General features: G+C 43.3%; 1 protein-coding gene across 1 annotated transcript; it reads left to right on the top strand.

Annotated features, from left to right (window-relative positions):
- The first annotated feature begins 25699 nt into the window (after positions 1-25699).
- FEM1C (fem-1 homolog C) lies at positions 25700-50670 on the top strand. Its single transcript, XM_028092634.2, has 3 exons — positions 25700-26002; positions 26848-27581; positions 45997-50670. The coding sequence occupies exons 2-3, from the start codon at positions 27038-27040 to the stop codon at positions 47304-47306; spliced, it is 1854 nt and encodes a 617-aa protein (XP_027948435.1). The 5' UTR covers positions 25700-26002; positions 26848-27037; the 3' UTR covers positions 47307-50670.
- Positions 50671-68195: the final 17525 nt, after the last annotated feature.

Raw genomic sequence — 68195 nt, 5'->3', positions numbered from 1 at the left:
TTCTTCGCCAATGCACTGGCTTTCACAACTGTTTACTCCAATATCCATACTCAGTTCACACCTCCCTCCCTTTCTGGCATGAGCAAGAATTGTTGGGGGGCTGCTGGGGGTGGTGGATAACGCCTTCATTTGGAATCACACTCCTCTCCTTGTCTTCAAATAGAGTTAGCTCTGAGTCACTTTACTCGAGGTGAATAAATAGGAATGCTTTTTTTAGCAAATAACAGGAACCTGCATTTAAAGACTTATTTTTCTTCTTCTTCTTCATAATCTAGTTAGGAATGTCCCTGCCAGTTACCTCCTCAAAGAACAGGTTTAAAGCAAGGAAATCTTGACAGACTAGCTCCTCCCAGGGGATTTTTGTGGCCACGTTGGCCAGGATGCATAACGAGCTTTACAGATTTCTTAACTCCATTTATAAATAAAAACATGAATCTGAAATTATACTGTGGTGATGGTTGCACAATTGTGCAAATATACCAAGTCTGCTGAGCTGTACACTTTGCATGTGTAGATTTTATGGTGTCTAAGGTACAGCTCAATAAAGAACGAAAAGCAAACAACACCGCCCCCGCCCGCCCCTCCCTGCCCCCCCCCCCCCCCCCCCCGCAAGCCGCAACAATAAAATGCTATAACCATTTGGAACACAGTTTGGCAGTAGCGAGTGATGTTGAAAATGGGGCTGTCTTGTGAATCTAGTGATTTTTTCCCCTGGAGCTGTAGAGTTGTACCCTAGAGAAAGCCTCCCACGGGTATTGAAAGAAGGAGGTATAAGGAGGATGTCTGTTGCAATATTCTTTGTACTAGTGAAAGACTGGAAGCAATCTAAATCTCCAACAGTGGGAGAATTCGGAAACCCATTATGGTAGGTACCTACAATTGACTACTTTAGAGCATTTAAAATAACTTAACAAAGCTTAAAAAAATATCAACCTGTTAAGTCCCAAAAACAGTGCTGGGGAGGGTGCAGCAAGCTATAAAATAATTTGGACCACCTGATAACCGTTTATATAAAGTTTTAAAACACACAGATGGCACTCCTTCTTAACGGATACACATATAGGTGACAGTATGTTATTTTCCATGTTTTTCTGTATGTTCGAAATAGCTAATAATCTTTTTTTTTTTTTCAGTTAGCACACACTTGCAGAGTCGTAAGGACTCTGTAGGAATTTCCTTACACAATGATTTGAGGAATGAAAAAAAAAAGAGAAAGACTCGACAGATAATTTAGAAAAATATCTGCTGGTAATAATAGGTTTCATTTTTTATCACCTACAGAGTCAGGCACTGAACTTAGATTATGTGCAATATTCCTTAGTTTCTAGATGTTCAGTCTGATCATGTGCAACGTGAGTCCCAGGAAACTGAAGCTGGAGACACGAGTCCTAATACCCCAGGATCATAGGCTGGAAGACGATGGAGTCGTTAGAATGTCCCACAGTCTGGCTCCAAAGCCTGGTGGTGGCTGTTAGGCTCCATGATGCTGTTTCTCAGTGGATCTGCCTGCTTTCTCACGGTGGAGAATCTTAGGAGAGGTCCGTGGTGCAAAGAGAAAAAAAAAAAAAACCCAAAACATCGCAATTTCTAAATTAAACCCCAGTGTCTGTGTGTGGTGAGGTTGCCCTATTTTTAGTCTTTGCCTACTGTGAGTAACTCATGATCGGGAGTCAGGAGATACGTGTCCTGATTCCACGGAGCTGTCTTTCCTAACGTTTTCAGTCTTCTGTCTTCATCAGGCTGAAATTTTGTCCTCAGTTTTGCTTAGGACCCCTGCTTCGTTTTGCTTTGTCTTACAGGCTAGAGATTGCCGATGGTAAATGAAACACTGATTTAGAGGGAGGAAGAAGGATGAGAACAGGATAAGGGGACGTTGCGTTTATTTCAGGAAAATCAGTGTTGCAAGCGCTCCCGGATACGTGTAACTGTGGGTTGTTGCTATGTCCCTTAGGAAGACAAGGTGGTTTCGCGGAGTCACAAAACACGGACTAAGGGAACAAATGCAGACATTCACATACACTTATGATCTGTGAGTTTCAAGAGGGGCTAGTTGTAACACAAATTATTTTCCATGAGTAGATGATGCTATAGATAAAATTCCTTTGACCTAGAATGCCGTATGTTTTGATGACAGGACAGCCCGTGAGGCCACGTTATCTAAGTTCACGTCTTAGAGCTGCTGTGAAAAGGAAATGAGTCAACCCAGGTAAAGCGCTGAAGACAGGGTGGGTGAGGCTTTCCAGGAAGTCCCTGTCGTCCCGAGCCGGCCCATGACTTCTGGCCGACTGCTAAGTGATTAGCTAAGCAGTTAGATCCAGATCTTGGTTGTTGCCCTATTTTTTTTTTTTCCCTTCCAGACCATATGGGTTCACTTTTCTCTGAAAAGTTTGCCAAAAGCCAAGGAACAATCCATCTGCCACTTAAACAAGAACAGATTTATTGCTTTCAACTTAAAAAAAATGTCAAGATGAGCTCCCCCTCATTGTGCGCCTCATCCCCCCTCATTGTGGGCCTCATCCATGCCGCGTGTCTGGTGGCTGGTGCAGTCCCGACATCCATTCACTGGAGCAGAGCCAAGGGAGAGAACTTAGGGGCCAGGCTCTAAAGCAGGAGGTGACAGAAGGATCAGTAGTCGCTGACCCCCGGGGACTCTAATACTTTCTTTGTTTCACTGGATTTTATACTTGCTAAAGGCCTGGAAGGCTCCCAGCCGTTCATCCATGGGTCAAGCTAAGTGTGTTTTCTTTCCCTAGGGTTTTTTGTTTTGTTTTTCATTCTTAGGAAGAACTTCCCCATGTGAAGATTATTAAAATTATCCTCCTTGGGCGCCTGGCTGGCTCAGACGGAAGAGCATGTGACTCTTGAACTCGGGGTTTGTAAGTTCGAGCCCCACATTGGGTGTAGAAATGACTTAAAAATAAAATCTTTAAAAAATAAATAAAATGACATTATCATCTGGTTTCTTCTTGTCCCTCAATGGGTTTGTCATCCACATTGAAGTCTTTGACCCTTGTGGAATTTATTTTGGTGTAAGGTATGCAATGTTGGTGTAATAACTTTTATTCCAGTTGCTTAACATCCTTTTGTGATCATCTGTCTCTCCCTAAAACTCTATATAGTTTTATTTATTTGGATTTTTTTTTTAAGACTTTATTTTTAACTGATCTCTACACCCAACGTGGGGCTTGAACCTACAACCCTGAGGTCAAGAGTTGCAAAGGCGCCTGGGTGGCTCAGTTGGTTAAGCGACTGCCTTTGGCTCAGGTCATGATCCTGGAGTCCCAGGATCGAGTCCCACATTGGGCTCCCTGCTCAGCAGGGAGTCTGCTTCTCCCTCTGACCCTCTTCCCTATCATGCTCTCTATCTCTCATTCTCTCTCTCTCAAATAAATAAATAAAATCTTTAAAAAAAAAAAAAAGAGTTGCATGCTCCACCAACTGAGCCAGCCAGGTGCCCCACTCTCTCCAATAGTTTTAAATGCCATCACTTCACCTCTTAAGTGTTCATGGATGTATTCTGGGCCTATTCTTAGGCTCCATAGTGTTTGCTGTTAACCTGTCAATTTATTCACGCATACTCATCACACCATTTTCATTATCATCACTTTATAATACGCTGTAACATCTGAGAAAGCTAATCCACCCTCACTGCTCTTCATTTTCAGAATTTTCTTCTCCTCTGCTTGCGTGTTTACTCTTTCCTAGGAGTGTGAAACATTAATTTTGATATATTAATGTTAAAATATGCTTATAATCCTGCAAAAGTCCTTTTGTTATTCTTATTAGGACCACATTACATTCATGGCTTAGTTTAAGGAGATTTGGTATCCTGAAGATGGGTGTCTTCCCCTTGAAGAACGTCTTACGCCAAAGAGCAACATGGTTGTACCATCCTGGGAGCTTTTAACGAAAATGCCAACCAAGGTTTTGTGTAGGTACCCTGTGTATGTCAGAGTTTAAAGCAGGGGAGGATGCCAGTAGGGCTGCCTGACTTTCACTACCTCTGAAATACCTATTACATGCAGAGCAGTAGCTGCTTCCCCTAGTGCGTCTCCATGCTCTCGGAGTGTGTATAAACTGTCTGCTACTCATCCTGTGCTGAGGAATTATGCTTACTATCCTCAGATACAGGGAAACATGAGAACTGGAAGGCAACTTTCAGAAATGAACATTTCTCTTAAGTTTGGTTTTATTTGAAATTGTTCTAGAATGCATTTTCCTCTTAGTTCCAAAGTATTTTATTGCTGAGTTTTTAGATGTTTCTCCTAATTTTTCTAAGAATTTCAAATTTATAATACACGTGTTTTTTTCTGGATGCTTGAATGACTTCTTTGAGCTGAAATTTTGTTGACGCACCACTATACTTTTTAATCAATGAATGTACATCAAGGTTTAAAATGAAAGAAGAAGATTCATTTTTTTTAAGATTTTATTTATTTATTCATGAGAGACAGAGAGAGAGAGGCAGAGGGAGAAGCAGGCTCCCAAGGAACAGGGAGCCCGATGTGGGACCCGATCCCAGGACTCTGGGATCGTGACCGGAGCTGAAGGCAGACGCTCAACCGTCTGAGCCACCCAGGCGCCCGAAAGAAGATTTATATAATAGTAGCCTTTGCGTTTGTGGATTTGGGAGGATAAAAATTTTCTCTGAACAAAAAAGGGGCACCTGGGTGGCTCAGTCGGTTAAGCGTCTGCCTTCGGCTCAGGTCATGATCTCAGGATGCTGGGATCGAGCCCCGCGTCGGGCTCCCTGCTCACAGGGAGTCTGCTTCTCCCTCTCCTCCGCCCCCCATGCTCCCTCTCGCTCTCTCTCTCTCTCTCAAATAATAAAATCTTCAAGAAGAATTTTTCTCTGAACATATGAAGTTCCATTCAGTGCTGAGCCTGTCATTTAGACATCCCTGTATAAGATACTTGTTTTTGTTTGTTTGTTTGTTTGTTTGTTTTTTAAGATTTTGTTTATTTGACCGAGAGAGACACAGCGAGAGAGGGAACACAAGCAGGGGGCGTGGGAGAGGGAGAAGCAGGCTTCCGTGGAGCAGGGAACCCGATGCGGGGCTCGATCCCAGGACCCTGGGATCATGACCTGAGCCGAAGGCAGACGCCTAATGACTGAACCACCCAGGTGCCCCCCTGTATAAGATACTTGTAATCGCACATTTTTCTGGGAAGTGAAGATTTTTCTAAGGTTGAGAAATAGGATTCCTAGTTCCCAAGTGTTGTAATAGAGAGCTATTCCTACCCTCACCACCATTCAAAATCTCTTACTGAGCACATACCACATGCCAAACATGCCAAACATTGTACAAGAGGAACACTTGTACACTTCGCAAGGAGTTTTCATATGAGTGAAAGACACAAGCCAAGGAGAAGTATATGGCCACAGCAACAGAGTAAATGCCTCGTACAGGTACTGTGGAAGACAGAAGAGGAGCTCTTGGACTTTGAACAACCACCTAGAAATTCCACCCAGTGGGGGGCATCCTTGGTACCCTTCGGTAATAATGCTGCTGACTGATGACAAAGACAGTGATGACAGGACCAGGCACTGGGCTCAGCACTTGTACGTTACCGGCTCACTATTCACCAGAGCCCACGAGGGGGTTAGGACAATTATCGTAGTACAAAGTCACCAACAAAAAAACGCAAAGTTGAGCCACAAACCTGGGTCCGTCTGACATGGCATCTGGGGCTTTGGAATGCTGCAGAGCTAGATTCGAATTCTAGCAATGCACGTTCTTCCCCGGGTCACTGTGGGTCAATTACCTCACCTCTTTTAGCTTGAACTTAACGCCTTTGTAAAATGGAGATAATTATAACACCTGTGAACAATGCTGCCCCTTCCTACCTGATAGGTACTTCCTCTCCCTCCCTTGCTGATGGAGCCCACCTCTGATTACTGAAGCTGAAAACTCTAGATATTCATGTTCTCAGTTGCCACTTTGCGACTAGGGTCTGGACACATGACCCAATCCTGAGCAATGCGACTCAGTGGGAGGAACAGCTCTTCTCTAATACAAATTAAAGCTAGGGGGGCCCCTGGGTGGCTCAGTCGTTCAGGCGTCTGACTTTTGATTTTGGCCCCGGTCATGATCTCAGGGTGGTGGGATCCATGTTGGGCATGGAGCCGACTTAGGATTCTCTCTCTCCCTCTCCTCCTGCCCCTCCCCTTTCATTTTATGTGGTGTGCAGCCCAGTAACACTCTAGCCAGCTTGCGGTCAAAAAGAGGGATGCCACTGACACACTGAGGAAAACTTCAGAAAAGACAGAAAGCAAAGCCGTCCTTGTTGACATCCTTGTGCCAGTAACATCCTGGAGCTCTCTGGGCACTGTGAGTAATACATTTTCTACATTTTTTAAACCACTTTTACTTGGGCAATCTGTTACTCATAGATACAGCGTATTTATTGAGTTTTAGATGAGCTAAATTGTATGAAGCACTTAGTATAATATTTGCATGTAGTAAGTGCTCAGTAATAGAGGCCATTATAATCTTTTTGGTCAAAGTTAGCATGATTTCTATTTTGTAGCATTTGATCATTAGTATAATATGGAGTTTTCTTTCATTTTTATTTTTTTTAAGGTTTTATTTATTTATTTGACAGAGAGAGAGAGCACAAGCAGGGGGAGCAGCCGGCAGAAGGAGAAACATGTTCCCCACTGAGCAAGGAGCCCGATGGAGGGGCTAGATCCCAGGACCCTGAGATCATGACCTGAGCCAAAGGCAGACGCTTAACCGACTGAGCCACCCAGGCGCCCCTCTTTGTTCTTTTTTAATAACTAAATTGACCAGATCTAAGCATGTATGTCATATATAAAGCAAATAGTCAATGCCATCTGACTTCTTAAGGGATTCAACAGTGCAGAGTAACAACTAGGTGAATTATCACAGCGTATCAAACTATCAGATGAGTCACTGCATCAATCACTATTTGCTTTCCAGACTCCTTCTATGAATGGCATTAAAGGATCATGGGCTTCCTGACTGACCATCAGGAATGCACCTGCAGCTCTACTCTCTGCCCTGTTAGGATGTAGCGAGAGGTCAGCAGTCTGCAGCTCAGAAGAGGGCTCTCCCCTGAGTTCCATCTTGCTGGCACCCCCATCTCAGACTTCTAGCCCCCAGAACTGTAAGGAATACATTTCCATTGTTTATGAGGGAAACAAATGCGCCTGTAGTTAGACAGGTTGGATTTATTGCCTGCTGCAGAGATGGAGAACATACCTCTTTGGGAATCATGGAGTGTTTCATTCAGTAAAAGCCTATTCGAAAGAACCTGTTAGGGGCATCTGGGTGGCCCAGTCGGTGAAGTGTCGGCCTTCGGCTCAGGTCATGATCCCGGGGTCCTGGGACGGAGTCCCGCATTGGGCTCCCTGCTCCATAGAGCCTGCTTCTCCCTCTGTGGCTCCCCACCCCACATCCCCACTCCCTGCCCACTGCTCGTGCTCTCTCTCGCTGGCTCTCTCTCTCTCAAATAAATAAAAATCTTAAAAAAAAAAAAAAGGAGAGAAAAGAGTCTGTTACAGGATTGGGATTTTGGGTGGGTAATTTGCAGGGGGTGGGGAATCTAAAAAAAGGCGAGGCTTTGTTCTAGGTCAGATGCTGTAAGAAAGGCGGGCCAATTCTGTAATTGGGAATCAATAAATCTTATCTCGAGAGAGGGGAGGTTAAAACAAGGATAAAGTTGCACTTGGCTAATAAGTAGCAGTCAGTTCAGCTTAGCCAAGTGAGATGTTCGGTATTTTCTAGGTGACACACTGACTTTATTGTTGTCTCTGCTTAGGCAAAATTATGGAGGGGCCTTATTTTGTTTCCACTGTATCATGATCTTAGAGTGACATTGGCTGAGAGGGCTGTTGGGTGAGATGGTTGATGTCTCATAGGGGAGTAGCCCGGCCTCACTGTGAGTGTAAGGCAAGCTTCTGGATGTCAGGGGCTGTCTTTTCTGTGTTCTTTCTCAGTGCCAGGTGCAACAATAGAAGACACACGCATGCCCTTCTCTGTGTAATGATGTGTTTTGAAATTCAGAATGAAAAGCAGTAAAGTGAGGGTGCTTTCATATAAAGGGAGCCAAATGCCGTGGTTTCTCTTAATGGTTCATGTTGGGGAAATTCTAGAATTCTCTTTCGCTGGTTTAAGGAGGTTAGGTTGGGAATACCCCACCAAGAGCAGGAAAATCTTTCCTCAGAAGGGTATAGACTGGCCATATCCTTCATCCTGGTACCAAAGATAAAAAAGGAATTCTTACTACGTGTGCTATTCATCCACACTGAGTTTTTGGCAGTCAAATCTCATTTGTCATGCCTGGTTAAAAAAAAAAAAAATCCAGTGTTACCTTTTGGAAAATCCTTTGATTGTCATTAGTTTCTCTTTGTGTTTATTCTCGTATATATATTTAACAAGAGATGACAAAAGACCATGGTACTAACTTGTTAATTAATGTACAGGGAATGGTATTGTCAGTCGCAGATGAGCTTTAGTCGGTGTGAGTTCAGTTCTCAGTTCTAGAAATATTTTATTTTATTTTTAAAAGATTTTATTTGACAGAGAGAGAGTGAGAGAGCCCAAGCAGCGGGAGCAACAGAGGGAGAGGGAGAAGCGGGGTTTCTGCTAAGCAAGGAGCCCAGTGCAGGACTTGATCCCAGGACCCTGGGATCATGATCTGAGCTGAAGGCAGACACTTAACTGACTGAGCCACCCAGGCACCCAGTTCTAGAAATATTTTAGAGCCACATGTCTACTTGCTAATGAATAGTAAACCATGAAGACATAGGAGTCATAATTACAAGTAAAGCTGCAATTCGATTCTGGATTGCAAGTTGGGAAATACATCACGTAGGAACTATTCAAGGAGACCCTCAATAAAAGCATTTTAGTAAATGTCACTTCTGAAAAAAACATTTTTTTAAGATAGTACTTGGATAATAAAAGGAATAGATGATTGCTGAGTAGATGTGTGCAAAATAGGCACAACACTGTCGTTCACATGCATAACAGCACTACTCGTATGTGTGATTTTAACTAAGGCAGGATTTTATTTCTTATTTCATTTTCATTGCAAAAACCATTTTCTTCATTCAGAGAAACTAAACAGCCGTACCATAATATCTTTTTGTTTTTCACTTGAGAGATCTCAAGGGTGAGGATTACCTTCGAGCTTTCGCATTTCTTTGCTTTTTTGTTTTGTGCCTGGCCATAGCCAGTTGCTACTTGTTCATTTTTCCCCCTTTCTCTTCTGGATCATATTCCGTGTAGACTTGTTCCTGCAGTAATCATTTATAATCCCCTATAAACCTGTCTTCAATTAATATGCATGCATTCAGCTCAACAACAGTCTGCTTCAGGATATGCTCAAGATGAAAAGCAAAATGAATAGCATTTGACTGCTGCCTTCCCCTTCCATGTGTCCCGACAGAAAGGCTTTAGTGAGAAAACAGAGGTAGCGAGGTAATGGCTTGGCTCTGCGCACCTCAAGTTGCTTGTCAGTGGAAAGTAAGGGTGAAGGCACCAATGTATGGTTCTCAAACTTTATTGCGCACCAGAATGCCCCAGTGGGTGCTTTAAAATGCCAGTTGCTGAGCCCTACACTTGAGTTTCTGATTCCTTAGGTTGCAGGTAGCCCTGGAGAATGTACATTTCCAGCAAGTTCCCAGGGAGTGCTGAGACTTCTGATCCAGGGACCACACTTTAAAAACCTTCACTCGCGGGCGCCTGGGTGGCTCAGTCATTAAGCGTCTGCCTTCGGCTCAGGTCATGATCCCAGGGTCCTGGAATCGAGTCCCACGTCGGGCTCCCCGCTCAGCGGGAAGCCTGCTTCTCCCTCTCCCACGCTCCCTGCTTGTGTTCCCTCTCTCGCTGTCTCTCTCTCTGTTAAAAAATAAATTAAAAAAAAAAATCTTAAAAAAAAAAAAACCTTCACTCGCTTGGTAAATATCTATCTCTTGAAACCCCCACCTCTCTGGGCTGTATCTTCTTCCTTTCAGGTCTAACCTTTCACCATGATGAGATCACTTCAGGCTGTGACTCAGTGTGAGGTCTCCTCCTGTGGCTAGTCCCCCGGGTCAGCTTCAGTCTTCCTAGGCTGCTTCCTGACGGGTTTTGTAGGCTCTTTGCTCATGTCCCTGAGCCTCTGTTTCCCTAATATCTTACCCAGGGCTCTGGATCCTTGAAACATCTCTTGGCCTTACCTCCAGCCTGCCTCCCGCACCCACATGACTTGAGGTGCCTGCCACCCTCTCTTTTGTTGGCATCAACCACTGGTGGCCCGCCATATTCTGCAGTCACTCAAGTCCTTCAGGAAACTTCTCACCTACCGAATGCTGACTTTGTTCAGTTCCACTGCTGGGATTATGATAACCCCTGGGGGATTTCAGGTACATGGAATTGTGTGATTTGATTGAGTTTGGAAGCAGGGATATGTGATTATTAGCTGTTGAGTCATCATAACTTCAGGACAATGAGCAATGGATGATTTGAGTAATAACTGACTTGAGTTCTGCAAAGGCAAACTTAGATTGAGCAGAGTCAAGGCATATTTAAGAATTGTGTTAGTTTTGGGGCGCCTGGGTGGCTCAGTCAGTTAAGCGTCTGCCTTTGGCTCAGGTCATGATCCCAGGGTCCTGGGATTGCGCCCTGAGTTGGGCTCCCTGCTCAGTGGGGAGCCTGCTTCTCCCCCTCCCCCTGCCCCTTCCGCACTGCTCATTTTTTCTCTCTCTCTCTCTCAAATAAATAAAATCTTAAAAAAAAAGAATTGTGTTAGTTTTCTCTTGCTGCATAATAAATTGCCACAATGAATGTCATAAGGAAACACCCACTTGTCAGCTCCCAGTTCTGCGTGTCCCTGATCCAGAGAGGAGAGCAGGGTCCCCTGCTCAGAGCTGCAGAGGGCTGAACTCAAGAGTATCAGCTGGGTGCAGGCTCCCTCCCCTGGAGGAAGAATCTGCTTCCAAGCTCATTCAGGGTGTTGGCAGAAGTCAGTTCCCTTTGACTCTAGGACTGAGGTCCTCATTTTCTTGCTAGCAGCCGGGTGCAACTATCCACTCCCAGAGACCACTGGCCTTCCCTTTCGTAGGCAGTCTGGAAACACGGAAGCAACAGAAGCTGTCGAGGCCAGGGAGGCTCTCCCTTGAGTCACATGCTCTCTTGCTTTGACTCTGATTTCAAATTGCTCTGATTTCCACCAGCCAGAGGAAACTCTGCTCGGAAAGGGCTCGTGTAATGAGATGAAGCCTTGCTGCATAATCTCCCAGTGGATATTTAATGTCCCGTAATCATGGGAGCAACATCTCGTCGCACTAACACGTCTCACAAAGGTGAGATTTGTGCAAGGTTGAGGGACACTGGCCGGGGGGTAGGGAGGATTCTGACTACTTCAGTCCACCCTCCGACCCCCAATCATTCACGTCTGTCCCAACGTGCAAAATACACACACCTCCTCCAAAGGTTTCTGGGGGTTTTCTAGTCCTTTATAGCGTCAGTTCAGAGTCCCAAATCTCCTCCAAAAGTGGTCAGCTCAGAAGTCCAAAATATTCATCATCTGAATCAGATGCTGATCAACCTCCTGGATACAATGAGTTCTGAGCATAATTCCTTTGTATTTGTGGATCTGTGAAATTAAAGAGACAAGTTATCTACCTCCACATGCCCCGGGGGCGGCTCGGGCAGGAAATGACTGTTATGGGCATTTCTGTTCAACAAGGGGGTAAATGAAGGCACATAAGAACCATCAGTCTAAAGCAGTTTTTTTAAAAGATTTTTTATTTATTTGAGAGAGAGAAAGAGAATGAGCAGGGGGAGGGGCAGAGGGAAGGGGAGAAGCAGACTGAGATCAGGACCTGAGCCGAAGGCAGACCCTTAACTGACTGAGCCAACCGGGCACCCCAGCCTAAGGCAGTTTTTACATCCAACTGGGCCAACTTCATTGGGTTTCAGGGGTTGGAAGTAATCTTCCCTGACTCTGTGTTTCACTCTCCAGGCTCTTGGTTTTTCCCTCAAGACTCTTGGTCCTGCCCTCGGGGTGAGGGTCATTGGGGGTCATTCCTAGAATGCTGCCTCCCATAGCAGTGGTAGGATTTTTTGTGTAGCCCACATTTCAGGTATCTTGAGGAATTTATGGCAGATACATAGGAACACATGATATATTGATAAGCATACTACAACCCAAATGTTTATAAAGCTAATAAAATGGTACCCCAGTTTTGTTTTGTTTTTTTAAAGATTTTATTTATTTATTTGACAGAGACACAGCGAGAGAGCGAACACAAGCAGGGGGAGTGGGAGAGGGAGAAGCAGGCCTCCCACCGAGCAGGGAGCCCGATGCGGGGCTCGATCCCAGGACCCTGGGGATCATGACCTGAGCCAAAGGCAGACACTCAACGACTGAGCCACCCAGGCGCCCCTGGTACCCCAGTTTTTAAGCACAGGGATGTTAACCACCACATGTCAGGTTATGAGTCATTCCCCCCAGCAGTGAGCTCATACTCATAAGACCATGACTTCTTGAAGTAAGGAGCATCCACCGGGAATGGTCATCTGATAGATGATTATCTCAAGAAGGAAACATGAGGAAATCAAAGAACTGAAAAAAAAGTTTACAATCAATACTTTAAACAAAGGCCTCTCATATTTCCTTAAGCCAGGGCTTCTCTAGAATAGTCAAATCTCATCAGTAAGAAAAAGCCAACTGAATCTCATTTGCATTTGGGTAGTTAACTTCTTAATATAAAATAACAAATCACCAACACCTATTTTCGGCACAGCGCCTAGCACATGGAAGACTCTTTGGGGGGAATTTCGGCAGTGGTATTAATTTAAATCCTATATCGCTGGAGAGCACTCCCATCCATGCAAATCTGTCTTGAGTGGGACCCTTGGACGAAGTCACGAGAAGGCTGATAGAGGCAAAAAAGAGAGATCTCTGATGATCTGCAGCAGACAGAGTCAAGGTAGGGACCACCTAGTAAGTGAAACCTAGAACCCAATCACGAATCTGATTCTGATTCAGAGGGAATCTTTGAGATTTCTGGATAGAGTAGAGGGGATTATGGTGTTGGAATAGCAGGCCAGAGATCACATTAGCACCAGAGCAGAAAATGGACTAGCGGACAGAGTGAGCAGAGGACAGTGGGGAGACGTGACAGTGATAATGTGGACATTTCATTCTTCACGTATTAAAACAATGGTCTGGACCCACTGTCAGCACTGAATGTTCTCTGGGGCATTTCTCGAGTAGCAGTCGTGGACTGGTGCTAATATAACTGTCACTTCTGGTTGGCAAGTGTGACAGTGGGTCATTGTTGCAGTTATGACAGTGCGTAAGGGCCTGCGAAGATTCAGCGTGTGGTTGGAGATGCACACGTGTTTGGTCAGCAGAGACAGGCCGAGAACTCCGGGGCTGGCCTCATTAAGATAATCTAATGGATACTCCTTCTTGAGTCCTTCCTGGGTGCAAAACACTATATTGAGTGTTTTACAAATGTTAGCTCGTTCAGTTCTCAAAGCAAGCCCTTGGCAGTAGGAACGTTCAGCCCGTCGTACAGTTTGGGAAACTGAGACTCCAAGAGCTATTGCTGTTTGGACACATGATTAGTTGGAGGTGGTTGCCTCCGTAGTGCTCTGCATACTTTTCTCAGAGCTTGCCCATTAAATTCAAATTACCTGTTTATGTGTCTGTCACCCACACCAGACTGTCGGGTCCCGAGGAGAGGGACTCTGCCTTATTTTGCACCTAGTAGGGGCCATACATGGGTGTTGAACTGAATTGCCTGCCTGTGAAGCCTATGTTCTCGTCATCCAGCAGGTGTGCTAACTCCCCAAACTTAGTAGCCTTAGGAATGTTGTAAAAATGTGGCAGGCACACAATTTGGGCCTGGAGGCAAGGAGAGTGCAGAGTTTTAGAAGACCTTCTGGAAGTGACCTGTGTTCTCTTCAGAGGAAGTCATTCTCAAAATTCTTCACTCGTGCAAATTCTTACTTATTTCTTAAAAAGATTTTATTTACTTGTCAGAGAGAGAGAGAGAGAGAGAGAGAGCACAAGCAGCGGGGAGCGGCAGGCAGAGGGAGAAGCAGGCTCCCCGCTGAGCAAGGAGCCTGATGTGGGGCTCGAACCCGGGACCCTGGGATCATGACCTGTGGCCGAAGGCAGACGCTTAACTGACTGAGCCACCCAGGTGCCCCCATTCATGCAAATTCTTGATGATGAGGAGAAACTGGTCTCCATGAACAACACTATTGTTAGAGAGGCTGTTGCAGACATTCTTTGTTCTTCTACCATTCTCTCCCCTCCACCTCCCAGAGCACACAGCATCACAAGAGAAATTGGGCAAATAGTTGTTGCATGTGTCTTGTGTTCCCGGCATGGCTGCTCAGCACCAGGTGACAAAAGGGGATGGGGCAGAGGCCCATGGAGCGCACAGATGAGCTGACAGTAACCAAGGCCTGACTGCAGCGAGGAGCACGTATGGGACTACATGCTCCTAATTAGCCTTTCAAGGTAGAGAAAGTACAGAGGACCGTTAAGAGGCCTACAGGCAGCATGGTGAAGTAGGCATTCACTCGGAAAGGGCTGTGCGTGAGGCCTGAAGCCAAGTGCTGAGCAAGAGCGTGCCAGAGAGGCAGGTTCGCAATACCAAGATGGCGGGAAGGAAGGCTTGGAGGAGGAGAATGGTAAGAACCAAGCACGTGGGGCAAGTGGAGACCAGATCCTGGAGGGCCTTGAAAACCACATCACCGTCTGTGGCCTCCTCCCTAAGAGCAGCGGGAAGCCCCCGAGCACAGAGGAGCGGCATGATCTACGTGCATTCCTCTCTGGCCAGGGGAGGGGAACATGAGTTGAAGGAGGCAAGAGCAATTGTAGGGAGTTAGGGCATGAATGCCTCCATCTGCGAGGATTAATAGGACCACACTGCAGAGCACCAGGACCGCATTCATCACCAGGGTAATTCTTGGCCCAGCGACACCTACCTTGCCTCCATCGTGAGTCTGTCTGGACTTTTCCTGAGGGTGGAGGGAGGTGGATGGCGGGCTGCTGTGCCTACTCCTGCAGCTCGTCCCACCCTGACTCTCCCCCCGCTACATTCCACTCACTTTTGACTTTCCCGAGGGCCTTGAGCTCTTTTTCTTTTCTTTCTTTTTTTTAATTTAAATTCAATTAGCCAACATACAGTCCATACTTAGCCTCAGATGTAGTGTTCAATAGTTAACCCAGTGCTCATCACATCTTTTCTTTTTTGCTTTTAACTTTGCAACAGGCCTTTGATCAATGATGTTTGCTTCCCCCCCCTGCCCCGGACCACTCTTTGTGCCTGCTCTGCTCATTCCCACCGGTTGGCTGTTTTTCCTCCAGCTTTCTCGTCAAATGTCCTTTCCTCAGGGCAGCCCACCCTGACCCCTGAGAATACCCGTCAGGCCCCTGAGGTGCTCGCTCGCAGACATCCCGTGTTTCTCCTTCCTAAGTGCGTATCACCATCGGTTCTGTTTCCTTGTTCCTGTTGTTCAAAAATCTGCCAGTAGCAAATAAATGAACTCCTACTCCAATGGGCTGAAGCCCAACACAGGAGAGGTGGTAGGAGGGGGTGCACTGGTTCACAGAACAGGGAGGCCGGGACAGGGTCGGCATGAGCAGGAGCACCATGGTCCACGGTCAAGAGCTTCGGTTCTGCGGTGAGACTGTCCGGATTCCCACTCCACTTGCCACTGGCCGACTGCCCGTGCGATTTCGTCCAAGTTACTCCACCGCTCCATCCCTCAATTTCCCCATCTGTGTCCCAGTGCTTCTGGCGTTAGGAAAATCAATAAAGCAACCAGTCTCAAGCTTTTCTGCACAGCCCCTTCCACAGAGAAACAAGAAATAAATGCTCACTGTTATCGTCAGCGGCAGAATGAACGCCCGGTTCCATATTCCTGGAACCTCTACTCCCGCCTCTACACGTGGCTACAATTTCCACCCCTCCTTTCAGGTCTCAGCTCACACATCCCTTCCTGGAGGTCGGAGCTTCCCTTCTGATGAGTAGGTGACGGGGGTTGGGACCTGCCTGCCCCACATCTGGTTTGGTCTGGGAACTCGGGCAGAGGCTGAGTCTTCTTGCCACTGGTTCTGCGTGGTGCCTGATGTAGAAATAGACTCAGACTTAGCAGTGAGGTACATGATTCTAACTAGGGGACCCAGTCTGGTGGTTTTACCCCCCCAAAACCCCACACCCTGGATATTGTCTACAGCACCCAGTCCAAAAACACCCACACCACATTTCTGGGGAGGAATAATAAGGGATTCTAGCCCCAGAACCTACTGAATAGATATATGCACTGGATTAGAGTTTGGGTGTTGTGGATTAGAGATTGGGTGTGGGCTTCTTTAGCTGCGTGTTGTTGTGGATTAGAGTTTGGGTGTGGGCTTGTTTATCTGCATTTTGTCGTTTGAGAGTAAAGTGGAACATGGACAAATCAGGCTTTTTGACGCGCTGATCCGGAAGGCAGACTTGAGATCTGGGTGAAAGACTGGTATTCGGGACCGCCCCTTGGCTGTGGAGCCAGTGACTTAGCCAGGTGTTTAGCATCACGTCCAGCTTGCTCTCAGTAGAAACAGAAGTCGATGGTTACTTGGCAGCCTTTAGGCTAGCAGAGGCTAAACGTGGCACTGCCTGGCCTGCTCAGGAAAGTTGCATGGCCTTAGCATCGAGTTCAGCTTCTCTTGCGTGGTTTCCCAAGCTGCTCCACGCCCTGACTCCTTCCAAACTCTCCCTTCACTTCTCACCACTCCCCTGTCTGGGTTGTTTCCTAGCCACATGGAACTTCTGTCAGTTCCTCAGCAGCCAGGTCCTCTCTTGCCTCTGAGACTTTCACCCTTCCTGGAACTTTTCTTCACCTCTTCCTCTGTGACAACTCCAACTGTCACAGCCTCCGGAGAGCTCTACCCCCAGCCTCCCCCAGCCCACGTGAGATACTCCCGATGCTCCAGGAGGACATGTAGGACGTGATCTTGCTCATGCGCTCTGCGTCCCAGGTCTCTTTGCTGGGCATAGTGCATATGAGCTCAAAATTCATGTTGAGAGACGAAGGGACCAAGGGAAGCAGTGAATGAATGTATGGGCAAAATATACCTATCCTCCATGAATGACTAATCAGAGGGTTACTTGCAATGGGGAGGGACCTAGAAGGTGAGGGGTTGTGGGTGTTCTTGGACTGGGTGCTGTAGACTAAGGAATTGAAGCCTGTCCAAAAGGCCTGGGAGAACCCTTAGGTCAAATAATAAAGTAAAGTCAAATAAAATAAAATAAATAGCAAACTGATTTAGCCAAAGTACAATAAAACCTAGAAAACTGACCGATTGTCATGAGCCTAAGTAGGATGGATGCTCCGCTTCAAGGCCACATCAGCTAGCCTGCTCCCGAGGATTCAATCTACACTTCTCGAGGGGGAGACTTCCCTCTACAACCCAGATCTACCACAAATGTAGTCTTCAGACAGTTCCTCAAGGGCCCTCCACAAGAGCACGGAGCTCACAAAACAGACACTTAGGGCCTTCTCCCCTTCTGACCAGGACCCATGACCCAAGATTGGCTTGTGAGAACAGTAGGCTACTCTGGCCATCCGGGGACAGGAAGAGAGGCTGAGACTTAGCATGGCGCCCACCTACCAGCGTGGGCCAGGCTTTGAAGAACTAACAACTTCATGGCAGAGAATAATGCCAATAGAAGAGCCCTACAGGAGCCGCTATTGTGAGGAAACACAGCAGCTTTGGTTGACGATTCAGGCAGCCAGTGGCCAGAGTGTTTCCAATCAGAAGTATGGGGAGTTGGAAGGTGTGTTCATGATGGCTTCAGCAAGAGTCAAAGGAACAAGAATCCTCAGCGTCAGGGTTGAGCTCAGGGTTGGGGTCAGCACAAGTTTATGTTGGAGCTACCAGTAGGCGGCAGGAGAAAGAAGCCAGAAGCAAGTGGGAGGGGTCAGGGAAAGTGACTCTTGTAGCCCTGGCCTCTTTAGAGAGAGGTCAGCAGTGAACCATGCCAGGCCCTTGCAGGAAGGACCTAAAGATGGGGTGGCAGACCCAGAATCAGTGGACAGGGTCCCTTGATGCTCAGGAAGTCACAGGGATGGGAAATGAGGTGGGGCTGATCATCAGGGGGAACCATCTTACACAATTCTACACTGGGAAATAGCGGATTCCACTGGCAGGACAGATGGTGGCCTGTGGTTTCTAGAGCCGTGAGCACCTGGGAGGTGTTGCAGCCACCCCGGAATTTAGGTCGTCACCTCGGCAGAGAGAGAATCGTCACTAATAATTCATCCCAATGCACAGGGGGGTAGGAGGCCTTCCAGCTGAGTGTCTAAGGAGGTGCCTGGGAGCTCCCGTATCGGGGTACATCAGTGGGCGTGGTAGAAGGCAACTTTGAAGTGGAGTCTGGAACTGAGACAAAAGGGTGAAAACATCAAAGGGGTGAGGGTGGTGAAAGCCAAACTCACTTCTGAGGCTCTTTACGAAGTAAGGCACCAGATGACCATTCAGGGGCTTAGGGGCAGTCGTGGTGGCTTTGTTCCCAGGGCTGGGAGAAGGGGGAGGAGTGCCCTAGACCCAGGGTGGGGTGGCAAAAGGGGACCTAGTTGGGCTACTGGATTAGAAGTGGTCTGACTCCTCTCTCTCTAATAAAGCGTGGCTCCTAAGACATTGGGTGGAGTCTCATATGTTTGCAACTGACAGGAACCCAGCCTATGTGACAACAGTCTGGGCAGCGACAGAATTCAACACCAGGATTTCTCACTTAAGGTATGGCTCATCAGGGTGTAAACCAGGTTGGTAAATTGCCCAATAAGCAATTCTTACAGCATCGGTGGGGTCATCTGTCAGTCATATAGCCAACATCCTTGGGCCTGGGCTGAATTTGCTCTTGGCTAACGGCTGTCTTGGGTTTTCTGTCCAGTGAGTCTTAATGAGTAGACACTAAGGTAATCGGGAGAAACAGTGCTGGGATGCCCACCAGTGATGTCACATTCTCTTTCCAAAGTTGGCCAAGAACCCATAAGACCATGTTCTCCAACTTAGAGGGTGGAAGGATCATCTCCTGGATTTGTTAAAACGCAGACTCTTGTGTTTCACATCAAAGCTAGTTAATCTGAATTTCCAAGAATGTGTTCCAGGAGTCTTCCCCTTAAATAACTTTCCTAGGTGGCCCATATTCGTAAGATCTGTGCACCATACCCTCAGAAACAATAATGTCGAGGCCCTTTCTGCTGCAGGAAGAAGAGATGGCTTTTTCATCTTACGAGGAATGGATAAGACCCTGCATTGTTTGGCTCACTCACGATGGCCTGGAGTCTGGGAGAGATGTGGTCTTAAGACCTGAGCCGAGGGCGCCAGGGTGGCTCAGTTGGTTAAGCGACTGCCTTCGGCTCGGGTCATGATCCTGGAGTCCCGGGATCGAGTCCCGCATCGGGCTCCCTGCTCAGCGGGGGGTCTGCTTCTCCCTCTGACCCTCTTCCCTCTCGTGCTCTCTATCTCTCATTCTCTCTCTCTCTCAAATAAATAAATGGAATCTTTAAAAAAAAAAAAAAAACCTGAGCCGAAATCAAGAGTTGGGGGCTCAACCAACTGGGCCCCCCAGAGTTCACCTTTTTTTTTTTTTTACATCCTCCTCATGGGCAGTTTGTTCTGGTGGCAAATGGAAGAATGGGTCCATGAGGTCAAATTTCCTACTACTAGTCATTTATTTTGAGAACAATGTAAGCATCTCCCCCCTACACTCATCACTAAGTCTGTGTTCTAGTGGAAGACCTCAGCAAAATCAAGTGTTGGTGCGGGTGCATCTGTAATATTTTTTTTACCTGCTCTCTTATTCACAGCAGCCAGGACTTTTTTCAACCTCAGAGCAGGTTTCCCAAAGGTAAACACTTTCTCTGTTCACCAGTCTTTGGTCAGCGTGCATCTGGTCTACCCATAAATTAGCCAGCATATCATTTGGGTCATTCTGTCCTTTGTAAATCAAGATGTTCTGTATATCCTGCCTTTAAGGACTGGACTTTTGGCTGCTTCCTAAGGGAAAAAATAAAATGCAGATAGGTGGTTATTATTTAGAGTTTAGAAGCCTGTTGTTAGCACCTTGATGTCATTTTGCTGAAGATCGCCAAGACTCGGTCTGGATCCCTAGAGGACTAGAATGCCTCAGTTTAATTCTGCTTCCTAGCTTGCAAAAAGGGACGTGTTCAGATATTCAAAAGAAATTCAAATGCCAAAATCTGAAAAAGAAAAAAAGGTGAGATGGATAAATATTCAGGGGGGGATAATTACTAGACGCATCTGCCAGACTGGGGCTTGAGGCCAACGAATTACTGGTGAGGCAGCAGCTATTCCTGGTTGATTAGTGGCCACTCACACAGGCCTGGGCAGCCAGGCAGTGGCAGGCACAGAGGTCAGGGAAGGAAGAAGGGCCAAGACTAAAGGTCATGAACACATGGATCATTGTCAGCTGCCCTTGAAGGACAGGACTGTGCTTCTGACAGTGGCCTCATATCTGGGGTGACTCTGGTCTCTTTCATCTGCCCACACCTGGGAGCCTCTTTTTAGCTCTTCAAGATCCTCAGAACAGATTTCCTGCTCTGAGTGACCAATTACATCCTCACCTCTTCGAGAAATTCGGGCTTCTGTGTCAGAACTTCTGGACATTGTTGGGTGGGCTGGGTTGGGATGTATCAGGGGAGACTATCAAGGAGTGGAAGCCAGTTCTTGAGAATCTTCAGGATCTTTCTCATCTATTGCTCCTAGAGAGCTGGGGTCAGGGCCCTGACAACTTCAGGAAATGGGCTAACAGAGGAAAGAAGCAGATATTTTTACAATGATGCAGGATTTCTAGCTGGTGATAATGTGATGAGTAAGATGATGGCAGCATGCCAGTAAGGGAGACGGTGCCAAGAGAGGATCAGAATTTGGTGATCGAGTTGCTGCCTCCTCCTTTTGCATAGTGCAGGGAAGGAAAGAGAGGCTAGGCCAAAATATACAGGGGGAATCCGGAAAGGTCCCGGCTACAAGAATTCTGCTCTGCCTTACTTCTATGATGGTAAGATTCATCGGGGCTCACGAGTTTCCTTTGTAAAAGGTGAGTACCCCCTGGATGTATTCTTGCTTTAAGTAGATTACTTGCACCCGGCCGAGCTCCTCCTGAAACTTCCAAGAGGGCAGCCAGCCTAGAGAATGTGAATTCTGGTGGAGTCGTACAACTAGGAAATGCTGAGTTGTGATCCATTTTGAGGGAGGGGAGCTGGGATTTTGCACATTCAGAAGGTTGCCTAGGGTACCACCCTGTGTCTGGGGGTGGGGGTGAGTGGGGAAGAAGGGAGGGGCCGTTTACCTGTGTCCGGTCATCTCTCTGCTTTCTCCATTGGGCTCCCTCCCTTCTCCCACTGCTTTTTGGCTGGGCCTACTCCCACTCATTCTTTAGGATCCACACCTCCTTCCCAGCGTCGCCCAAGGAGCCTTGGCAGCTCCATCCTTTGGGCCCTCGGGGTTGTTTATATACATATTTCACTCTGATCTGTTTATAGCTATGTTTCTCCCACAGACCATGAGTTCTTTGAAAGCAAGGATCCATGTATTCACTTAGCATCTAACAGAGTACACAATAGGACTCACGATGCACAGGTGATGCTATGCACGCGATGAATGGATTGATAACAATTAAAATCCTTCGCACCTTGGTTAAATAAATGATCGATCGGTGTTGATAAAATAGGTTTCTCATATGATAAAGGCGTTTCTGAATGGCGTGGGGGAGGCTACGTGCTATTTTTGTGTTACTTTTGTATTCATGAAAGCAGGCTCCTTTCATGCTTTTCTGAATTAAACTGCTGTCCAGTTACTGAAAACAAAAAGTATTTTTTCATTCACCCAAATCAGACCAAATTAATGAAGATCACCAAAACCGTGCAAGTGGACTGTTTCACTGAGGTTTCTGGTTTAAGCAGAGGCCAGCAAGAAGTAAACATTTGAAAATCCCCAGAAGAGGGGCACCTGCCTGGCTCAGTCAGTGGAGCGTGTGACTCTTGATCTGGGGGGTCATGAGTTCGAGGCCCACGTTGGGTGTAGAGATTATTAAAAAATAAATAAACTTAAGAAAAAAAAAATCCCCAGAAGGGAAACTGTAGAAAGAATACCCTACTAATTACAGGAGATTATATGGACCCCCAAATCACAAGGGTGGCCAGGCAAATTTGGGGAAATTTGATGCATCATTTTACACATTCTAGAAGAATTTTTAAAATGTAACCTTCAGTGGGTGCACGGTTTGGTGAATTCAGCACACTCCTTTGCTGCTCGTATTGCAGATTGGCCTAACTCTTTGGGAAAGCAGAATGACAGTATGTATGAGAAGCCAGAAAGAAGTTCCATAATCCAACTCCTGGAAATTTATCCCAAAGCAATACATGAAAAGAAGAAAACTTATATGCTTGAAAATGTATGTTGTTCTGGTAATAAGGGTGCCCTCTCTCTGCTAGTCCAGTTGGTCTCCATCACCCTTTCAGGCATGGGATGATGTTGCCTCGGGGCTCCCAGTGTCCTGGGGGCCTCCCAGGGAGGTACCCTCAACAGACACCTGTAAAGCGTTGGGTCTCCCGCAAGCCCGATGAATCAGAGCTGTGGATGCAGGTGACACCCCACTCCCCTCAGAGCAGACCAAGGATTCACCTTGGCTCCTGGCTGTGGTGCCTCATTTTATGTGCCATCCCTCTGGGTCCCTCCCCATTTTTCCAGTCCGCTAGTTCCCACCTGTACCATCTGGAGGCTCCTTAGAACTTGAGTCCATGGTTCTTCTTGGTATATAGCCCCCAGAGCATTCTGAGACTTTGAGGGAGACAATAATTGCTGATTAAACCAGAATCCAAAGCCTTAGCAACCAAACCAACCCCTATCCAACCAACCCAACCGAACAAAAACCTTTTACTTCCCATTCAGAGAGGGTTGGGAGAAGGCAGGTGTTTCGAAAAAGAATGTAAAACCATTTAACAAAAAAACCAAAGGAATTTTAGTTAAGGTTCCTTAAGAAAAGTAAAAACTAAAAAAAAAAAAAAAAATTAGAAAAACAAATATTGCCAAAATCTTTAGAAATGGAGACAACCTCCAATAGGGGATTGATGAGTAAAATTAGCGGTCCTCAAACATTTCTGCTTACTACATGAAATACTGTTTACCCTCTTGCATATTTTTAGGTTAACATTTAAAATTTTTCATCATAAGTTTAAGTAGTTGCAAAGGAGGCAATTTCCTGCATACTATAAACATTGACATTTTAAAATGGCATAGTCACTCTCTTAAATGAATCCAATAAAATGTAAACACCAGAGCGATTATGCCTACTATTCACCATTTTAAAAATATATGAAAAGCCTCTTCTTTACCTACAGTATAGTCTGCCTAGTTTATTTTTCTCTTTACACTATAACTCCATTCCATATTCTCACCCCTCAGGATTATATCTAATTTCCTGTATTTCTGTGTTTGAATGTATTTTTGCTATCACCCTACTATACTTCTCTGCAATGAAAAGATATATACATTTAAATTTCAATTTTTAATTTTCCTGTGGCTAAGTGCTGAAACATTTTCTTCTAGATTGAGATATATTTATTAGTAATAATCAAGTACTCAAAATAATATAAAATATATTACAAAGTTTTTAAATTATTAGACATAAGTAATTTTTTTACAATTACTTCATGTATTTGTTGTTGAATACTACTTCTTACAAGAAAGATATAGTTTAGCATCAATGTTTTCTGTTTTTCATTTTTGTAAATTTTAAGAATGTTTTTACCATTACTAAGTAGGTGGGGTTGTAAGGTGTTCTGAACTTTTCAATTCTTTGAACTCCTTCTAATTTATACACTCATTTAGTGATCTTAAGGTCATCCTTTATTGAAAGCAATTATTTGGAAATCATATGACTTGCAGAAGAACTTGTTACACAGCCATTAGAAGTATATACTTTCTCAACAAAGTCCAGTATTTTAAGTTGATAAAAAACTGACAAAGGTTCCCTGAAGTTTTTACACCCTGGAATAATGCACCCTTTTAAGGTTCTCAGTGAATGAGAGTTATGCCACCCCTTTTTTGCAATTTGGAAAATATAAGGCTATGGTGATACAGTTGGGAAAGGAAACACGGAGACACCTTGACTGCATTCTCTAAAACAGCAAATCAGTTTCTGGAAATAATATAGACGCAAGTTGAAGGTTCATAAACAAGTGGTCTTAAAATGATCTTAAGTGTGCACCTACCCCTTGAAAATCCCCTGGGGGAGTGCACATCTCAGGTTGCAGGCCACTTACATCATCTTATTGAATTTGGTAAGAGAGACAGGTCAGCTCAGGCTAGGTCTTGGTTGGGATTTTGTAACTGGGATTTTGTAATTTTGTACCTTGGGCGTATAGAACTGTGACCTGCACACTAAGGATAAAACGGCCAGTCTTCTGGGTTGGTAGATTGTTAAAGAAGGCTGCCCTGATCTTTTATATTCTGTTCTATATTTTCTTCTCAATGCTAGTAACCCGAACTTCAATTTTGGGGTACCAATGTGGAGCCTGTATACTGACTACCTAAATAAAAAATGATTAAGACTGTAAAAACATGAGAAATCTTTATAGAGTATGGTAAGGGAAAAAAGCAAAATATGTAGTTGTATGAAAATCAGGACTTCAATTACGCAAAACTACATCAACTACAACACTACATAAATTTCTCGACAACACTGTGAGTCAATAAGCAAAAATGAAGTTGTGATCTGTGTGAAATGTCTTTTAAAATAATGATTACCTTTGTGAGGCTGGGGTCAGATAATCTGTCTAATATTCTCTTTTTCCCCAGTGGTACCCAAGGAGTTGGGTGCAAGTTTAAGTTCCCCAAAATAAAGCTTTCAAGAGATGGATGATCAGTTTTTCAAACACTATTTTCTCAACACGATTCACTATGGGCGTCATTCCCCAAACGTGCTTACACTCTTCTTCAAGCTGGTTTAATACATCCCATGTCTTAACGTCATAAATTTGGTAAGTTTCCTTCCTGCTCTATGATATACTCTTTATTCATATTAACGTTTTAGCTTTCTTTCATTTCCTGGTTTTATAACGTTGGAAGAGTTCAGGAGCTCGACCTTGTTGACTTACGCGGCTCTGAAATATTACCACTTTTCGTAAATTTTTACTCTGTAGAGTCCTTATTTAAAAAAAAGAACAAGTCATGATTGGCAGCCTCCTAAACGAATCTTTTTTCTCAAATTTGTTTCTAGTGTTTTTCTCGTTTTGTTTTTCCAAGATCTAAGCGCTCGGTGTATTTCCACCAAAAGGAGAGAGGAGGGTAGTCCGAGAGTATTTATGGGTGCGAGGGAGTAATAACAGCCACCACCCTTCTGGAAGTTCTGGCCGTGGGACCCGAAGATCCCGCAAACCGGCCTCCCGAAATAGGCGCGGGCAAGCGGGAGCGGAGAAGCCCGCGAGATACTCGCACCGCCACCGCCACGGACCCGGGTCGCCCCGTTTGCGGCGTGGCCCCGCCCCCTCGTGGCGCCCCGCCCCGCGGCGTGCCTCACGCTGGTGCGTCCTCCGCCGGGCTCGCGGCCCCGCCCCCTGCGGCCCCGCCCCGCCCCGCCCCGCCCCTACGCGGTTGCTCGCGGCGACCGCCGCCTTCCCCCGGCCCAATGGCGCGGCTGCCGCGTCAGTGATGTGAAACCTCGCTCAGGCTTGTCCGGCCCCCGGCCCGCAGCCCATTACACCATCCGCCCCGGCATCCGCTGCAGCTGCTGTAGCCCGCGCAGACAGGGAGGGCGGGAGGCGGCTCGGCGTGGCGGGGCGGGGCGAACGGCGCGGCCGGATTCATTCCTGTGGGGCGCGGGGCATGGAGGAGCTGTGCGGCTGCAGGCGGAGCAGGCCGGCCCGGGCGGCGGCGCGGACAACGGTTTCCATTTAAGGGGGGCGGCCCGAGCCCGAGCGGCCAGCGGCGGCGGAGAGGACCAGCCCCCGGGCAGGTAGTGGCGGCGGCGGGGGGCCCGCCGGAGCCCAGGCTGCGGCCTGAGGCGCCCGCGGGGAGGCCCTGGCGGGAAGGGGAAGGAGGGAGCCCCCGGCAGAGGAAGGCGGCCGCAGGGCTGGAGGCCCCAGGCTTGGCGGCCGCCCGGGCAGGGGTCGTGGTCGCTCGGGGAGGGACCGCCCGGGTCTGGAGAAGGTGGCGGTGAAGGTTATGGAGGGGGCGACGGTGGTCGGAGGAACCTGCGATCCCTGGCGGGGAGGGGGCGGGGGGGGCCATCAAAATGGGGCGGGCGAAGTTCGCTACAAGGCGGCCGGATTTCCTGAGAGCCTCGAGTAGTTTTAAAGGAAAGAGAAGCTTTAGGGCGAGGGCTTTGGCGTTAGCTGGCCGCGGTTTGCTGTGTCCGACCTTTTTGTTCCTTCTCGAAACCCATTCTGGGCACCGCGAGGCCTTCGCGCCCTTGGCTCGCTCTCTGCAGATGGGAGAGAGAGAAACATTTCTGAACCCGCGCGTCTCTTGCCTCTTTCGGTTGTACTCTCCCTGGGCGTGTGCAAAGCAAAAACTAGAACAAAGCTAGGCTGGTTAGGGAGGCGAGAAAACCAGTTGCCTGTAGTGTTTCAGTTTACCGTGTACAGAAAAGAAACGGCCTGCCACCAAAACGTTTGGGGTCGGTGTGCACCTTTTTGTATTCTTTCCCACCGTGTTTGGGTGGCTTGAGTAGTCCCTAAAGTATGCCGCCCCCCGCCAACCCCCGCCGCCTAGGAGTAGAAATTAAGAAAACCTAGATAGTGTTTTTGCCTTTACCTTTGGGAAATTCAAAACTGCTACTTTGCCTTTTCCTTTTTCTAGTTCGGTGCTCCGGTTGTCAGATGTTGGAAGGCAGCAAGACAACAGACTCTCCGTGGTTTTATATCCGTTTGAGGTGCAGTGATTAACATTGAACTTTGGTTCCTGTAACTCTTGCCTGTGTCGATAGAGTTAAGCTGGGGAGTTTTGCTTTGAAGGGTAAAGAAAAGCGCAGCCTCTCAACTGGACATAAATGGATCTAAAGACAGCAGTCTTTAACGCAGCTCGGGATGGCAAACTCCGGCTTCTCACCAAGTTGTTGGCAAGCAAATCCAAAGAGGAGGTTTCCTCCTTGATCTCTGAAAAAACAAATGGAGCCACGCCACTCCTGATGGCCGCCAGGTATGGGCACCTTGACATGGTGGAGTTCCTCCTAGAGCAGTGCAGTGCCTCCATAGAAGTGGGGGGCTCGGTCAATTTTGACGGCGAAACCATCGAGGGGGCTCCCCCGCTGTGGGCTGCCTCTGCCGCGGGACATCTGAAGGTGGTGCAGTCTTTGTTAAATCATGGAGCGTCTGTCAACAACACAACTTTAACCAATTCCACTCCTCTTCGAGCTGCCTGTTTCGATGGCCATTTGGAAATAGTGAAGTACCTTGTGGAACACAAAGCTGACTTGGAAGTTTCCAACCGACATGGGCATACGTGCTTGATGATTTCGTGTTACAAAGGACACAAAGAGATTGCTCAGTATTTACTTGAAAAGGGGGCAGATGTTAATAGAAAAAGCGTTAAAGGTGAGTTCACCTTCTTCATTTCTGCTTTCTAAGTGTTTATCATTATTTTCAGGAAGTCTGGTACCTAACTTTAACCAGTGGCTGCTGAGTCAGCCAACACTGACAGACCTGTTTTGATGAGGCGTCCCTTCCAGCATACCCTTGTTGGTCGTGTCTCCGGTATTTGAGAATATGTTGAACAAGTGTGATACAAAGACCTCAGTCACGATGTTAAGGGGCATTTTCTGTCTCTGATTTGGAGTCCCTTCCAATCCCTGGGTTCCCCAGAGTTACAGGGGATGTTAGTGGCAGTTGATCTGAGCCCTTAGGCTTGCATTGAATCCACTTGAGAATATACTTCAATGTAATGTTTTTTTCTCAGCTTTGGTGTTTTTTTGTTTTGTTTTGTTTTTTTAAGAACACCGGTGGAGTAGAAACTACTATATTTAGTGAGTGATTGTCTTATGTGACTTAGCTAGGCATTTCGTTTGTTATTCTGTCGGGGAAGGCCAGGCCACACTGACCTGGAAGGATTAATACCAGTTGAAAAGGAGAAAATCTGTTCCCTTATTCTCTGTTTATTGTGTGGCCAATAGAAAAACCTTTCACATAGAACATGTATTAAAAATAGCAAGAGAGAAAAGAGATTTTAAAAACTGCTGCAATCCTGAGAGCAAAACAAGGACTAGGTTAGACAGACTTGGATTTGTTGGCTAGCAACAGTGTAAACACCTTTGTCCAAAAGAAGAGCTCAGGTTTACTGTTGGGTGTAATTTTCAGGGATTGTAATAAGCCTAAAGCAGAAAATGATAGTTGAGAATTTTGTTTTTGAGACTTTTAAAAACAGCTGTTTTGGTCACATATTTTGATACTTGGAAACCCTTTTTTCCCCTTCATATTTATTTATACAACAGCACAAGTAATTTGCTGCCCCATTTAAAAAAAAAAAACTGTTAAAAGTAGCCTACCTGTATGTAAAAAAAGAAAATTCAAACAATGCAAATTGATTGACCATGTTCACAATGAAAAAATCTTACCACCCCTGATTTCTAGACCTCCAGCCCACTGGCAAGCTACTATTTATAAGCGCTATTTACGGGGTTTTGTGTGTCCTGGAGATGGTCTGTGCAAACACAGGTACACTTGTCTATGTCTCTTCCTTCCCCTTTCCCTTCTGTTAGTTGATACATACTGGTTTTTTGTTTTGTTTTTTTTTTTTAAACCTTAAATTATCTTGGATGTCATTCAACTCCAACACACAGAACTGCCTCATTCTGTGTGGCGGCTGCACAGTATTTCATTGTATGAATCTACATAATTTATCTAGGCCCTGTTGATGGACAGTTAGGTCACATCCAGTGCAAGCAGTGCTTCTGTAAATATTCTTGAACAAAAGTGTGTCTTTGCACACTTGGGTGAGAATAGCTGTAGGATAGATACCTGTAAGTGGGATTGCTGAATCAAAGTGTGCATTTATCATTGTGATGGTGTCTGATTGCCTTTCAGGGAGGCTAAACCACACCATTATGGGACAGTACGTAGTTATTGGACAGATTTTACTGAAATTAGTATGGTCTTTTTTTTTTTTTTTTGAAAGGTTTGATATAAAATGATACAGGCTCATTGTGATTTTCTGTAAATTTTTTTTTCAGAGAAAATATAAAAATCTCACAAAATGCCACTTAAGAGATAATCGTCCCAAAGATATTTCTGAATTTATTATATACATAGATGTATGTAATTTTATTTTATATGCTCTTTTTTAACCTTTTTTTTAGCTTAATCAGTAATATCTTTAATGGCATTAATTACAGCCCTTTAATTTCAAGCTGCCTACTCTCCTAATGGAGTTTTCTGTTGCTTCTGGTTTTTCAGTAGGAGACAAAATGTTTCTGTAGACCTTCTTTCTTAGACATTTTTTTCATTTGTTCCTGATTATCTCTTTGAGGTGGGTTGTTGGCTTAGAAGACAGCGTGACATTTTTGTTTGTTTTAAACATTCATTCCTTGAAAGAATGCTGTTTTAAGAGAACAGTTACTGTTTATGTGACCATGTTATTATCAGGAATGCTTTGAAATCATAACTAGCAGAGAAAGTGTTAGAAGGTATGGATGGCTGTTTGTTTAGGCTTGTCGGATTTTCTGTTTCTTTGTTTTGGGCTTTTTATTCATTCAACATATAGATTGTCGAACTTACATATTTAAGTGAAGTTGTTTTGAACTCTTAGGTCACTGGAGAGATGAGTAGTAGTGGTACTGTTTCCCTTATGGTTTTCAAAGTTGCTTTGTATAGTCTTCTGGAGATAGAATGTGTGCGAGAGCTGTACTATAAGTAGCTCATATTCCTGTGATCATTTTCCCCTGATGAACTGAAAGGTATCTAACTCGATTACCTTTGCTTTTTCAGAAGAATGTTCCTTTTATCACCATCATCATACGGCCTTGTATGTGAGGATGTGGTCAGATGATCTAATTCTAGAGTTGTTTTTGGTCAAATGATCTAATTTTAGAGTCCTTCCACCCCACCCCCTGTATCAGTATCTAGTACTTGTGCCTTTCAAAAAAATTACACGTAACATGAGAAAACAGTTTTATACCAAAAATTGTTTTCAGATAGTGTCAGTTTTGTATACCTACAAATATATATCATATATCTGTGTATGTAAATATGTGTGTGTGTATGTGTGCAGTGCTTTTTACCTATTATGGTCCCTTTTAATTTTGACAGTGACTCTTAATTAAATTGGGGGCAGATTAAAGTGTATATGCACCCTCCCCCACTCTGATCCCGAAACTTCCATTCTTTGATAATCACTCTCTCACTGGCTCTAGATTTTTTTTATGGGTCGGTGCATAATAAAAAAGCAAGAACCAATTGAAACTGAGGCAGGAACACTGGCAAAGGATCTATCTGATAGAGCATCAAGAAAGGATTCCCCCCCCACACACACACGTTTTCGCCCTATCCAAGAAGTAGTAGAAAAGAGTGATGAGATTGGGATAAAATGGAATAGTTTCTTAGGGAATGGTATATGTCAGCTGTTGGAAATTGTTGTGAAGGAAGAAACCGCCAGTAGATTATGCTCAGTCTGCTTAAACATCAAATGCACGTGACTTCTACATTCCATTACTTTTTAACAGGCAGTTGGCATTTAAATATACTATTTTAACTTTTTTTCCCCCATGACTTTTTAACAGGCTGTTGGCATTTCGAACAGATTTTAGCCAACGGTGGAATTCATTCTCTAATTCTCTCAGAGAGCACTTCCTGAGTCCCTCAGTGTACCAGGCTGTTAGACTTTAGGATATCCAGAGCTGAGTAAGACAGCCTTTCCAGTCCTTGACTCCTTGCTCTTGAGCTCATGGTTCGGTCGGAGAGACAGGTTCGAATGTAGGTACTTAAACCATAGTAGGCTAAGTGCAGCAACAGTGAGTGCTTTCTTGTATTTGATTCTTGGAAATACTTAATCACTGACCAGCTCATTACCTGCGGGGACGGTGGGTTCTTTGTTTTCTCATGGCATTCACAAAGAGGAGAAAAACTTTGAGATATTTAGGAATACTTCTCCAGTTTAACACAGCAGTTGATTTTTGCAGCAGGAGAGTGGGTTGCTATTTAAAACCGTAGACCCCAAATCAGAAGTGATTAGACAAGCCCATAGAGCCACCACATTGACTTCAGCACTTCATGGTTACTGTCATCTTTGGCTTGCTTTGTTTTCCCTCTCTCTCTCTTTTTTTTTTTTTTAAATGTTATTGTTGGATTCAGAATAGGATCTCTGGTAAAGTTACGTTAGCCCTTCAGTTCTGCTTTTACATGCAGATACCACTGGGCAGTGATTTGAGTACTACAGACCAGTAGAAGAACTTCTCTGAGTTGGGTTTGGGGAGACTGGCCCTAAGAGGCAGGCTGTGCTCCTGCATGGGTTAGTCTGTTTAAATACCTAAAGGTAATTAGGTAAATTGGTAATAAGATAATCACCGTGCATTTTCTGTAGGCAAGACATTGTGTTGGACATTGTGGAGGCTTATGAGAAGATAAGGACGTTGCATTTGTTAACTGCTAAAGGAATAGTGTGAATCTCTGCTGATGGGTTTTAGGAGTGTGCTCTTCATGGAGACATTGAACTGGGCCTTGAAAGGATTGTCAGGGTTCAGATCCGTAGAGTGCATTTGATAGTTTTAAAGGCTTACTTAGGAAATGGCATAAGGAAAGGCACATTGAGAACGTTGGAGGATCCAGGAAGTGGAAAAGTAGGCATATTTGGACCAAAGGGCACTCAGGACTAGATTATAAAGGACATTGACTTCTAGGAAAAGGAGTTTGATTCTCTATGCAGAGGTAAGCTAGTGAAAAGTTTTCAGCTGAGAAATAACTGGGATTTTTTTGCCAGGGGGAACCCACCTAACTGCATTCTAATTCTATTACATTGTGAGCTCTTTAAGGCTAGAGGCCTGGTGTTTGTATCCATGTGGTGTTAGACAGTGTCTGGTTCATAGTGGGTATTTGGTAAATGAAGTTTGTTGAATGAAAGAGGTTGGATTTAAGAGAGAAAGGATTATAAACTCCCTGATGGCAAGCACTGTTTTGTTGTTCTTTCACTACGGAAATAAATCCATACATGAAGACGTGAAGTAAGAAATGAAGACCATAATTATGAAAAATGAGCAGTACAGATAGAACTCCAGAAATGGGAGAAATTCATGTAGGCTCATAAGTAGAGCTGGCTTTCAAAGGGTTGGAGAGAGAGCTAGTTCAGGCAATTTATCTGCCTTTTTATTATGGAAATTTTCTAATTTCTGTGTAAGTGGAGAGAAGAATATGACTCGAACCACTGTGTACTTATCACCTTGCTTCAACAGTTATCCACATTTGCCAAGGTTTTAAAAAATATATTTCTCTCTCCTCTCCTTTTGTTTTCTGCAGTAGTTTAAAGCAAACCCCAGGCATGTTATATCACTTGTCTCCCATAGTATAGGCATTTTAGGGGAGAGATGTATTTCAGTCAAGAAAATGTGAAAAAGAAAGAAATCCCATTTTTTTTTTTTAAGCACTGTAAGTGCAAAGGAATCTCAGGTAAGAAAATCTCCCCTGTAAATTAAGAACGGTTGGTGTTAAGATCAGGGACAAAGAAAATGACCCTTGTCCTGTCAGTAAGCTCTTCTACTATACTTGACTTTCTGTGTGTTGGAAGCAGAAGTTGTCCATTCTTTCTTGACTTTCCAGTGTTCTACTCAGCTGCTGGTCAACCTCCACACACCTACTTTCCAAGATTTAGAGGGAGGGACTTAAAACTTCCTTCTCTTCTGTGGTGTATCTGTGTTTGTTTTGATTTAGTAATAATGTTTAAATGACTTACTGGTTGAATTCATTAACATTTTAATCCCACCTCATCAGGTTGCTCCTGCAAGTTGTGCGTGTTCGTCTTTTCCCTCTGTGTCCCCTGGCACGCTTCTCCGTGTCCCCAGGGTAGAAAGTGTGTAGATTGAGTGCAGTGGGGAAGTACTCATCGTGTTCCTCTAGGCCTGGAGATTGGATTTTGAACGTGAATACTCACAATTGAACTGAAGTGGAGAAAATAAGTAGATCCTGAACTCGCCTGCCCTTTCAGCCGCACGAACTTAAGACAGAGGCTGTTTTACTTATTGACCATTGGGTATGAGTGGTTCCCTCGCTGAGTTCATCTTTATCAGATTTTCCTAGATTACACAGTTGTTTCTTTAAAACACAATTCCGGAAGCCCTTGGCATTCTGGAGACGTATGCTATTGAGACATCAGGAATGTATGTGGTGGAAGATAGAGGTGGGGAAAGGCCCAGGTAAAGAAGTCATGGGGGGGAGGGGTTGCAGATTTGCCAAAAACATCTTTCTTCCCTTTGTCCCCCACGCTTGGGGAAGAACAACGGCCGGAAAGGGAATTTTAATGAAGTCTGAATTATAATGTTGATGTTTTGACATTGTGTAATTTTCACCCAATTACACTAATACTGGTTGCTTTGGTCCTGATCCCTTAGCTCAGTTCCTCTTAGCCTTAAAATTCCGCTAGATGTCAGGACCCATCTCCTAGGCACTTTCTGATTTCCCTTTGAGTCATAAGAATTCATCTAACCTCTGGATGCAGATGTTTTTAGCGTTTAACCTTGTTGTGAGCTTCAAGGGCCTGTGTTGTTAAATTTCCATATGCTCCGAACTCAGTGCCTTATACAATTAATGAAAGGAAGGCACATGGTAACCTTGGCACAGTTTGTATTTGATTCTGTTCTGATTCCTTTTTTTTGAACTCCTGTCCTTGAGTATCTCTAGAGTTAGAATATACAAGGCTAAGGGAAACATCCTAAGTGGAGGAACCTTCTAGTGCTCCTTGGATATCCTGAAGTGTTTCTCTCTACCCCTTCTCACTTCTTCCCTTAATCCATACCATTTAGTTATTCCAGGAATAAAATACTTGGGATCAGCATTGTTCTGCAGTTGAATCGCAGGCCCCTCCCCATCTTTGGACGTGGGCCTCTTACAAGTCCCAGCTACAAAGTTGAAGAAGAATGGATGGCAAGCACAGTAGGCTAAAGAGGAGAGGTGAGAATTATTTTTGTGCATTTCCAGCAAATCTGTTACAGTAAGAGACCCTTTAATTGCTGCTTCTAAAGGTCAAAACTTACACTTCTACCAGAAACACAAGTACTTTGATTTTTAAAACCTCTTTGAGACACAGTTCACATACCATTCACCCATTTAAGTGTTCACATCAGTGTATGTTCACAGCATTGTGTGGCTCTTGCCACAACCTCCTCCCTGCAAAACCCATATGCAGTAATACTTACTCTCATTCCCCCTCCTCTCCCACCCTGGAGGCAGTAACCTTTGGCAGCGGCTAATCTTTCTGTCCCTATGCATTTGCCTGTTCTGGACATTTCGTAATAAATGGAAGCATAACACGTGGTCTTTTGTGGTGTGCTTCTTTCCCTTAGTGTGATGTTTTCCAGGCTCATTCATTTTGTAGCACATGTCAGTACTTTTATTTCTTTTTATTGCTTTAGTCTCTTTATTGTATAATCCCTTGTGTAGATAGACCACATTTATCCATTTATCAGTTAGTGGGCATTTGGATCGGTTCTCCTTTTTGGCTCTTAGAATAAGGCTGTTACGAATATTCATGTACAAGTTCTTGTGTGCGTGTAAGTTTTCATTTCTCTGGGACAGAGATGGAGGAGTGGAATTGCTGGGTCACATGGCAACTCTGTGTAACCTTTTAAGGAACAGCTCAACTGTACCATTTTACATCCTGTCAGAAGTGTAGGAGAGTTCCAGTTTTTCCACATCCTCACAAACATTTGTTATTACTCTTCTTTTTTGAGATAGCCATCTTGGTGTGAAGTGGTATCTCATTGTGGTTTTGATTTTTATTTCTTCAGTGCTATGATGTTCAGCATCTCTTCATGTGCTTATTGGCCATTTGTTTATCTTCTTTGGAGAAGTCTCTTCATATTGTTTGCACGGTTTAAAATTGGGTTATTGTTTTATTACTGAGTTGTAAGAGTAATTTTTATATTCTGAATACAAGTCCTTTATCAGATATATGATTTGCAAATATTTTCTTCCATTCTATAGATTGTTCTTTCACTTTCTTTTTTCAAGTAAATTTAGTTTTTGTTTTTTTTTTCCAAGGAAACAAGGGAAGTTAAGAGTAACAGAAAGGGAGTCAGATACACCAGTAAAAAGAAGAGGAACAAGTGAAATGAGTACTGGTCACAAACTTAATTTTTTTTGGTAAAAACTGAGGTGATTATAAAATGTCTCTCCCATTTCTTTTCCTTCCTTCCTTTTGATTGAAGTCTAGTTGACACACAATATTGTATTAGTTTCAGGTATACAATGTAGTAATTTGAGTTAAACATATGCAGTGCTCACCATAATGAGTGCAGTCACCATCTGTCACCATACCATGTTATTACAGTATTATTGGCTGTATTCCCTGTGCTGTACTCTTCATCCTTATGACTTATTTTATAACTGGAAGTTTTTACCTGTTAATCTCCCTCACCTATTTCACCCATCCTCTCTCACACCCTGCCTCTGGAAACCACCAGTCCTCTGGTGGTTTACGAGTTTCTGTTTTGGTTTGGTTGGTCATTTGGTTTTTTAGATTGCACATATAGGCGAAACCATATATTTGTTTTTTGCTCATCTGACTTACTTCACTTACCGTAATACCTTTTGGCCCATCCATGTGTCACAAATGGCAAGATTTCATTCTTCTTTATAGTTGAGTATTAACCCATTGTCTATATACACACACCACATTTTCTTTATCCGTTCATCTGTCAGTGGACACTTAGGTTGGCTGTTATACATAATACTGCCATAAACATAGGGGTTGCATGTATCTTTTCGAATTAGTGTTTTTGTTTTCTTTGGGTAAACACAGAATCACTGGGTTGTGTGGTATTTCTGTTTTTAACTTTCTGAGGAACCTCCAGACTCTTGTCCCCAGTGGTTGCACCAGTTTACGTTGTTTTTTTCACTCTTTTGATGGTATTGGTCACAGCAACTTGGATTTTATTTTACAAGCTAATTTTTGAAATATTCAACTATAGATCACTTAGATTTGACTTAAACAAGAAAATTGTTAAGAAAACACTGCAGAGTTTACTGATACCCTTTCCTACATAGACAGAAATGTTTCTGTGGGTCAGACTGTGTAATCTAGTGGTGCAGCACACCCTTTTCCTGCTCTGACATCTAATGTTTTCATTTAGCGTAAAGAGGAATGGTGGAGTTTCATTTTCTGTGTGGCGTAAAACAGGGCTGTGACCTAACCCTTCTTTTCAGCTTATCTTCATATGACTTGATATAACTATTAGATATTAAGCTTTATGGCAGATACCTATATAGCAAACAAGAAAGTAAGATTCTTCCTCTATTTCCTTACTGCTCAAAGTAGCAAAGACCAGCAGCATAGGCTTCCCTTGGATCCACCCTAGATCAGTTGAATCAGAATCCACATTTTACTGTGATCCTCTGGTGACTGTGTACATTAAAGTTTGAGAAGCACAACTGTATTTGACTAAAACAAACACACACAAAACTTGAACCATGTGAGGACTTTACAAAATAGCAGAATCTGTTGAATTGATATTTCTAGAAAAAGCACTTTATAGTAGACATTTTGTATTTGTAAAATATTTTACAGCCCTTGTGAGAACATTTTTGTTTCATTAAAAATGGAAATTGGGAGTGGTTTGAAACGGACTTAATTCTAATCCTGGAGACTCTTAAGTAATCTTACCCACATTGAGATATTTATAAATTCTGTGTTGAAGTTCTTGTATGATTTAAGTCGTTAGTTGATTGGTAACAATCTCATGCAAACAATCACTTACTTATTATTTAGTCAAACCCAAACATCTGGTTTGGAGCGAGGGCACTCTAAGGGCTCCAACTAGTTATTACTCAAAATACTGGTATGTTTTGGGATTACTTATTTTAGGAAAATCTTACCCCTTTTTTAGGCACTTACACGAATCCCTATCTTTTATATGCCTGCTATCAAAAGATTAGAGGTCTCTTTAGAATTAACAGCAACTAAGATTGGTACTTTTAGATAGGTCTTCTTGAGAAATACTACCATGTTTTTTGTTTGTTGTTTTACTAAGTTTTTTATTTTAATTCCATTATAAACATACAATGTAGTATTCGTACAATACAGTGATTCAACACTTTAAAAACATCACCTGGTGCTCATCACAGGTGCACTGCTTAATCCCTACCATCTGCTTCCCCCATCCCCCACCCACCTCCCCTCTGGTGACCATGTTTTTGTGCTTGAACACTTGCATCATTTCCTTCCCTTAGTATCCATCCCCGAAGCATCTCAACGAATATGGCTACTTTTTATTCTTAGCACTATTTCAAGGTTAAGTTACATAGTTGAAAATTAATATATTTAGATCATACTATTTTAACTTTCTGTATAAATACTTTAACTAAATTAACACTTTAAGGACCATTAGCTTGATTTTTATTTATTTATTTTTAAAGATTTTATTTATTTATTTGACAGACACAGCGAGAGCAGGAACACAAGCAGGGGGAGTGGGAGAGGGAGAAGCAGGCTTCCCGCTGAGCAGGGAGCCCGATGCGGGGCTCGATCCTGGGACTCCAGGATCATGACCTGAGCTGAAGGCAGTCGCTTAACCAACTGAGCCACCCAGGCACCCTAGCTTGATTTTTAAATGTCCATTTAACAAACATATCTTTTGAGAAATCATGAGAATTTTCCATAATGAATTCAGTGTCAGAAATTTTATTTTTTCTCCAAATGAACATGTTCTGAGTCAGACACTGAGAATTGTATAATACAGTGTTTATTTTCTTCCTTTTTTTTCCTTTAAAGGTGAATTATATTTCAGTGCTAAATAGCCTTGATTTCATCTGAGATGCCTGGTAGTATTTTTGAACTTTGTGTTCTATTTTTAATTGTCTTTCTCACTCTGAGGATACAAAATTAAGACATTATGAGGTAGAGATTCCAAATCTTCCATTGTATTATGGAAACACAGAGGCACATAACTGAGGGAAAATGCTTGAGTTGAATATTCAGTAGTATTTGGCATATGATGTTATGCACCAAAAGTCTAAATCACTGATGTTACCTAGCAAAAATTATATATGATTTTATTGGTCTTTGGCATGTAACTTAGCACACACTGGCCACAAGAACATAGTAACTTGATTTTTAAATTCACCTTGTTTTATGTTTTCACAAGAACTTGCATTTCATCTTGAAAGCATAGCTCTCTTGAATGAAACTGTTAATAGAGCAAATACAGCAGATAGCTGATGATCATTTTATAAGATGAATAAAGTCAGACTAATAATTCCAGAAACTGGAACATGAATAGACTTGTAAAAATAAAGTTTGTGAATAGACATGGAAAAATGTCCTATATACCTAGGTACAGAAGTAATATAAATTAAAATTCAAAATTAATTCTAGTGCCAGAAAGAATACTATAAAAGTGGATCTTTTAAAAGATTGTCTAATTCCTTTGGAATGAATTAGAGATGTATCTTAAGCTCTCACATACTTGTGATTCTGTTTTAAATTAGGCATTAATTTTTTTGTCCTTTAATTATTGAAGTATAATTTACACACAATAAAATCCATCCTTTTTAGTATATAGTTGTATAAGTTCTGTAGTTTATCCAGCAGTCCAATAAAGATAGAACAGAAAGTTTTTCATGCCCCTTTGTAGTCAGCTCTTCTCCCAGAATCCACCCCCTGGCAGTCACCTATTATCTGTCCTTATAGGTTTTTAGGCATTAATTTTAAAGATTTTATTTATTTATTTGAGAGAGAGAGAATGAGAGATAGAGAACACAAGAGGGAAGAGGGTCAGAGGGAGAAGCAGACTCCCCGCTGAGCAGGGAGCCTGATGCGGGACTCGATCCCAGGACTCCAGGATCATGACCTGAGCCGAAGGCAGTTGCTTAACCAACTGAGCCACCCAGGCGCCCAGGCATTAATTTTAAAAAAGCGAAAATTCTGAAGCAGTGCAGATATCCATCAGCCAGGGAAGTGTTTATGTGAACGTGGACATGCCTCTTTACTGGAACTTCTACCATAAAGCCATTAAGAATGATGATGTAGTATCTGTGGAGTTCATGTAGACTACGTACTGGTCACTTACCAGGAGAAAATGACCAAGATGTGTGAGAAAAGCAGGTAACAGTTGTATATGGACTGATTACAACTTTGTCAAAGCAATCTATATAGAGAGACTTGGACCTGAGACAAAAATTATAGTTGCTTTAAAATTAAGCTTTTTGTTTGTTTTTGAAGCTTCTCTTTTCTAAACTTTGTGGAGTCAAGATCTAGGCTATAATTCAGAAGCACTTTTTGAGGGCTTCGAGGGCATGAAAGTGTGATGGTCATATACTTGTTAGAGGAGTTACGATCTCTCTCCTAAGACTTTGCTTTTTAAACTTATTTTATCCTCAGAAGCTAAGTTTGAATCACTTTTTCTGATAATCAAGTATTAACAATTTAAGGCTCTTACCTTAACCTTAGCAGTGTGCTAACTGCTAGTTGGGATATAAAGGAAATATATAGAATCTGTGTCCTTTAGGAATAGACCGTTTAGGTAAGAAAACTGATGTTTGTGGCAGTAACATTGTACCTATTGTAAGGTATTACATAATATCATATTAGTTCATGTAATAGGAATACCCACCAGGAAGAGTGACACATTTATTCACCAGGCAGCCTCAAAATGACAAGTTGGTGTGGTATCAACAAGCAAGTCTCTTTAGGTGGCTGATGTTGCTGTTGGAACTTGAGGGACAAGAAGTTAAAATGGTAAAGAAGAAAGAGTGTATTACAGAAAAACGAAGCGCAGAGGTGTGGAGGTTGAAGTGAGCAGGCTTGTCCCCCGTGCCCGGAGGGACACTTAGGATGGAGTGACGGGAAGTGTAAGTAGGGTCTCCGCCATGTGAACTGCAGGTACTGGCAATGTCCCGGAGAAGGTGTTGGCAAACTAGGGCCCAGGCGTCAAAGCCTGTCCACCTCCTGTTTTTGTGCTGCCTGACAGCAAAGATGTTATGTTTTAATGGTTGGGAAAAAAAATTGAATGAAGAATAATACTTTATGACACATGAAGATGCCCTGAAAGCCCTATTTCAGTGTCCGTAAGTCAAGTTTTGTTAGAACAAGACCATCTCCATACATTGAATGCATTGCCAACGGTTACTTCTGGCCATGGCAGAGTTGAGTGGTTACAGCGGGGACATTATGGCTTGCAAGACCTAAAAATACCATCGAGCGCTTTATAGAAAAAGTTGGCCAGCTCCTGGCAAGATTCACAGTGCAGCATTCACGTTGGACATGAAAAATGAGGCTGGACAAGTAGGGTAGGCAAATATAAGATCTCAGTCTTTTCAGATCCGTTTCTCATAGTGTACCTTGTGTGTGTTCCCACTAACCAAGATTAAGCTTTACTTCACATAACGTTTTCTGAAACTCTGGATTTCTTTTCCTCTTTGCCCTCCTGCCTCACACAGATAGTGCTTTGAGAATCAGTGTTGTGGAATTTTGAAAGTCATCTTAAAAGTTTTCAACTGTGGAAACATGAAAGGTTTTGAGTTGGAAAGTAACGTGATCGGTGGAGTTCCATTATGAGGTTTGGCTTGTATTAGATAGAACTTACTCATCAGATTCTAGTATGACTAGCATCTAAAATATGACCCCAGGAATGTACAGTACACTGCAGTGGCAATTGGGAGACATGGGTTTTTGTTTTACTACCAGTTTCCCTGCTTTTTGTTTGTAGAGTAAGTATTTTCTCTGCTTTGCCTAGTTATGAATATAAGATTACGAGGGGGCAACCGCTAATACATCAGATTCAGGAAAAGAGAAAAATGGTGTGCTAACATATGGATACTTTTTCCCCCCCCCCCCGGAACTGGATTTATTGAGTGAATGGCTATTTTAACTCCCTTCCTCCCCATTCTGCGCCCGCCCCCGCCCCGGATACCTTTTTCTTCTCCATTAATCTCTGCTTTTATGATTCGCTTCAACTTTCTCTGGGTCTCATTTACTGTTTTTCTCCTTTACTTTCTTGAGATGAAAACTGAGCCATCTTTTTAAAGCCTTTCTTTTCTAGGGTGCACCTAGAAGCACAGTTTCAGCCACATCCCGCAGGATTTGTTACTTAAGGTTTTCATTTTCATCCGGTTACAAATATTTTCTGTTTTTCCATTGGGGTTTCTTTGACACATAGGTTATTTAGCAGTATGTATTTAAATTTTCAAGTCTGTGGAGGTTTTTCTAGTGTTTTGTTCTTGCTGTTGGTATGTGTGGGGGTGTGTGTGAGTGATTTCTAACTTGCACTGTGGACTTAGAAGACAATCAGTGATATCCGTCCCTTGCTGTTTCTGTGAGTCTCACTTTATGGCCAGAATGTGGTCAGTGTGTGTCTTCTTTCCTATATCCTTGAAAGAAAATGGTATTCCATAGGTGTTAAGTCCAGTGTTCCTTTATATTCCTCAGTTAAATCAAGTTTGTTCATTGTGTTCAAATCTTCTCTCCCCATATTGGTTTTGTTCTTCTCTTCCTGAGAAAGGCGGCTCAAGTGTCTGGTGCTGGTGGGTTTGTCTGATTTTCCTCGGAGTTCTGTTGATTTTTGCTCTATATAATTCAAACCTATGTTTTTAGGTAAAAACAAATTTGGAAATACTGTATCTTTATGTTCTTTGGATTTTATATCCTTGTAAAATGTTTCCCTTTATCTCTAACCATGCTTTTTACCTTAACGTCTCCTTAGTCTGATAGCTTAATATCAGACAGCTTTCTTATTTAGGGTTCCTTTTTGCATAGGGTATAATTTTTTTCACTTCAGCCTTTTTTCTGTCCCTGTACCGAAGGTTGTGTCTCCTGTAAGCAGCATGTAGTTGAGTTTTACATATTTCTATTTTCAGTTTGACAGTTTGTGTCTTTTAATGGGAATGTTTAGTTTGCTTGCATTTAATGTAATTACTGATATATTTGGGTTTTACTCTCCTACTTTCCGATTTTTATTTGTCCTACCTGGTTTGTGTTCTTTGTCTCTCATTTTTTTTTGTCTGCATTTGAATTATTTTTTTCTTACTTCATTTTTCTCTCTGTATTAGAGAGTATGTAGTAATAAGATGCATACCCTCTGTTATTTTAGTGGTTACTGTACTGCTTCGACTTACCAAAGGAATAACGTAAATTTCTGAGTTTACCTCTGTCGAAGCAATGCAAAAATCTTTAGAATACTTTAATTCCAATTGCCCTCATTACTTTTATGCTCTTGCTATCACACATTTGACTTCTGTATGTATTTCAAGCCCTGCGAGACACTTGTTATTTTCGAAGTCGGTATTTCTCCCAAATTTATCCTTCTTGTTGAGGCTTATGTCTGTATCTCTATGCTTCCATGTGGCTTATCCTCATTTTGCCTGGAGAACACCCTGTAGTACTAGGTTTGCCAGTAATAATGGGTTTTCTCTTTCTGTTCTCACCTCAAACAGTCCTGCATTCACACTGATTCTTGCTCTGGGTATAAAATTCTCAGTTGGCAGTTATTTTCCTTGAGTGCTTTCAAGATACAGATACCATTCTGTTGTCCTCCGGCTTCCTGTTCCTGGTGAGAGCTTTGCCGTCAGCCGAACTCTTGCGCTTGTGCAGGTCATTTCCACCTTTTCCTTGTTTGTGAAATTTTTCTCTTTGCCTGAGTGCTCAGCAGTTTCGCTGGAGTGTGCCTCTGGGGAACTTTCTTTGTATTTCAATTTCTTGGTGTTTCTAAGACTTACTACGTTTATAAGACTTTACCAGCTTCAGAAAATTCTCAGACTTTATCTTTTTATGTATTGCTTTGGGCCCGTTTTCTTCCTCTAGAATTCTGGCTTTAAGAGTGTTAACCCCCTGATGTCGTTCCCTCGGTCTCTCAGTGTCTCCACTTTGCCAGCCTGTCACCCCCATGCTTCTTTCTTTGTGTTTTCATCTCACTGATTTTTCCAGTCACTCCTTCTCTGTTCAGCTATGCGTAATCTGCTTGGAAAGCCACCCACTGAGGTTTTCAGTTCTAGAACATCCATCTTGTTCCTTTTTGTAGTTTCCAGTTTTCTGTCTAATTCTCAGAATTGTTTTTTAATCTCTCTTACTTTGCTCAGCATAATTACTGTTTTAAAGTCTGTGTCTGATGACTGTGTGAGCAGGATCTTCTGTTGGGCTTTTCCATCAGCTCTTATTTCCTTTGGTTTTGTGTTGCGGTTCCTTTGATTGGATACCAAACATTAGGTATAAAGAATATGAAAACTAATTTGGGCCCTAGTAAATAGATAGTATCTAGATAATATTTTCTGTAAATGGTATTTGTATTTGCTTTTGGCTTTTGACTGCTTTCACTAGCAATCCTGAATTTCCTTAGTTCAGTGTTGACATGATCTTAAATTGGATTTTGGTTCCTCCAATTGCTGGTCTGTTTGTAGTTTGTCTTTAAGTACGCGGTGCAGCCCTTCCGAGCTTTAACTCAAGAGTGTGTGGGCGGTTTCAGGGTCCCCTCTTCGTGGGTTCTGGACTCTAGTTTTTTCTTCCAGCCCTGCTCAGCTGTCAGAAGGTCCACTCAAGTGTTTTCACTGCTGCTTCCAGAATCAGAAGAGGCCATGAGGGAAGCTTCCCTAAATTCTGGACCTCTCTGATTTTCTTTCTTCTTCTGGATGTTGTCCTCTTTTTAGCTCTTTACATGCTAGCAAACAGATTTTTAAAAATAAATTTTTCAGCTTTTTAAGTTATTACCGGGGAGGGTGATCATATCACTTCTGCCATTACTAGATGTGAAACTATTCTATAGGTTTTTTTATTAAAAAAACAAAACAAAAAAAAAAATTCCCCACCCCACCCCCCCACCGTGTTTGGTGTATTCTGATACAGCAGTTCGGTTAATTAAAAAACTGGCTTCTCTTGCATTCTTACTCTTGATTTTATGTGACCAAAGGGAGAAGAATGCCATCTAAACCTCCTATTTCTCTTATATTGTCTCTTTCTTAGAGGAAAAGCGATTCTTAATCTGAAAGATTTTAGATTTCAGATTCTTTTAGAATTCAGATTCTTAATCTGAAATTCTTAATCTTAAAAATACATTTAGTAATAGCTCTGTTTACTTGAAATTACTGTGAATGAATGAACATTAGTATTAGTAGGCAGCAGTTCCGGGCTCTCTCAGTGCTTGGTTACAGACACATTGCTAAAACATTCCATCAGACACCATTCCATTATAGACCTTTGAAATCCTGAGTCAGAATAAATGTATGCAGGTAATCATGTACTTCCTGTAGGTGTCATGGAAGACTAAACAGGATGAACCTGTGGAGAGATTCAAGTCCAAGTGTGTAATAACTGGCTCTTTCGAATTTTAGTTACAGATTTGTTATGGGAAGGGTTCAGGTTTAAACTACTTTCCAATATCCATGCTGTGTCAGGAGTCCCCCAAGGCCTTCCCCGTATCTGGAGGTGAGTCAGCATAGAATGGTAATCATGGCTAACATTTATTACAGTGGTGTGATAAGGACGTGTGGCTGGATCCTAAAGGGGAAAGGCACAGGTGGGGGCCTAGAGGAATCTTGTGTGCAGGCTTTTTTACGCCGTCTCCTCATAACAGGGGACACAGAGCAGTTTCTGCCCAGGGAAACCCATTAGGAGACTCGGAGCCCAGGGTTTTTATTGGATGCCGTTCACGGAGGCACCCTTTCCTGAGATACCCCAAATTCCAGACTCCCAGAAAGAAAGCAGGTATTCAGCACAAACTGTATTGTTCATACAGACAGTGAGCCCCCCTTACCGTGGAGGGCAAGTTTTCTGAACAGGCAAGTTCTCCAATGTCAGCCGAGGGCCGGCCCTGGGCAGGCAGCTCTTTCTAAGGATACCTACCGGTGTCACCAGCTCCGGTAACTCTTCGCTGCACCCGCGCCTCCAGTGACTCACTGTGGAAGTTTTCTGTAAACACCGTAGGTAAATATCAAAGGTCCGTGTGATAATTTTTGTTATGATAAGTAGTGAGATGTTTGGCATTAAACTTTGGCCGCTAAAATACCTGTGTGGCTGTCATGTCTTCATATGTTGCATACGGGCTTTTCCAGATGTGCCGGTGTCTGTTGTCCATTTGAATCCACGTGTGGGAAGAACAAGACAGCACTGGAACATTTAGTACATCTTCAGAGAATATTTAAAAATTAAATTACAATGGGAAATAATCCCTTACAAAAGGACACTTCAGATGGCTCCTTTTAAATTTCCAGTTGAACCACCCACGTGTTTTTTCACATTTTACTGGACTTGTTTTTCTCCTGGGAGCTTTCTGAGGAAAAGTACTTTGTCACCGAGAATTTTGACTAAGACAGCTGAAGTTTATTTGGCAATCAGAAATATGGAAAAAATAATTTCTGACTCCTGTTAGACTCAAACTGGAGAATCTTAGATGTTCTAGATTAGATTTCTCGCTTATAAATGTGGAAGCTGACCCAGAAAGTTTAAGTGACTGGCTGCAAAGCTGACTAGCTGGTTGATTGCATTTCATCGCTTTTTAGTCATAGAATATGCACTTGCAAATGCTATTGAAAAAACCCAAGAGGCTGTGGATTCATTTTGAATTTCATTAGTGACTTTGATGATCTTTTCATGCCTAATTTGGTCATTTATTCAACAAACTTAACAAGTATTTATTTAACCCCTGCAGTGGGTCACACTAGTTTTAAGTGCCGAGGATTGTTTTCTTTTCTCATTTATATTCAAATTAAAGTATGTCCCATTAAGGTCAGCCTGGAGCCGCCAGCTTTTCGTGAGGTTCCTAGGCTACGTACATGTACTACATTGTCTCCTGGTCCCTCAAAATATGTTATCTCTTTTTTTCCTCTCCTTAAGGTAATACTGCATTGCATGATTGCGCAGAATCTGGGAGTTTGGACATCATGAAGATGCTTCTTATGTATTGTGCCAAGATGGAAAAGGATGGTTATGGGATGACTCCCCTTCTCTCAGCGAGTGTTACTGGTCACACAAATATTGTGGATTTTCTGACTCACCATGCACAGACCAGCAAGACAGAACGGATCAATGCTCTAGAGCTTCTTGGAGCTACATTTGTAGACAAAAAGAGGGATCTGCTTGGGGCCTTGAAATACTGGAAAAAGGCAATGAACATGAGGTACAGTGATAGGACTAATATAATTAGCAAACCGGTACCACAGACGCTAATAATGGCTTATGATTATGCCAAGGAGGTGAACAGTGCAGAAGAACTAGAAGGCCTTATCGCTGACCCTGATGAGATGAGAATGCAGGCCCTATTAATTAGAGAACGTATTCTTGGTCCTTCTCATCCTGATACCTCTTATTATATTCGATACAGAGGCGCTGTCTATGCAGACTCTGGAAATTTCAAACGATGCATCAACCTCTGGAAGTATGCTTTGGATATGCAGCAGAACAATTTGGATCCTTTAAGCCCCATGACTGCCAGCAGCTTGTTATCTTTTGCAGAACTGTTCTCGTTTATGCTCCAAGATAGGGCTAAAGGCCTGCTGGGCACCACCGTTACGTTTGACGATCTTATGGGCATCCTGTGCAAAAGTGTCCTTGAAATAGAGCGAGCTATCAAACAAACTCAGTGTCCGGCTGACCCGTTACAGTTAAATAAAGCTCTTTCCATTATTTTGCACTTGATTTGCTTGTTAGAAAAAGTTCCTTGTACTCTAGAACAGGACCATTTCAAAAAGCAGACTATCTACAGGTTTCTTAAGCTGCATCCAAGGGGGAAGAACAACTTCAGCCCGCTTCATCTGGCTGTGGACAAGAATACCACCTGTGTAGGGCGGTACCCCGTGTGTAAATTCCCGTCCCTGCAAGTCACGGCCATACTGATCGAGTGTGGCGCTGACGTGAACGTCAGAGACTCCGACGACAACAGCCCCCTGCACGTCGCTGCTCTGAACAACCATCCCGACATCATGAATCTCCTTATCAAATCAGGTGCACATTTTGATGCCACAAACTTGCACAAGCAGACTGCTAGTGACTTGCTGGATGAGAAGGAAATCGCTAAAAATTTGATCCAGCCCATAAATCATACCACCCTGCAGTGTCTTGCTGCTCGTGTCATTGTGAATCATAGAATATATTATAAAGGGCATATCCCAGAAAAGCTAGAGACCTTTGTTTCACTTCACAGATGATAATCTGACTGTCGCGTCGCACTCTTGAAAGCACGGATCGCTGACAGTTGCCTCATACGTGAGCACTGTTGTGAGAACACCAGCATTCACTTAGCTTGATGTCCTCGTGCTGTCATTGGCTAAAGCATTAGAAGCATCAACTTTCCAGGATTGGTTTCCCAGTATTTAATATAAATATACCATATAATATATTGTTTGTGAATTATTGAGAAATGTAATGTCCTATTCGAATTTCTAAAATTGTCTGCCAAAGGCTTATCTGTTCCAGTTCTGTTTGCTGTTGGGTGTTTGGGACAGAGGTCACCGTTTCTCAGTGGTGTCTTTATACTTTACTGGTTTGTGAATTTTATACAATTGAAGGTCTTTCTTTCTTTCTTTCTCCCCCCCACCCCGCCGCTTCTTCCTTCTCTTGTCTAAGCTTCTTCCCTCTTTCCTCTTGATTTATTTCCTATTTCTACTTACCGGTTTTTTCCCCCTTACGGACCCATGCTAGGTTGTACACCCTTTATGGACCTGTTACCATTTGCAATTACCATAAGTGCTTTATCTCCTCTATGCACCGGCTTAAACTTGACTGTTGTATGTTAGCACATTTTTCTATGCAGCAGTTGGTCAACTTCAATTCAAAACACTGTTACGTTTGTTACAAAGTTCATTTTTTTGAAAGTAGTACTCTTTGTAGCATGACAATTTTTTAGAGCTTACAGCTTAGCTACCTGAGCTCAGGCTTTTCTGTTTGTTTGGTTTTTCTTCTTCTTCTTCTGAGGTTTTTCTCTCCAATCCACTGAAATTATTGTGTGCTAAATTTGGGAAACAGATCTCTTCTAACTCATTAACCCAGTTGAAATTTAGGTCTGTCATCTTAATATATCATGCAGTAAAAGGAAGAATCTACAAAGTGACCCACCTTTCATGCTGCTATATAGCGTTGTCCTGCTTGTGCTGATGATGTGATTAGGTGTTAGAGAATTCGCTTCAATTTAACCTCAAAGTTGATCACACAGCTTTAATGAGTCCCGTTGAACTATTCAGCGATTGATCACTTTTAGTTACAAAAAGAGCTACAGCATGTCAGGGGCATGATGCTTGCTGAGCCCGATCTAGGCATCTAGGATAATTAAGGTATTTTTGTATGCAATTTACTGCCATAGTATCCAAGGTCAGTAACAGTGTCCTTCCTTTCAAGATAACTTGCATGAATTACTTTGGTCTCAGTTATTCGGCACCCTAGTTAATAAACACAAAAGGTTGCAGTGCTTCCTGTCCCCTTACTGGAAGTTAGCTTTGCTCTGCTTTTCTTTCTGTATGGTTTTTTGTTTTGTTTTGTTATTGGTTTGGTTTGGTTTTTTTCTTCCACACAGCTTCTCTAATGCCACAGAAAGGGCTCTTTTAAGAAAAGATCAAGTGAAAAGTACTAAAAAAAAAAAAAAAAGATTCAGGTAATTATCCTTCAGCACTTTATTGTTATTCAGAATAAAATTTATGATGGCACATTTGCCCTGCAAATGTCTTAACGAAATTGTTCTGAATAAAAAGCTCCTTATTTGTTTGAGGAAAAAAAAAATTCAAGTGTACCTGTGAGTTGAATGAGCTGGATCCACTTGGGTTTTTGCTCGCATTTTATCCTGAGGGTTGATGTCATGGTATTTACAGAGTCATCACTGCAAAGAATCAGCTTAGATTTATTTCATCTTTATTCAGTCGACAAAACAAAACAAAAACTCGTGATGAATAGTAGTAAATATAAAAAGCATTAGACTTACTTTCTGGTTAAGTAATTGAGGTTTAATTTCTTTTTTAAAAGATACACTTATTTTACTAGGTTGGGAATGGAATTTCACCGTCGAAAAGGGTGAATGGGAGATAACGGGTCATGGTCACTCTCCAGCCTTTGGATGAAGAGGCTTTAAAACCCGTCTTTACCATGGGGAAATTTGGTGGAACGTTTGAGCTACCACATAGATTAACCCGTTTGTGATTTAGACACACATTCTAGAAATAGCAGACATCAACATTTTGAAATCATTTGCCTCTAACCTTGTGGTACGTATGCATGAGCTTTTTTTTTTTTTTTTTTTAAAGGAAACTGTATGTGCAGTAAATCGACACTAGTAGATCTCAGTAATTTGGGGGTAAAAGAGCAACTGGATTTTTCAGTGATTTAATATTACCCCTTCCTTTCGTGGGCGGGGAGAAGAGTTTGGTAAGGCACACCTCACACTACCTGACGGGTGAACCTAAATCCAACAACTCCAGGGCAGCTGAGGATTTCTTCACATGGCGTATCTTCCACCGCTAAAGATTGATTGCATAAAACTGTTCTTCAGTCTCGAGAACTAAAATGCCTTATTTCAGTTAGGATACAATTCTCCTCTGTTTGCCATCTCCCCAAACGCTGTTAGGAGCTCTTGACAAATTGTTTGATAGCTCAAGATTGTCCATGATTTTATTTTGGAGGAGGTTGGTTAATAAACGTGACCTCAGACACTGTTAAGGCCTTTGTCAGAAAGTATTCTCAAAATTATTGTTGACTGAATTAAGATACGTCCATGTGTTACTTTTTTTTAACCACAAGTGAGTACTCTAATACTTAATGAGCTACTTGTAGGCTGGAGTTGATAAATTTTGATTATGTTTCTGTAAAAATGCCTCGTAAGGCCTGCTGAATTTTAGATGTTCCTCTATTGATCATTCCTGGAACAGAAATGGTCATTTTACTCAGTTTAGATACCAGTCTACTTTATAAAGACAAGTGGATTCTAGATTTTAAAAAAGAGTCCTTTTTCTTACCCATAAACCTGACAGGGGCGTAAAAAACCCAAATCAGCAAAAAATAAACTTGGTGCCCATTCTGATTTTGAAGTTAAGTGATTGCTGACTTGTACAGCGACTCCCTTAATGTATAATATTTTAGAACCCCCCCCCCCCATCTACTGTGACTTGGGAAGACTCTAAATTCTATACGAAAAGGTTGCTCTTTAAATCACCCAGCTGAAACCTTAGGTTCACTTTTACAGGTAAAACGATCCTTGTAATTATCAGAATTGTGGGGGCCAGACGAGATGATAATACCATATTTTTGCATACTGCGACAGCAGCGTTATTGCTTGGAATTTAACCATTTTAGAGTTAGATCCTGAAGAGACTAATTGGTCGTCATCCTTTTTTCATTTTTCTTTTCTTCCCCCCCCCGCCTTCATATATATCACTAAACAACTAGTTCCTCCCTTTTGTCACTCCCCATTGTGTATTTTTCAGAAGTACTGTATTCAGATGCCAGCCAATAAATTGTCACATAATGGAAAATGATACGCCACAACATTCATTGTAAGGTTTAATAAAATTAAATTTGCACCAAATACAAGCGCATTTGTATTGACTCTTAAGATTTTATTTATTTGAGAGAGAGAGCGGGGTACAGTGGGGAGGGAAGGCTGGGGGCAGAGAGGGAGAGAGAGAGAATCTAAAGGAGATTCCCTGCTGAGCACGGAGCCAGACGTGGGACTCGATCCCACGACCCTGAGGTCATGATCTGAGCCGAAACCGAGAGTGATGCTCAACTGACTGAGCCACCTGGGCACTCCTCGTATTAACTCTTCATACTTGGTTGATGCTGTCTTAATGCTTTGATGGTGTGCTTGTTTCAAAAAATACCTACTTGGTAATTTATGGTCAGAACTGTTAGAGCATATTCATTGTTCATACTTCTATGTAAAAAGATGGTTTTGTACAGTTTGTTCTCATTTCTTTTCCAGTGAAGACCACAGAAGCTAAGATACAGAAAGACTTTTGTTTGTTGTTCAGTGCATGGGAGAGGGGCTGCTTTTAATTCTTACTCTTGTATTTTAACTGGTTTGGTTTTAGGTATCAGAAGTATGTCATAAATACATTACTGTGCAGGCAAATTTCATCAATTTATTTCCACCACTTTTAAATCATAAAATCTGGGTAGTCCTTGTCTTTTTCTTATATGTAAGTTTCCTAATACAAAAAGTTTTAATAGGTCCGGAAAATGCTCCGCTGTCATTTCTAAACTCTAACCATAAATTGAAATCTCCAGCTGTATAGGCTTTCCCTACTTGAATCATTAACCTGCTTTACCAGTAACAAGTACAGACTTTGTCATCTTTCTGACGGAACCCTTTTAAGCCTTAGTCTTCCTTACCCTTGGTTCTATGGCTGTCCCCCTGACCACCACCGGTATTTAAGAGGAAATCTTCCAAATGTATAAAGATAAGAAAATTACATTTTTAAGGATTTGAACAAGAAAAAGTCTTATGTCCTAAGGATACTGTTTCTTCAAGATACTTTTCATCCTTTTTTCCCATCTCTGTACTATCAGAATGTTCTTTTTTTCTTTCTTTCTTCTTAATCTCCTTTATTTTGCCTGTCCCCACCCTCTCCCACTCCGGCAACCACGACTATGTTCTCTGCATTTTAGAATCTGTGTTTTGTTTAGATTTCACATAGATGTGAAGTCATACGGTATTTGTCTTCCTCATATGGTATTTGTCTTCCTCTGACTTATTTCACTTAGCACAATCCCCTCCAGAACGTTCTTTTCTTAAGTAATTTGGGGATTGTGGGAGTTGTAAAATCATTGGTTCCTGGGTGCCGCCGTGTTACCTCACATTTTATTGTAAAGGTACTTTTAAGTAAGATTTGCTCTCCTAAAATTAGCTCAGCTTAATAGAATTATCGCAGTTTTATTTTCCTAATCTAATATTTATGTCTGATTTCAAAAGTGAATACAGAGCCCTGCCTTTAAAAATTGAAAATGTAACCTTACAAAAGGATACATTTAAGACACATTCATACTGAAGAAGGACTTGGTGAGTTCTAGTCCCCCTAAGACATCTGGGGTGGTTATTAACCACCGTATACTCGTGTGAGTCAGGTGAGTGGGGTGGTTTAAAGTATTTGACATTATTGCCAAAAATTATTAAATGGAAAAAAATTGTGTCGGTTACAGAAGAATTATATGCAAAACTTCCCAGTAATCAGTCTGTTCTAATGTGAGGTCTCCTTGGTTATTTTAGATCTATGTGAGCCTTATCCATTAACTTACTCTTTTCCTTTTCCGAAAGACCAAATATAACTTCGTTAATGGCAGGTTTCCCTTATTTACATAACAGATAGCCAGGACTAATTGATCCTAGGAATGATATTTTTTAAAAATCTTTTCATCCTTATAATTGAATGTCTTTGTAGATGATAATATCGCTTGTGATGATACTTACTTCTGAAACTTAGTAGGTACTGTGGGGGCACCTGAGTGGCTCAGTTGGTTAAGCGTCATATTGGTTTGGGCTCAGGTCATGATCCCAGGGTTGTGCGATCAAGCCCCGTGTCCGGCTCTGCACTGAGCGTGGAGCCTGCTTGAAATTCTCTCTCTCTGCCTCTGCCCCTCCCCCACACACGTGCCCTCTCTCTCTCAAATCTTTAAAAAAAAAAAAAAACTTAGACACCTGACGCCTTGATTCTCTGTTTTTAAAAATGTGTTTAATATATTCATTACAAGGGCCCAACTGGAGACTATTAAAAAACCAAAGAGAAAAATTACCCTACAGCTTGAAATAACAGAGTCCTATGCAGACCATCTAGGGAGAAGTAAAAAGACAACATAGGGAGTGAGGCTGGACAGCCAGGGTCAGGGCTCTTGCAGGGACGCCTGTTCTGAGGACGTTTCTTGCAGGTACTTCAGGGTTGTGGGTGTTCCCAGAATTTAGCAACATGTGTTCACAAAGGGCTGCCGGTGTGGGCTTGGAGGCTCTGCTTGGAGAGCTGGATGGTCCTTAACTTACACGGGGCAGGCCCCTTGTCCTCCAGGATGTCCAGGCCTCCGTGACCGTGGTGCCCCTGTGGTGGGGGTCGCAGGGCTTGGGGGCTTCCCCCATGGGCACGCGGTGAGAGCCGCCAGTGGGGAACCCCAGGGAGAGCTGTTACCTCAGGTCTCCCCAGACGTTCCTGTGGATGCTCCCCACCCATTTGCAGAGATGGTCTGATGGAGGGAAGGCAGAAATTCCCTTGTTGCTGGACTTGGGTGAGGCTCATCAGCTCCCGCCGAAGCCTCTGGTCCACAGAGCACCGCCACTGGGCCCTGTCCTTTATGGCGGGAGGCTGGGGCACGGTTCTGGGAGCCATCCTCACCTTGATTCTTTAATAGTACCTGTCCTTACCAGTTCAGTGCTGAGTTGGTATTATCAGATTTCTGCTGTACCAGGCGCTATACCAAATGATGATGATCATATCTGCTCACTATCCAAGACTTTGGGAACTAAGCAAAAGGAAAACCACCCATCTTGCCTCCCAGTTAAACACAGTTAATGCTAAGGTGTGTTCTCGACCTTCTGTTGTTCCGTTTTAAATCTTAAATTTGTTCAGGGCAAGCAAATTCTTAAAATAGTGGGAGGTAGCTAAAATTCAGGAGATGCTGAAAATAGAATTAGGTCAAGAATGAATTTAAATGAGTGTGACCTGTTTATCCTGGAGTGTTAAGGGAAAATTCGGGATATTCCTCTCAGGGTCTTGATACACAGTCGAATTGTGAATATTGTTTATTTCACAGATGACGTGTACAAATTAGTAAGAATTATAGGATATTTTTCTTTGAATACTCCAACAAAATGTTTTAAACTCTTGGAGTAATTTTGTATTTACAGAAAAGTGGCAAAGGTGGTATACAATATTCCTATGCATACCCATCATGTAGCTTCCCCTAATATTAACATCCGAGGTATACAGTACCTGTTTATGAAAACCTAGTTTGTCAACCCTAAGAAATTAGCACTGGTACAATACGGTTAGCCAAATCTATGGACTTAATTTGTATTTCAGTTTTTCCTAAAGTGGAAAAACTTTCTGTCCCGGGACCCAATCTAAGATACCACCTTGCATTTGGTCATCATGTCTCCTTTGTCCGTAACAGTTTCTCAACCTTTGTTTCCCTAGACCTTGACATGATTCAAGAGTCCTGGTCAGATATTTTGTAGAAAGTGCTTCAGTGTGGATCCGTCTGATATTTTCTCGTGTTTTCTTGGGATTGTGATTTTCTAGGGAAGAATACCACAGAGGTGATATACCATTCTCATTACATCTCCCCGGGGGTATATGATGCTGACGTGATGTACCACTGGTGATATTAACCTTGAACATTTGGTTATGATAGTGTCAGGCAGGTTTCTTTCTCTGTTGGAGACTTACTACATACGCTATTTTTTTGGAAGTGGGTCGCTAAGCTCAAGTCTTGCTCAAGGAGAAGGGGAATTAAGCTCCACTTCCCAGAGAGGGGTATCTGCATATATTATTTAGAATTCTTTTTTTTTTTTTTTTTTTTTTTTAAGTAGGCTGCAGGCCCAGCCATGGAGCCCAGCGCAGGGCTTGAACTCATGAGATCAACACCTGAGCTGAGATCAAGAGTCGGACGCTCAACCGACTGAGCCACCCAGGTGCCCCTATTATTTGGAATTCTTAATAGAAGGGAAATTTGTCCCTTTTCCCTCATTCAGTCATTTTTCAGCATAGGCTCATGGATATATATTTTTCTGTGTTACAATCAAATACTATAATTAATGTTTTGTCGCTCAGATCATTATAGCTTTGGCCATTGGGAGCCACATCTTTTTGATTTTTTTTTTCTTTTGAGGCTTCCTTTCTTTTTATTTAAAATTTTATTTATTTGATAGAGAGAAAGAGGGCACAAGTAGGGGGAGCAGCAGAGGGAGAGGGAGAAGCAGACTCCCTGCCAAGCAGGGAGCCCAATATGGGGCTCGATCCCAGGACCCTAGGATCATGACCTGAGCCGAAGGCAGACGCTTAACCAACTGAGCCACCCACGTGCCCCGAGACTTGCTTACTTTCTGACATACAAAATGCACCAGGCTTATCTTGGATTTGTCTACCTCAGCCCTAAAGAACCAGCCATTTCTCCAAGGAGCCCCGTTCTTTTTATTGGGGAATGGTGTTCAGAACCCAAACCTTGATGGTCAGATGTGTTTGTTGAGTGTATATTGACCCAGGCGCACACACATATCTACAGTTTCTTCTCTGTCTGTAGTGCTGAAAACAAATCTGAGTTCATGCTTCTGTCTCCAGCTCCTCATCCAGCACCCCAGGATTCATGCCAGCTTTGTCCCTGTGCTTTGCAGCTTCTTTCTGTCTGTGAGAAAGCCGGCTCCTATTATCTGTAATTTATCTACTTGTTTTTCCAACCCTGGTGTACGTCTGAAGTGGTTTCAGAACTGCTAACCCGGTACCCCTGCAAGAACTTGAACTCCCACAATACAGGGCTCATATACATTTCTTTCTTTCTTTCTCTTTCTTTCTTTCTTTCTTTCTTTCTTTCTTTCTTTCTTTCTTTCTTTTCTTTCTTTCTTTCTTTCTTTCTCTTTCTTTCTTTCTTTCTCTTTCTTTTTCTTTCTTTCTTTTTCTTTTTTTCTTTCTTTCTTTCTCTCTCTCTCTCTCTCTCTCTTTCTTTCTTTCTCTTTTTAAAGATTTTATTTATTATTTATTTGAGAGAGAGAGAATGAGAGAGAACTCCCACAATACAGGGCTCATATACATTTCTTTCTTTCTTTCTTTCTTTCTTTCTTTCTTTCTTTCTTTCTTTCTTTCTTTCTTTCTTTCTCTTTCTTTCTTTCTTTCTTTCTCTCTCTCTCTCTCTTTCTTTCTTTCTTTTTTTAAAGATTTTATTTATTATTTATTTGAGAGAGAGAGAATGAGAGATAGAGAGCACGAGAGGGAACAGGGTCAGAGGGAGAAGCAGACTCCCTGCCGAGCAGGGAGCCCGATGCGGGACTCGATCCCAGGACTCCAGGATCATGACCTGAGCCGAAGGCAGTCGCTTTAACCAACTGAACCACCCTCGGCCTTGCAGTATCCAGTCAAATGATCATTTTCCAAGGTTACTTAAGGCAACACCATTCGTGCTCAACAAAACTTGTGTGTGATGGAAGATTCTGTCTGCAAAGCAGTGGCTCACCATCAAAAACAAGGAAATGTAGAAGAGACATAATGTACAAAAGTAGAAATACAAACATTTAACCTGTTGCCAACCCACACTGTTCTCCCTGCCTCAGCAGATCTGACTCTAGTATCTTTTCACTGCTTTTGCTGATTGCCTTGCTTTTTCACGTTAAATTTAGAAGTTGTGATTACTGAAATAGAATCACAAGTTCCAGTTGCTGAAACTGGTCTTCCTGCCACTTGAATAGGCCTTAAAAACGAAGCAATGTTCGAGGGTGGTGGGGAGTGGGTTCAGGGGCAAGGTTAGGGAAGAGTGTTTCTTTTAATTAGCCTTTCAAGGGTAATTATTAAAGTGATATTATTCTCCATGATTGCATACTCCAACACCTTAGGCAATTTGTGCTGAAAGCCAAAATAAGGGAATTGCTAGTATTCCTCATAACACATGGCGCTCTGTATTTATTAACTGAACTGGGTTTTCTTGAGGCCCCAACTGTGGGTTTCTTCATTTTACCTCCCCAATCTGTAATATCCTAAATGGAACATACATACCTTTCCAGAGGCTCTTTTTATTCCTCTTCTCAGGTAAAGAGGAATTCAAAAGACTTCCATGGAGTCTCTAACTCCCCTGGAAAGACTGTTAATTATATTTATAGGGTCATTGCAGTATTATGGGAAATCAGACTGCTGCTCGTGTACCTGTGCTTTTATAAGCATGCATATGTGCAGCATATTTACACAAAATTCTGCTGTGGTGGTGTGAAAATCAAGGTTAAAAAAAAAAATCCAAAAAAAAAAAAATTGAAGGGACACTGTTGGGTCTGACTCTCAGAACTTAAACTCCTCCAGCCTGCCAATGTACTGAAAGGTGAAGAGAAGGAGTCTTTATGGCGGAAGGAAAATAAATTTGGGGGCAATTTATCACATAAACTCACACGTTCAGTAAATGTGTTGACCATCAAGCCCGATACAGTGAGCTGGGGATATAAATAGACCAAACACAGCCTTGCCATTGAAGAGGGAGCCGTCTTTTGGGGAGAGGCAAACAGAGCTACTTTTCAACGGTTCCAGAGGGCAGAGGGTTTTTCTGACTTTTAGGTTTAATAAAAATTGAGAGAGATCTTGAATGAAAATTGCTTCTCTATTACAGTGTGCACCTTCCCCCCTTCCCCCCCGCCCCATCAAACCATAGTTCACACTGTTAGGACTGGCTCTTTCGTCTTTTTTATCGAAATGAGGTTTAGAGGAAAAGTACACAGTGCAACCGACTGAATTTTCTTCATCTTTTTGACATCATTATTGTGCTAAAATTTGTACTTTCTATCTTACTTGAAATGTGTACTTTTTCTTACATAAAATCGTAGGAGCTTTGAGTGTGTGTGTGCATGCAAGTGACCTTTTTTGTATTCTGAACTCGTTAAATCTGGCCCATACTGTGCATTCAGAATGTGTGCTCACCATTATTGAAAATCAGTCAGAGTCTACCAGGCTTGGTAACAAGATCTGTTCTCTGTAGTCTGGAATTTCAGAGAATTTTTTTTTTTTTTTTAACTAAGATGTAGAATCGGAAGAAGGATAAAGATGAGTGAGGGATCAAAAAATACATCTCACAGCTTTAACCTTTCGTTAATCTTTTAAGCCATCTAAAACTACTTTTAAACAATCTTGAAACTGAGCCAGAAAAATTAACTTCTCAACTACAGTTAGAATGGGAGAAATTTGGTTTGAAGGCAGTGTTTTTCCTTTTTTCGGTTCTGTAGCCTCTGTTTATACTCTGTTCTTTTTTTTTTTTTAATAATTTGTTATTTATTTGAGAGAGAGAGGGTGTGCGGAGGGCAGAGGGGGAGGGAGAGAGAATCTCAAGCAGATTCTGCGCTGAGCACAGAGCCGAACACGGGGCTTGATCTGACGACCCTGAGATCACCATCTGAGCTGAAACCAAGAGTCGGGTGCTTAACCAGCTATGCCACCCAGGTGCTCCTATAGTCTGTTCTTAATGTTGACACAGGTAAAAATGATTTCAGGACATTAATCCAATGGGAATGTAGTACTTCTGGCTAAGCTATGGTGCTGAGGAAGATAGTGAACAGAATATTACCCAAGTCTGCAAACATTTTCATCAGCAATGGTCTATGTTGGCTTAGGTTTGTTTCATTTTTAACCTCATCTGAATCTGTCTTTTAACAATTGCATCTTAACTTATTTACATTTAAAGTAATTTCTCATTCATTTGGATTTCTACCATCTTCTTTTACCGTACTTTTACTTGGTTTTTGGGTCTCCTGGCCTCCTCCAGGGAGATTGTTCTCTTTCTTTCTTTTTCCCTCTATTTGTTTAGAATTTTTAACATTCCATTTAAAAGAAAAAAGAAAAACAACTTTGTTAGTGACTACTTTTACATTTTTTAAACATGTATACTGGGTTGAATTGTCGCCCCAAAACATATGTCCACTCAGAAACTCAGATGGTGACCTTATTTGGAATAAGGGTCTTTGCAGATAAGATTTCAAGATGAGATCATCCTGGATTAGGATGGGCTGTAAATCCAATGAAGAGTGTCCTTATGAGAGACAGGGAGAAAGCCATGTGAAGTCAGAGCCACACGCACGAAGATGCAAAACTGGGGACAGAGATCAGAGGGTTGTGACTACAGGTTAAGGAACCCCGAGGGCTGGGGGCAGCCACCCACCCAGAGCTGGGACAGGGGCATGGAAACTGATTCTTCCTTGGATCCTCCAGAAGGAACTAATCCTCTTGACACTTTGCTTTTGGACTCTGCTGGCCACAACTGTGGAAGTGTCAGTTGCTGTCGTTGGAAGCCAAGTTTGTGGTAAATCACTGTAGCAGCCCCAGAAAATGCATACAGCATGCATGCTGTCCTAACAGAGCTCCGCACTCCCTGGGATGTTTGCACTCCTATCCCCTCCCTCTCGAATTTCCGGTCGTTGCCCTCCTCAGAGGATGGCTCACCTGGGATTTAACACTCCTCCCATACATGTGAATCATTTTCTTGTCTTCCTTTGGGCTCCAACGTACTTATTTACCAGTTTCGCAAACAGCACTGTTCATTACCTGAAGCCCACTTCCTTTTGGGAAAAATTCTTTCTAGCATACAGAAGACACTATTTTTTTTTTTAAAGATTTTACTTACTTATAAGACAGGATTCGTGTGCAAGAGTAGGAGCAGGGGTTGAGGGAGAGGGAGAAGCAGACTCCCCGATGAGCAGGGAGCCTGATGCAGGACTCGATCCCAGGACCCCGAGATCATGACCTGAACCGAAGGCAGACGCTTAACTGACTGAGCCACCCAGGTGCCCCAGAAAACATTTTAAAGATGTATATTAACCGCTTTTCCATGGACAGTGTTCCCCCTCAGCATTTTGAAGATACTCTTCCATTGTCTTCTGGCCTCTAAAGTTGCTGAGAAGTTCAGTCATTCTTTGTTCCATTGTGGGTGATCGATTTGGGTTTTTGGTGTTTTTTTTTTTTTTTCCTCATTTACTTTGAGATTTTCTGTCTTCAGCATTTTGCAGTTTCTTGATGATGTGACTAGGTTGGGATTTATTTATCCTCCTTGTGAGAGTATGATTCTTCAATCTGTGGATTCATATCTTTCTTCTGTTCTGGAAAATTATCGCCCACATCTGTATGTTGACTCTTCCTCATTCTCTGTCCTCTTCTGGAACTGCTATTGGACCTATTGTTAGACTTCTGTGATCTCTTCACTGTCCCTGTACTAGACTCTCATGTTCCTGAACCGTTCCTGCCTTCCCGAATTCTAAGATCTCCTGGATATATCGGCTGTCCAACCTCTTAGGTTTTTAAATTTCACTGTGTCTATTTTTATTTCTAGAAGTTCTCTTTTTGTTCAAGTATCCTTGTTTCTTTTTCAGTTTCTCCCGACCACTGGGTTAACGTTCCTATTTCATGATTCCTTTTCATTAGACTGTCTTGAGTTCATGGGGTGTGAATCCTCCTGTGTATGGTGCTCTCTCTCGGTGACACCTCCTTTCCTCCCAAAGGGTGTAGTTTTATTTTTATAGCAGTCCTCAGCAGGTGGTAGTTCTTCAGGTGTGAGACCTATGCATCCAGGAAATATCCCTACAGAGCAACCAGGGCCCCAGGGGTTCCAGAATTCATTTTTACATTAAATTTTCAGCTCGAGAGCCCTATTAAAAGGGGGTGAAATTAATTTGGATCCTGTGCACAGCGTGTGGGCTTCAAGTTAGTTTCACGTGAGAGCCTTTTGTTATTTAACCTGATGCAGAATAATGAACACACAACAAAGGCTCCTTGCTGCCTCTCTGGACTAGGAGGCTGAGTTTTTCTTGGCCCCCTATTCTTATGGACTAGTTTTCTAGGGTTCCTGACATTACGTGCAAAATTCATTTCCAGCTCCCGGTCTAACTGGGAGTCAAGGAGCTGCCTTCTATGGGTGTGGAACCCTCAGTCCCTAGCCAGGAGACCTCCCCTAACCGCCATCCGTGTTGGTATTAGCTTGTGCTTAATCTCTGGCTTTGCATCCCCTCTTCGTTGCTGAAACTTAAGAGTTTTTCTTTCTGTCTGTCTGTCTTTCTTTCTTTTAGATTTTACTTATTTATTTGAGAGAGAGAGAGAGAGAGAGAGAGAGAGCACAAGCAGGGGGAGAGAGGGAGAAGCAGACTCCCCACTGAGCGGGGAGCCCGATGCGAGGCTCGATCCCAGGACCCTGGGATCATGACCTGAGCTGAAGGCAGATGCTTAACTGACTGAGCCACCCAGGTACCTCAAGAGTTTTTCTTTCTTTCAAGCTTGGCTATATATTAAAAAAAAATTTTTTTTAAGGTGGGAGGGGTGGTAGATTTAGCTGCCCTCTATCTCCAGGTGTTTGTAATTAGAGAACACCCTGCACTAAGCAAAACCACCAGCCTCATTTTCAAACTGATGGGTCACAAGTCCAAGGGTTATTAGAGGATCTTCAGTTTTATGAGTTAATGGTGAGTCAAAGTCATTCTTATATTGATATTCTCCCTGGAATTGTTGTACTTTGTCAATGGGTCAGAAAAGCATGGAATTATAATTTTGCTAAGAATTGTAGACGACCTTGGGAATGCCCACGGGACTCACTTCTGAATGTGAACATTGTTTTTCCTCTGCCACAATAGAAAACAAAGTTGCTTAGAGCAACCTGTAATGAGGCCAAGATCTGGGGCTGAGAATCTTCTGAGCCACAGAAAGGTAGGTCTTCATTTTGTCATCCCAGACTGCAGACTTCGCTCACGTGAACCTGCCTGCAACGTCCAGGGCAAAAGAGAGGGTGAAAGTTTCATATAACGCATTTTCTCTCCTTTACTAGAAAAATTCACTTATGGGCTATTTTGGTGTCCAAAGTACAAGTTCTATTTTTATCCCTATTTACATGTCTGCGAAACATTGAGTGTTTCATGACCCTTTAAGAGAATGTTGTACACCTCTAACAATGGGCTGATGTCTCAAGGTAGCTAAAAGAAGAAATGTGTATTTAATGGATCTTGTGTCATTCCATTTGTGCCGGAATACTGGAATTCCAGCATTATTCTGTTATATATGTATATGTAACATATACTATATAGATACACATGTTATATTAGAGATCTATAGATATATCTACATAGACACACACACACACACATACGGAGAGAGAATCCTCTCAAGACATTATTGAACGTAGAGCGAAATGGTAATGCACTTGCTGGATTATGTCAACAGCTTACCAAAGAGTACATTCGCTGGAGTATTCGTGCTGAGGTTAAGGATGGCTTATTAAATGATAATCACAAGACTGTTTTTAGTCATAGAATATGATAGCCATTCAAATGTCAGGTGTCTAAGAAAAAATTAGATCCATCAGATGGGAACACACTTTAAATAATCGTGACCACATTTGTTTTGCCAGTCTCCTAGTTACCCACGGGACATGACAGAATCGCAGACACAGGCATGGAGAAGACATAGTAAATTACCCTGATTATCAAACAGCTGAAAAAATAGTTTGGCGCTGGTGGCTGAGAAACTGATCGGTTCAGAGAATAAGTCCGAAGCTCATTGGAGTTTCTTGTTTGGTTGGTTGGTTGGTTACTGTGTTGGATTCATTCACTATGTTCTCTTTGTAGCATACAAATGCAGCATCAAAGGGGTTAGTATTAATTAAAAATGTGTTCACGTGTCCTTAGTGCTCACGACTGAATACTGCCTTTTCTAGAAATGTAAAAATCACACATGGTTTTATTTATTCCCTCAATTAGATTCAGCAAACTAGGTCAAAGGCAGCAATGAGCAGAACACAAAATCACAAAGGGAACTAATGAGTAAAATATTCTAGAGTAAAAATTAACGTATTACTTAAGTGCATGAGTCTCTCTTACTCGCTGTGTGACCTTGAGCTGGTTACTTAACTTTTTGAAGCCTCAGTTCTGTAGTTAATGAGAATTAATAATACCGATCTCACAAGGATTTTACGAGGAGTAAATAAGGCCTTTACAGTGTGCTAAATAGAACACCCGGCACATAATTTGCTCATAGATGTAATAGCTAATATTACCGTCTGGTGGAAAAGTAGGTGAGAAGATGAATGCTAGATTCGCTTGGATCTAACCTTTAGACGAACCTGACGCGCACGACGGGCATATCGTATACTTGATCGCAAATGTAAAATTCTTATTTTCTGAAATCCAGACTACAAAATGGAAGAGGGCAGTTGTTATTGGCAGCTAAGAAAGCTTGTTATACTTTCCTGGAAGATGGACTTGAAGGTAGTAACAGGAAAGAGCTTAGCACCAGGAAAGCTTCATTCTTAATTTTGAATCAGGCAGAGCAAGGCTCAAACTAATATGCTAAAATTCTGTAACACCTTTAAAAATAAGCCCCGTAACCACAGGGGCCGGGATGAGAAATGTGCTAAGCTTTTCAAAAGCTTTCCTTCGAGGGGTCTCCGCTGTAGTGTCTTTCAAACGTGGCGAACTGATTTCTGATTCTGCCTCGACAGGGAGATGGGCCACATTTTCCGTATTCCGAGCCGACTCCCAATGCCCAAAGGGAATTATGTTCTGTCTTCTGTTGCCTGTGGGAGGGGTGTTGCTAAGAAACAGAATTCCTGATACATTCTGAGGCAAGCAGCTTGTCATTTTAGTGATGCACTGAGAATAAAATGCAGCAGAGGCAATGTGTTTGCAAAATTGAAAGCTGTTACTATCCAAGGAAGACCACATCTCTGGCTGATTAGGCAGAACTCATCTGATTATGTGAGGCTAAGAAAACAAACCTTACAAGCCTAGATATCGATGCTGGAGAAAGCATATAGGGTGGGCCACCGGATCCTTCTTTCGTGAGTGTCTGAGGACAGAGGGAAAGAGCTCCAGGGTCTGAAGGATGGGAAGGTGCTGCCATGCTCTGAGCTCTTGGGCACCGACCGTTGGCCGGACTCCCCCGCGGCTGGATCCTGCCGACGCCCCTGGAGAACCCGTGAAGTGGGTGGTATCATATCCCCTGTACAGGGAAGAGCTCATCGACCACTTGGCCAAAGTCACCAGGCTGTGAAGTGTCAAGTGCTCATGACTTCCAGCCTAGATTTTTCTGACCCGAAATGTGGCATTCTTGCCATGATCCTTCCCCAAGATAGGCTCCCATTTGTAGAGACTGTATTGGGGTAGGGTGAGACCCCAGCAGCCAGTGAGAGCGGGCAGGTTCCATAACGTCAAAATGCAGGCCTGGATTTCTCAGAAGGCCTTGAGTTGTGGTTTCCTTTGCTGAAGAGCAGGTGCTCCTGCCGTGTTCTCAAGTGCATGTGCATTCTTGCCAAAGACTGGTAGGGTACAGGGAGTTGAGAATCGCTGGCATGGTCTCAGCGACCGTGCAAGTCTGGTACGATAGAGGAGCCCAGGTGACACAGTCAAGACCTGCAGGGTCCCTTCCGATTATGCTCCTGTTACATACACCACCACATTGTCAGATACCCCTCCTCACCTTCCAGCCCTCGAGAGAGTCTCCCCGGGGAGGGTAACTGGGTTCCCAAGTAGCTCACGGGAGAAACCCTTGTGCTCCGAAGTCAGAGAATCCATTCCTCCCACAAGCCTTGACCAAGAGCATACTGTGTGGCAGGTCGCATAGCAGGGGCTGGAGAATCGGCAGCGATGCACACAAAGTTCCTGATCCGGAGCTTACCTTCCAGGGGAAGACCGACATCCATACAGTAATTTCAACTAGTAATACACGCTCCGTGGGAAAAATTAAGAGCAACCTAGAGGGCTGGAGAGTGAGTAGGAATGGGACTGTGGTGGCCGCTCAGAGAGGACTATCACCATAGCCAGAGACCAGAGAGAGAGACAGGGAGAGAAAGGGGAGAGCTGCCCAGCCTTCGGAGGACAGCGCAGCAAGGCCCTGAGGGGGGCTCCTGCTTGGTTATTTAAGGAATGGCAAGGACCCAGCGGATGAGTGGGAGAGGTTGTCCGGGGCACTGTATCCGGCCTTGGTGGCCGATGAGGGGTAAGTTTGGATTTTATTCTGGGTGTGATGGGGAGCCCTGAGAGGGGGCTGACCTGCAGTTGACAGGCTGTGTGTGATTGAAAGAGAACTCAGCTGCTGCCGGAAGCAGCGGTGGTTGTGAGCAGGGCTGGGAGAACTGGAGGAGGCTCTCCACAGTCCAGATGGGAGACGGTGGCGGCTGCGAGCAGGGTGCCGGTCACGGTGGTGGATACGCGCAGGGCGCCGGTCGCGGTCGTGGGTGCGCCCAGGGCGCCGGTCGCGGTGGTGGATACGCGCAGGGCGCCGGTCGCGGTGGTGGGTGCGCCCCGGGCGCCGGTCGCGGTCGTGGGTGCGCCCCGGGCGCCGGTCGCGGTGGTGGGTGCGCCCCGGGCGCCGGTCGCGGTGGTGGATACGCGCAGGGCACCGGTCGCGGTCGTGGGTGCGCCCAGGGCGCCGGTCGCGGTGGTGGATACGCTCAGGGTGCTGGTCACGGAGAGGGAAGTAGGAGGGTGCAGGTGGGCGTTCACACGGAGCCCCTAAAGGGTTGCTGATGGGTTGGATGATGAGTGGGCAGGGAAGAGGACTCGCTCGGGGACTCTAAACATAGTGCTTGGCGACTTGTCACTTCCTTAGCAGTTACGAAACCAAACCCACCCTCGCGGATGATTCCAACCCATTTGTGCCCCGCACGCTGCAGACACACAGCAGCAGCGACTGGAGGGGTGCTCGGGGCGCTCGGGGCGCCTGTGAGTGACCCTGGGGATTTTACACATCCAAGCTTGACAGTGTTTTCTCTTAAATTACCACTGTAGTCTTGTCTCAAAAAGGGAAGAGCAACTATTCCCTCAGCTGTCAGAATCTTTAAAAAGAAAGAAAAAAAAATCCAAAGGCACAAATAAATGAGCCCTGCACATGCTCTTGGTTCACACAGAGAATAAAAATAAAACCCACAAGGAAAAGCCAATTTAAAGAATTGTTGGCCAGGGGCACCTGGGTGGCTCAGTCAGTTGAGTGTCCCGACTCTTGATCTCAGCTCAGGTCTTGACCTCAGGGTTGTGGGTTCAAGCCCTGCAATGGGCTCCTTGCTGGGTGTGGAACCTGTTTAATAAATAAATAAGTAAACAAACAAATAAACAAATAAAAGAATATCGGCCTACTGAGAGACTCATGGGAGGGAATATTAAGGCAGTCTAACCATCCATGTGCGGAGTACATATTTCTCCCTAAAATAACAATAGTGCAAAAGGGGGGGGAAGTAACAATCGTCAACTTATGGGTCTCTAAGGAGTGCATAGATTTAGATACATCTGAATCATAAAACAGAAAAAGAGAAGCACAAGAGAAGTATGTGGCATGCACACCATGAGAGGTCAGTGAAGAGAATTTTCCAGGTAATGAGACGGGGTGGGGGGAGGCCAGTGTCTTCAGTGGCATCTAACTTAGTCCCTCCAGTGCAAATTCAGGACAGTCGTTGAGCAGAGCAGCTGTTCTTGATTGCTAAGCCAGGGCATCAAGAAAGAGGCTTTTCTTAATGTATTAAATTAGTCACTGTCATGAAATTAATACCTAAAAAGTACCTGATTAAGTAAAAAACATCTTCCATCAGTAAGTCCCTTGGTGCTCTGGAGTGGACTTTTATGCACCCCTCCCCTGTCCCACCCCCACCCTGCCCTCCCGCAACACCAAAGCTTGTCTTCCGGTGGCAGCCTCATGATGAGGTTGGGTAGACTCACCCCTCTTTCACAGCTTCCAGTCCTACTGGGACTGCTGTGCTGAACAGTCACTAAAGTAGGGCAATCGGATGCTCCGTCTCTGTGGATTGAATCCAGAGGAAAAATGACTAGAACGCGTTGAACTCAGTGGCATCCCAAAGAGGCTCCCTGTTTCTTTCGGCTCCCTCGATCCCCAGAGTAGCCTTATTCCTGTCCCCGTCGAGATCTGGTGCCTCAGCATTTCCTTTGTGAGTATCAGCTCCCATAGCCTCTCAATAAATCCCTCTTTCCTGCTAAACTGGCTGATGGTGGTTTCTGTGGCTTAGGATGGAGGAATCCTAGCTGAAACACAGAGACATTATCTTTTTAGTAATAAATCCTGGTTTTCATAAAACTGGGGCTTGACTATTTAGAAAAGAAAGATAGAAAAACTCTTGGGCTCCTTGGCTACTCTGTTACAGCTAAGACTTCAGACGGTGATGGTGTTAAGAATCGGTGTATTGAGAAATGGCTTGAGATGGCGCATCGGTTCCCAGGACTTTCTCAGGTAGATGCTCGATGTGATACAGATATTCACTCAAGGTAATGCTGCTCTCATTCCTACACGTTTTCTTTGCATGTGCTTTAAAACAACAACTACCAGCCTTGTGCATTTTTCTGAAGACCCATCTTCAGTTTATGTTGCTCTGTCTTCGAAAGTGTTCACAGAAAATGCCACTCCGACCTGTGATTTGCTGTCGGGAGACAGGGTGGAAATCCAGATCAAACACAGGGCACCGATCAGGTGAGGGTGACCAGGCCTGCAGAGTCACTGAGCAGGGCCCAACCTAGCGTTTGTCACATGGAGAATGATGAGGGCCTATTTGGGAGGATGGGAGAAGGAGAAGGTGTTCTGTTTTCTTCTTCACCCCCTTTTTTTTTTGCACCTCCAACATGGTACCACTCAACCCAGTAAGTCTGTTGCTTCCATCTTGCATCCTTGGTTGAAATCAGAACTTCAATTTAAGCGAGATATTCACAGAGGTGCAGAAGGATAATAAAGCCATAGAAGAGAAAGGCAAGTTAATTTGTAAGTGACATGAAAGACAGGAGAAGTAGGAAGATCATTAACTTATGTAACCAAATTCCTGTAAAAGAGGTGTTGGGGGGGCGGGGAGGGCAGTGTGAGCTCTCACGGGCCATGGGTTAGCACCAGTGAAGTGTGAGCAATGCTCCGTAGGAAATAATTACAGTGTTGAATGCCGCCACCAAGCCTGCATCTCTTCCAGCGCCGAGTCATGATTGAAGAACAGTCTTCTAGAGATAAACTAGTCAACTCAGCCAACTTACTTGCATTTCAGCCCATTACCTCAAACAGTATTTTTTTTTATTATTACCTTTAATTGAGGGCTCCCTCCTCCCCAGGCCTCAGGTTTCCGTGAAGGATCTTCCACTAGCAGGCCTTTTCTCCATCCCTTACTCTCAAGGAAATGTAGTCTCTGATTGTAGAGTTGGTCAGGCTCTTTCCCCCTGGTCAGCCTGCCCTTAAGATGGGGGCGCTTTGCTTTCACTCCTGTCCCCCGTGCAGCAAGCCCAGAACCCACCTTCAGCCTGTCCTTCTGGAAACCTGTGTCTCCTTGTCCGTCCTGTCGAGGTTCAGTAGGGTTACGAGGCAGCCGTTTCCCATGGCGCTCCCTGGGTGAGTTTTGGGTAGTTCTGGAGGCCCAGTCTCTGCTACAGGTGGGTCCTCAGATCC

Source organism: Eumetopias jubatus, unplaced genomic scaffold (genome assembly GCF_037043125.1).
Source record: "Eumetopias jubatus isolate StellerSeaLion01/CBP00866 unplaced genomic scaffold, mEumJub1_p1.0 scaffold_5, whole genome shotgun sequence".
In the NCBI taxonomy this organism is placed as follows: Eukaryota; Metazoa; Chordata; class Mammalia; order Carnivora; family Otariidae; genus Eumetopias; species Eumetopias jubatus.
Note: the sequence above shows the minus strand (reverse complement) of the source record. Positions and strands in the feature narration are given on the sequence as shown.

What these genes read in the sequence shown, in the direction of transcription:
- FEM1C (XM_028092634.2), top strand. Translation starts at nt 27,038, where the DNA reads ATGGATCTAAAGACAGCAGTCTTTAACGCAGCTCGGGATGGCAAACTC. An exon ending in TAATAGAAAAAGCGTTAAAG is followed by an intron (nt 27,582 to 45,996) that starts GTGAGTTCACCT and finishes CCTCTCCTTAAG; the next exon opens with GTAATACTGCATTGCATGAT.